Below are 70766 nucleotides of genomic sequence, written 5' to 3' on the forward strand. Positions count from 1 at the left end.
GCTGGTGGCCATTGATGGGCTTAATGAGGACAATAAAACAGCCCCACCAGGGTGTGCTCTGAATTGCCAGGCAAGGTCCCTGTGCCTTCCGCGGGGGTGGCTGGCACAACCAACTGCCTGAAGGACCAAACTTCTTTTCAGCTAGCTCAGCTTCCCTGTAATGATGTTTAGATCTGACTTACTTTGAGTGGATGCCTGAGCAAACTTCCTTTCTGTGAAGATAAACAAGCCCCACACAAACCAAGCAACCTCAATGATTCAGATCCTAGAAGAATAATCCCTAAAGACTTTTCCTATGTGAAATAATAGGACTCTAGAATTTTTCAGCACAGTATCTTTTTTGTTTTGTTTTTTTTTGTTTTTGTTTTTAGTGAGGCAAATGGGGTTAAGTGACTTGCCCAGGGTCACACAGCTACTAAGTGTTAAGTGTCTGAGGCCGGATTTGAACTCAGGTACTCCTGAATCCAGGGCCGGCGCTCTATCCACTGCGCCATCTAGCTGCCCCCAGCACAGTATCTTAAAGGATATTCTCTAGGACACAATCTAACTGAAACTTCATCCCATAAAAAGAGAGAAATATGGAGATTTGGTCGAAGACAAAATTGGGTAACCTTTCTTCAGGGGAACCTGGGCTCAGCTGTGTTCAGGGGCAACCCAAGCCAGCAGTCAGGGAAGCCGACAGGATGGCTCCACAGGCAGGCTTCAGAGGTGAGCTCCATGGGCTGGCTCTACAAGCAGAGTTGGTATTCTTTTTAAGCTCCTGGGGTTTTCATTCCCCTGTCCAAACTCTTGACAATGGGACCATAGGAGACCTCACAATAACTACCAATGGCCAGTATAGGAAACTGACTCTCAGTGTCCTCACATGGCTACCTCTCCAGCCCTCTGAAATTCAGCCCCACTTGTCTCCCTACCCAACTATGAAGCATGTCTCCCCCTCTATTCTGGGTTATCACCTAATTCCTACTCTCTTAAAATCAGAGTAAATTTGATACAGGAAAAACCTTGGCATCCACTTGTGGTCCTGATGCCATTCCCCTCCAATCTTCTCAAAGAAACCCTCCCCCCCCATCCCAGTCATTCCCTTTATTTCCTCTTCAGGCTCTACCCACTGGCTCCTACACATACCTACTCACATAACATACATGCATATACATGTACAAACACATAAACACACACATATACATACACTAACATGTCCAGATCTCCCCCGTCCTTCAATGTGCCCTTGATCCAGCCCTTCTCTCATTTAATATCTCTTACCACCATCACAAACTGCATGAAAGGGCTGTCTACACTTGCCTCCATGTCCTCACCTCCCAACTCCCTTTTGCAACTTTGCAGTTTGGCTTCTGACCCTTTAATTCGACTAAAACTTATCTCCCCAAAATGATTGTTGGTCTCTTCATTGCTAAATGCAATGTGTCCTCTCAGTCTTTATCCTTCTTGAATGCCCTTAATGAAGGTGTTGGCCCATTGACCAGCCTCTCCTACTAGGACAATTCTCTCTCAGTTCTCCTCCTTCCTATCTAGCCAGCCCTCAGCCTCCTTTGATGGATCTTAATCCACACCCTCATGGTTTAGGACTATGAGCATCCCACAGGACTCAGTCCTGGGCTCCCTTTCCCTCTCCTTCTATATGCTCTGGCTTCCTGATCCCACCAACTCCTGGTTGGTTTCTTTGTTCTCTCCATTCAATTGTCAAGCATTTATTAAGCAGGGATTGCTTCCTTTGTGTTTCTCTATTACTAACTAGTATCTAGAACAATGTCTTGGATAAGAATACTCTTAATAAGTGTTTTTGGAATCAAATAAACTGTAGGAGGATAGATGCAGGGTAGACAGAGGTCCAGGCTTTGAATAAGACAAGTGTGATTTTTTCCCAGCCTGACCTCCATCTGCCACCTAACCACATTTCTTCAGCCCACCCCAGCCCTACCCCCAAAGAAGCTCAGGTGGATCCCCAGGTTCAAAAAACCCCCTACAGGGGGAAACTAGGTGGCGCAGTGGATAGAGCACCAGCCCTGGAGTCAGGAGTTCAAATCCTGAGTTCAAATCCGGCCTCAGACACTTAACACTTACTTGCTGAGTGACCCTGGGCAAGTCACTTAACCCCAATTGCTTCACAAAAAAAAAAATAAGTAAAAATTTTTAAAATTTTAAAAACCCCTATGTAGCAGATGTAGCAAAGTGGGGACAGGTGCAGTGCAAAAGGACAAATCATCTAGTGCTCTCTAAAAAGCTCACGCCACCAAAGTACAGTGGGATGAGCACAAGGCAAGGAACAGGAGACCCAGGTTCTAGCTGAATGAATGGGGCCAAGTCACTTTCCCTGTTTCTCAAGGGGGGCAGAGCCTCAGAATGGCAGTATCCTCAAGTTAGAAGGAATCTCTCAGGTCTTCCTATACAGCCCATACCTGAAGCATAACGATATCATAGTCTTTGGGGTTAGACCTGTGTTCCAGTCTCTGAGAGCCCCATTAAACACACAAATAGAAAAGAAGACCAAGCAACAGGCTCTTGCCTTATTCATGCCTGTAGGGCAGTCACCGAGCTCCAACACCTTTCCTTCCGAGGCAGATAGCTACCCCTGGGGAAACACCAGGGCTGCAAGAATACTGAGTAGGAGCCATGGGGCCAGTGGGGAAGGGAAGGCGCCACCCTGAAAGCATGCCATCCTGTACGAACACCTACTTCAAAGGGTTGTTATGAGGATCAAATGAGATGATGTGTGTAAAGCGTTTGGCAAACCTTATATAACAGTCTTAACTTATAATTACTGTTGTTCCAGAACATTTCAAACCGAGGGTCCCAGAGATATCTCAGACTCAGCATGTCCAGAAAAAAACTTACCACCTTCCCCCCAAAACTTTCCCCTCTTCCCATTGGTGTCAAAGGTACCACATCCTCTCAATTCCTCGGCTGCTGATTTCAGTGTCATCCTCACCCCTCCCTTGTGTCCCATCAGCTGCCAATTCTCTTTTCCATCCCCATCATTCTCATGTACACCCCTTCTCTGTGCTCCCATAGCTCCCACCTTTATGTCTGGACAATGGCAATAGTGGCACATGGGTCTGCCTGCCTCAGGGCTCTCCCTGCTCCAGTCCATCTTTCATTCAGCCCCTGAAGTGATTTTCCTAAAGTTCAGGTCTAGCCATGTCACCCCCTACTCATTAAACTTCAGTGGCTCCCTATCCCCTTCAGGAGCAAATACAAAATCCTCTCAGCATTTAAAGCTCTCTACAACCTAGTCCCTCCTACCTTTCCCATTGAACTTCCTGCCACCGCCTAGGGGCTGTTCCTCACACACAATGCTCCATCTCCCACCCCAGTGCCTTTGCATGGGATGTATCCCAGGCTAGGAAGGTCCAGTGTCCTTGACCTCCACTCCTTGGGGTCCCTGGCTTCCTTCCAGACCCCATCCCGCAGAGGGGCTTTATGGCCTTCTCCCGCCCCAAGGTGCTGGTTCCTCCACTATGGTTGCCTGCCATTCACTTTGTTTGTATAGCATATGAACCTAGTTCTCTACATGTTATCTCTCTCGTTAGACTTGTGGTTGTTTGTCCTTCATTCTCTAAGAGGACCGTGATAGACTTGCAGTGAATTGGCTTGAAGTGAGGCAGGGCTGGGCAGGGTCACCAGCCTCACTCTCTGCTCTAGAGCCATCTGGGTCCAGTGGCAAGATAGACATCAGGATGACTGGAGATGACCCCCAGGTGTTTGAGGCAATTGGAGTGAAGTGACTTACCCAGGGTCACACAGCGAGGAAGAGTCTGAGGTGAGATTTGAACTCAGGTCCTCCCAACTTCAGGGCCAGTGCTCTGCCCACTGTACCGTCAGCTGCGCCTCAAGAACAGGCTCTGTTTTCACTTTTTCTCTGTATCTGCAGCACTTTACATGGTTCCTGGCAAATAATAAGCACTCAACAGATACTTGTTGATTGATTGATTGATTGATCACATCTTGGGTCTTAGAAGTTTCTCCATCTTCAAGATTCCAGTAATAAAATGAAAACTCTCCCTGGGAAGGAGAACACTTTAAGACTTAGAACCATAGAACCTTAGACTTAGGAGGAAAGTCAGAAACTAGAACCTCCTTAGAATATGAGCCATAGCTCAACATTCCTGACAAGTGGTTACCAAGCCTCCCACTTGAAGATCTCCAAGGAACAGGAACTCACTATGCTCCAAAATGGGCGATTCCCTTTCTGGAGAGTTCTGATTGTTACGATGATTTTCCATCATTCTGGGTCTTCATACTGACTCTGACATGAATTAGTTGTGGGCTATTGGGCAGATCTCTCTGTGCCTCAGTTTCCTCAACTATAAAATGTGGAAATTGGGCTTCTAAAGTACATTCCAGCTATAGCATCATCTGTTTCTAGGATTGCATGTTGGAAGCCATTGGATTCATTGTGGATTTCCTCTCAAGACATCACCTACAGGGGCAGCTAGGTGGTGCAGTGGATAGAGCCCCGGCCCTGGAGTCAGGAGGACCTGAGTTCAAATCCGGCCTCAGACACTTGACACTTACTAGCTGTGTGACCCTGGGCAAGTCACTTAACCCCAATTGCCTCACTAAAAAAAAAAAGACATCACCTACAGATCACTTTTGGAGCAGCTTTTGCCCCTTCTCCTTTCAGGAAGACATAACAATCGCCTTTGGGGGGGTTTTGAGAAAAGTTTCCCCTCTGCATTTCCTTGGCATTGGGAGCTCAGCAGTCCAGCCATGCAGTGCTGCACAGGTCACTGACCTTCTTTCTTGGGAGGTGGATGAGACAGCTTTCCTGTTGAGAGCACCAGGAACTTTGCCACTCAGATTCGTTCATGAGTCAACCCGAGATGCTCTGGTGTTTTACGACTTCACGGAAGCTGAGCCACATTAACGACCAGCTCTAAAGGTAACACTGTATCTATTTCCTCCCACCTAATGAGCACAGCAGCAAGTGGCACTGGTCATATATTTCTAGGAGCCCCAAGCATTGTGTGTGAATACACATGCCATCTTAGTCAGGGGAATCATTCAATTTTGGCTAATATGGTACACTTATAGCCTCATCAACAAGATGAGGTGGATTACACCAGCTCTACCTACTTCACAGGGTTAGTGGGATATACCAAGTGGTTTTAGGAACTTGAAAGGGCCTTTGATATCATGTACCAACCCCTAATGTTACAGATGAGGAAACTGAGACCAAGAGAAGGGAAGGTGCACAGGGAGCAGCAGAACCAGGCATCAAACCCACATCCTTCTGCTCCAAAGCCAGTGGAACCTTCAGAAGGGATCTGGGGAGCCTCGCTAAACATTCCACCAGGCTGGGTGAGAAACTAAAGGGGTTTCCATCCCTGTGGACAGTCAAAGGCAAGAGATTCAGAAGGGAAAGGTTTATTTAAGAAACAGAAAAGAAAGTGTCTGAGAAGTGGCTTTTCTGCTGGGGCCATTGCCTAAAATAGAGGCAGGACAGTCTCCTTGGCCAGGGAGGGAGTGCACCAAACAAGGGCTGGCAAGGAGAGATTTGTGCAGCCTCTTGCAAATCTAATCTAAAAGCCTTTAATAGAACAGGAAACTACTTATGGATACCTACCCACCCATCTAAATACCATAGAGAAAAGCTGCAAGGTAGAAGGAAAAGTAGTAGAGACACCCCAAAATGTATAGGGGCAAAATCTTAAGAAAGTAACCAGCAAAAACATCCAAATGGCTTCCTGTGTCCAGAAATGTGCAGAGCATGAGTGCATCAGATATCCAAATGGAAGACAGCAAATATAACATCATACAGTGGCTATCACTGAGATCCATGACTAGAACATAGCTCTGGAAGGGTATGACTTATTCAAAAGAAAGGGGAGAGGTAGAGAAGGACTGAATGCTGATGAGTCAACACTATATATTAAGAAGGTGTACTCATATGAGCAAATCCAGGAGACCTAGAGAGGGAGCATGGTACAAAGCATTAGGTAAAGATCAAGGGAGGCAGAAACAAAAGGAATGCTGTCATCAGAATATGATATAGCCTACTGAATAGAAAGAAGAAAGAGATGAGGAATGTGTGAAACAGGCCACCATCCTAGCTTGAAGCAATGGTAGTGATAGGGGCTTCAAGGATCTAGGCATCTGCTAGAAGGCTGCCCAAAGAAGAACAAGGAATAGTTTCCCACATAGATAGTTAATGATTTCATGCTTCAAACAGTGGTTCCTTCCAACCAGGGAAACTCTGATTATGGTACTGAGTCTAACCCACAAGAAGGAAGTGATTTCAGGGCTGGAAATGGTAAGAATCTTGCAGGGAAATGATGATTATTCTTTAGAATTTGTGGTGGAGGAGAAGTTAAACATAGTTTTTATGCTCCCTGTATCTTAGACAAGTCACTTTCAAGGGGGCAGCTAGGTGGCACAGTGGATAAAGCACCAGCCCTGTATTCAAGAGGCCCTGAATTCAAATCTAGCCTCAGACACTTGACACTTACTAGCTGTGTGACCCTGGGAAAGTCACTTAACCCTCAGGAAGAAGAAGAAGAAGAAGAAGAAGAAGAAGAAGAAGAAGAAGAAGAAGAAGAAGAAGAGAAGAAGAAGAGTCACTTTCAAAGGAGAGAGAGGAAAGAAATAATCTAAAGAAATGGATGCACATGCATAGGGCCATCATCAATTAATGTAGGTTTTAAGACACATACAGCGGCTGGAAACAAGGCATGTGATGGAAGACACACACGACATGCACACACATACACACTCACAGTTTGGCAGAGCAGGGTCCCTGGCACATGGTGGGCACCTAACAAATGTTTGTTGACTGATGGTGTCAGGAATGCTAGAGTTCAAAATGAATTGAGGCTTGTGAAGAAAGCTAAGGACAAGTAATAGCCGTGGTGTTAACTATGGGGGAGAAAAAAGAAAAACAGAGACAAAGAGAAACAGAGAGACAGAGAGAGATCAAACAAGGGGCAGGACTATTGTAAGGATGTGCAGGGAACCATAGGTAGAGTTCAATCAATAAGCACTTACTATGTGCCAGGCACTGTGCTAATTACTGGAGATACACAAAGTGGCAAAAGACAATCCCTGCCCTCAAGGAGCTCACAATCTAATGGTGAAGACAGCATACAAACAATATACAAAGCAAGCCTGATAGGAAATCATTAACAGAAGGGATTCGAGGAAATAAAGAGAGATTGGTAAGGCTTCCTGTAGAAAGTGGATTGTAGTTGGGACATGAAGAAAGCCAACGAGGTCAGTTGTAAGAACAGAGACAGGAGAGGGTTCCAGGTATGGAAGACAGCCAGAGAGAATGCCTGGAGCCAAGAGATAGAGTCAGCTAAAAGTAAAAAGATGGAAACACTCTTATTTTATTTTGCTTTCTGTTCCAAAGAGAAGGATCTACCAACTGGAATGGAACTTGAACCCCAGATACAATGGTATAGAAATGAACTGGAATAAAGTAAAATGACTTCATGGGTTGATTTCCTACAATGTTTTACATCTCTAAAGAACTTCTCCTATGTAATCAGTCCCTTGTTTCACAGAAGTGGCATGGAGGGCCTATGGTGCTACTATGGGGTCTTTCATTCTTCATCATGAAACCAATCTTGTGTCACATCTTGAATGGAAAATAAGTCTCTTTTACAGGTCTACCTCTCATTAGAGCTTAATTAATGATGATAAAGGAACAGTCTTATAACTGGGTTTAAATGTCCAACTTCACAACTATAAGATGAGGAGGCATTGATAGACAGGGTTTAATTTGAAAAAGATCCGGAGTTTTAGTGGACTGCAAGCTCAATGTGTGTCTACATTGTGATATGGTGCCCCCTTGGGCTTCATTGTGAGATGTCATATCCAATAACTTATTACCTTAAACCATTTGCAGGTCAGCTGGGGTCCACCCTTCACTTTTGAGTGAGGAATTCAGCTGCGATGATCAGAAAATGAGAATAAGGGAGGCAAGAATAAGGGCTTGTTCCTCATCCCCTTCCTCTGAAGATTTGGATGAGATGGCCAGTGACAGTGACACTGAGAAAGTGAGAACAGAACAGCCATTTTTATTGAGGTTGAGTTGAGTTTGTGAGAGGAGGGCTCCAGTCATTTCCCCCTTGCATCCCCATTCACTCCCCAGGCTCTGATTCCACCCCCTCTCCCTGTCCTTGGTACTTTACACTCCAGAAGTTGACCTATATTCGGTGCCCTCTCTGTCCCTCCCCTCAACACTGGCCTCTCTCTTGGCCCTGCAGTGCAGGTCTCAGGATGAATTTCAGAATCTCCAGGCATCTGGAGGTTTTTCTCTGCCCCTTCTTCTAGAACCTTCCCATATCAGTTCTTTGTAAGAACCAGATAATAGGATGCAGAGAACATACCCTAGCAGTGTGCCTGCTCCAAATTAATCAAATGAAACCTAATGAGCATGGAAGGACAGTCTTACAGTTGAGCCCCAAAAATAAACTTCACAAGTACAAGAGGGAAATAGCTATTTCTCTGAAAAAATCTGAGCTTTTGAGTGAATTAAAAACTCAATATGAGTCAACCATCTGAAATGATGGCCAAAGAATGGGAGCGCCATCTTGGGCTACACTAGCTAAGAGCAGAGCAGTTATCAGCACAGCTGGGCTCTGCCCTCCCTTGTCACACCTGGCCCACAGCACTGTGAGCCATGGTGGGCACCACATTTTAGGAAGGCCATTGGGAGCTGAAGAGTAGCCAGAAGAGGGTGGCCAGCTGGAGGAAAGCCTGTAGAGGATGCCAAGTGAAGATCAGAGATTTGGAAGGGAGTTCAGAGGCCATCAAATCTCACCCCTACCCGAAAAAGGATCCACTTGGCAATATGGATGGAATGAAGTCTTTACTGAAGGACTCTAGGTGAGACCTGAGTCTCTGAAGGGATGGAGGGTGTAGAACCCAGACATTCTTGGTAGTCTACCAGGACCAGATGATGTCATCTAGCTTGACCTTGCCCATCCAACACCTGGAAAGCTAACTTGGAGTGGGGAGCAGAGTGAGAGCTGCCTTCAAGTATATAGAGGATCACCAGGGGTGAGGTAGAAGCACCCTGCATGGATCTGGGGGGCAGAACCAGGTACAACTGAAGTCGAATCTAAGCTTGGTGTGAGAAAGAACTTCCCACCATCCCATCAGGGTGCTGCTGGCTCTTGGGAAGGAGGTCTCTGAGCAAAGACTGGACCTGTTGTGGGGGGCACCTCTTCAGATTTGGGCTGGGCTAGGTGGCTTCAGTCATCAATTCATGCTCTGGAGTCCATGACTCTTGGGGTTCACATGGATGGCTACGAATAGAAAACAGCGAGGAGAGAGGTTGACTTCACTCAGGAATCGACATCTGCTGGAGGAGGTCACCCTTGTTCTGGAAGGGTGAGGCACAAATGGTGGTGGGGGGGGTGGTCCCTGAAGTGGGATCCATTGGAAGCTTCCCAGGAAAATGGAAGGTTTCAGTTCTTACCTTGGCATCTCCAGAAGCCCAGGAACAAGAGGGCAAGAAAGAATAGGCCAGTGGCAATGAAGAATCCCATGGATGCTCCTTTTTCTGTAGAGGAGAAGAAGGCAGGTTGGGGAGAACCCACTTGGAGCATCCCCTTGCCCCGTCCCCTCTGGAGGGGAGCTTTGGTCCTGGTCCCCCAAGCCTAGTCTATGCAATGCCTTCCTGGGCCTCGAAGGGAGAAGAGTGGTGGATGACAGAAGAGGGTCTCAGAGGAAGAAGGAAACAAGATGCCGGAGCTGAGAAGAGGAAGGAGGAAGAGCCTGGCAATGGCCGAAATGAGAGCGAGGTGCCAGGGCCCAGAGGCAGGGCCGACTTAGGAGGGAGGAGAGGGCAGGGCAGACTGGGGCACTTCCATACCTGGAGGAGCCACCCAGATCTCCAAAACAATGGGCTCTGTCAGGGAGACGTGGGACACCTGGCATCTGTAGGTGGCCCCCTTGGGGCTGGGCTCCACCTGCAGAGAGGAGGAGAGGCTGTAGGTGCCTACACTGCTCTGCCGGTGGTTGGAGAAGTAGGCGCCATTGGCCGAGGTGGGGCTGCCACCTGGTTCCTCCCGGCTCCAGCTCACAGACACATCCAAGGGGTAGTAGCCAGTCATGGAGCAGAAGAGGGTGGGGGACGAGGCCTCGTTCACCAAGTTCAGCCGCACTTTAGGGGTCTCTGAAGGGAAGAAGTCAAGGGTAAGCAGTTCTGAGGGGGGGTTGAGGAGACTGAACTATGCTGCCTTCTCCCTGTTAGGATGGGATGCCTGGCAGGGGAGGGTGTGGTCTGCCTGCTGCTGGGTGCTGACCTGCACTCTCCCAGTCTGCCATCGGGAGGCCAAGGCCTTGGAAAACAGGCAGCCTCAGGCCCACCCCGCTGCCCAGTAGTGTCCAGCCTCACCCAGGATGCTGAGGTGGATGATCTGCTGAGCTTGGTGTTGGTGGGTGGAGATCTGGCAAATGTAGGTTCCCTCATCCCTCAAGGTCAGGTCTGGCAGGGCGAGGGAGGCGTTCCCAGCCTCCAGCAGCTCCGTGGACGCCATCCAGGCCCCAGCCCGAAGAGCCTGCCCCTTCCCTGCTTCCCAAGAATAAACCCTCCGGCCCTGGCCTTGGTGCTGCCATCGCCATTCAATTTGGAGAGGACCAGAGCCAGGGGCCACGGAGAAGCCACAGTGCAAGGAGGCGAAGGCTCCCAGGGAGTGCTGCACAGATGGCGTCTGGGTCATCACCTGGAACTCCACTGCGGGAGGGAAAGAGGCGTCTGAGTGTGTGGGCCATGCCCCCAGCAGGCTCAATTCAGGGGAAGGGCTGGGGCAGGGGGGGGAGGGGGGAGCTTGCTCATTCAGCAAGCACAAGGAGCCCAGCCGTGTCTCTGTCTATTCCCAAAAGACAAACCAGAGGAAATGAGAATAAAGAAAGTAGGCCGAAGGAGGGAGCATTGGCCTCCTTCTGGGGACCTTCTGGAGACAGTAGCCTGCTGAAGGGCTCCGGCCTGATCCAGGGGATTCCCTGTGTGGAGGCAGAGCCTGACAAGGTGGATTCTGGGGCCGGACTCCACAAAGGGAAGCCTAAGACTGTGCTATCAAAGGCCCGCAGTGACAGCCTAGGAAGGCAGAGAGCCAACCTGTGACAGGGCCAGGATGGGTGCTGAGCACCAGCTGGGTAAGCCCCAGGCCTGGCTGACACTGGCAGCACTGGGCCGAGATCCTGTGAGGGGAGGGCCTGCCCCGGCCGACAGAGGGGGAAATTCAGGGGCTCCTGCAAACCGAAGGTTCCTCACCTGAAGCCAGCACTGTGCCCTGGGGGGACAGGGGCAGGTTCAGCTGGGGATGCAAAGGAGCCCCCTTCTCCTTCCCCGGAAGAGTCTTTATCACCATGGAGACGCTGAACTCTCCCCCAGACACCTGAATGCTGCTGATGAAATAGGCCACGCCCTGGGAAGTGGCCTCCTGTCCTGTCTGAGGGAGGTGAGAGAGTTCACAGGTCACCACCTTTTCTTGGCAGGCGGCGTGGAGCAAGACCTCAGCATGAGGAAGCTGCACCTGGTCCACTGAGAGAATAAGATGCAGTTACTGGGGGTGGCAGGGGGCACCTGGGAAGCTGGGGAAAGACCTGAAGACCTGAGCAGGATTTGACGGTTTAAGGAGAGAGATTCATGGGCATCCCTGAGTGATGAGCAGGGTTGGGGGACAGGGGTCCTAATGCCCTCACCTGAGGCCTCAAAAGCAATGGGGGTGTCTCCCTGGGCCTCGGAGACCCCCGGGAAGTCAGTGAAGCCGTCCAGCATGCCATCATCGGGGACCGGCACTTGCTTCAGCACCAGGGTGGCCGGAGCCATGTTCAACTTGCTGGCAGAGAGGCCCCAGTGATGCCCATCATCTTTGGCCAAGCTGCAGTCCAGGATCAAATCGACTCCTCGGTGGATCCTCCCAGACTCATCCAGCTCTGCAGAGGACAAGAAAAGAACTGCCAACCTGGATCCAGGCTCTCCCACAACCAGCCTGTGCACCCCCTTAAGCTGTCCAAGAGTGTCCGCCAACTCCACAGGCTCCCCATCGTGTCTAGGATCAAATGGAGAATCCTCTTTGGCATCTGAAGCCCTGCCCCCCACTGGCCCCTCCCTGTTTCCCTATTCCCCTTCTTGACTCCACTGTGGGCTTCCCTCCCTGCTCCCAGTTCCCCCTCCTGGTAGGCACTCCCTTCTCATCTCAGCCTGTTTCCCTCAGGACTCCTCTTGAAGGCCGACTTCTTCGGGACCCCTTTCTTGACCTACCTGCCCCTGACCCCCCACCCCGGCAGCTGGTGTCACCACACCTCCAGAGCACCACCTTGTATCAATGGCACACACAAATGTAAGCTCATATTGGCTCCCATGTTGGAAGGTGAACTCCTTGAGAGTGATCCCTGGTCCACTTTTGTCTCTGTATGCCCAGGGCACATCCCCTACCCCTGTCCCCTACCCCCCAGCGCAGAGTTGGGGCTCCAGCTGTTGGCCTGGTTGGCCCCAATGAGTCTCAGCAGTGACCCAAAGGGGAAGGACAAGGGGAGAAAGGAGCTGAGGAAGGAGAGGGAGACAGGCTTTGGTGGGGAGGGGGTGGATGGGAAGGGGCATCTGGGATATAGGGTCCTTCCCAAGACCAGGGGCCTGGAGGAACTCCCCCGACAATCACCCTCAAGCTGTGGGGGCATTTCCACGGGACAGGCGGCCTTTCTGGCCCTACACACACACACACACACACACACACACACACACACACACACACACACACACACACACACACACCTGTAGTTAGTTCTTTTCCCCAGCCCCGCTCTGCCCTGAGCCCCCCTGAAGGCAGCGATGGCCCCACCCCCCTCTCACCACGTCCCCACCCCCCTTCTGATAAATCGGGTCTGCACCTGGCCCGCTGCCTCGGGAGTCCCCTGGGCTCTCTACTCCACGTCCTGCCCAACGTCTCTGACAGGTCCTGCCTCCCGCAGCCCACTCGCACACCGGGATCTCGAGAAGTGCTCAGCCCAGCCTCCCAGGCCCCTGTCCTCCCCTGTCCTTCCCGGCCAACCCAACCCCCTGCGCTCGAGCTCACCGGCCCAGGTAGCCCCTGCCCAGCAGAAGAGGAGCAGGGCGCTCAGGCCCGGGCCACCCATGGATTCCAGGGAGGTCCTGGCAGGCAGGAGGCCGAGAGGAGGCCCAGTCGGTCTAACAGTCTGTGGAGCTGTGGGTCTCTGCAGGTTTCGGTCTGTCTGTGGGTCCGTCTGCCTGTACAGACCCGCGGCCCCGCTCGGCCCTGTCCCACCCCAGCTCCCTCCGCGGCCTAGCTGCCGCTTCTCTTTCACTTTCACTCTCCTCCTCCCGGACTAAAACTGCGCCAGGGGGAGGGAGAGAAGCGGGGGAGGGGATGCTGGCTCCCCTCTCCTGCTGCCTCTCCCCGCTCACCTTGCCCAGCCCTGTGTGGAAGCGTGGGGAAGAGCCTGGGAGCAAGAGTCCTCCTCCCCTTCTCTGCCCTCACTGGGCCCTGCTTGAGGCAGCCAGGTCCCAGAGAGACGGGACTGAGGGCTGGGGCCTGGGGCCTGGGGGCTGGGGAGGGTGCACTGGGTGGGGTACTGGAGAGTGAAAGGGACAAAAGACAGGGAGTTCGGCAGCCCCGGGGGAAGCCGGCTGGCTCTGGGGTCCTTTCTTTGGACCAGGTTTCCAGTTCCCCAGATCAGCGCCCCAGCAGCTGGGGCCGGCCTGCCTCAGAAGCACACGGTCCGATCCCCCTCAGTCCCTGGGAGAAGGGCCACGGAAGCTCAGCAAGTGTCCTCTGTCCCATGCACCGGGGCCTATTCCTTTAGTGTCTTCACGGGAATATGCAGGGGCGGGTTTAGGCCGGGTGTAAAAAAACCTTCCCAGGCAGAGCCAAGATGGGATAGGCTGGGCTGCCCCCGGGGTGGAGAGGTGAATCTTTGGGGGACCAATGACTACCCTGGGGACCCCGTCCAGAGAGGAAGTTCTGGGGTGATGGGAACCCCAGAAGCAGAAGCTTCTAGTAGTTGAGGAAAGAGAGGAGACGGAGCCCAGAGGCTCTGCCGGCTGCCCAAAGTCTGCCCCGGGCTTCCGTCCTCTGGGCAGCCGCAGGGTCTGCTCCGCACCAGGGCTGGGAGAACGGGCAAGGCATCTGCAGGGAGATAGAAAAGGTTTGAGAGAGGGGATGGAGAGATGGTAGGGGGAGTGGAGGGAGGGCAAGTAAAGGAACAGGAACCAGACCAAGAGACCACCGTGAGGTGTCAGAGAGGAAAGAGCTGGAGGATAAGCCGAGGGAAAGGGGAAGGAGGAACCTCAAGGCAAGAAAAGATGAAGTTCGGAGACAAGGGAGCTATAGGCGAGCAGCAGGAAAGGAGCGGGGCGGGGCAGGGCGGGGGGGGGGGGAGGAGGTAGGAGTTCGGATGGAGGAAGGGGGAGGGGAAATGTGGACAGAGAGCCAGCAGGGGGCAAAGCAGGGACCAGGCTTTGGAACAAGGCTCGTCCCAGCCGGTACCTGCATCTTGGGGCTCGGGGACCCAGGAAAGGAGCGTCCCGCTGTCCTACCCATCGATGCCAACCAGAAAGTGAGCGAGGCTGTCCCTGCAAACAGAGCTGGCTCTATCTGTTTCCCCCATCTGGCACACGGAGCTCTGTTCTGAGGGCGCTGGAGAGTTTCTGGAGGGTTACGACAAGCATTTAAGTGGTTTCCGGGTGCCAGGCCCTGTGCTAAGTGGAGGCAAAGACAGTACCTGCCCTGGAGCTCACACTAATGAAGGATGCAACATGCAACCAGGATGGCGAAGGGGCAGATGTGGGCTCAATTCGCCCACAGAACAGGCGGCACCACAGGCCTGGAAGGAGGGACTGGGCTTGGTCAGGTCAGCCCAAGAAGGCAGAGGCAGGAGCAGAAGAGGGCTCTGGGTCAGGGCCAATTTCCAGATCCTTCGGGCTATCCAAGAGTGGAACCAGCCCTTTCAGGAGGGGGCTGCCCCCCGGGCATGCATTAAAGCTAGAAGGGACCTGAAAGGACATTTACTCCAATCCCTTTTACAGATGAGGAAACTGAGGCTTTACTCAAGCTCCCCCAGCAAGTCAGTCTCAGAGGCCGGATGTGAGCCTACTTTGTCCTGACTCCCAGCCTTGTGCTCCGTCCTCGGTGCCAAAACTGGATGGCAGAGAGTCTTTAGAGGGATCCTTTAGGAGAACTGGTTGATGAACCAACCTCGAAGGCCCTTCCAAACGGATTGTCTGACCTTGTGAACCCTGGTGAGCCCAGGGCATGAGGAGCCAGCTCTCCTTGGTGTGCCTTTAAAACAGCCATTGGTGGGGTTGCCACAGTTAGCTCCCCATCAGCATGGGGCTGTCTGGCAAGTACCTGGGCTTAGAGCTGCCCAGGAGGAGCCATGAACATTCAAGACCTCAGTCTGACCACAACCTCCACAACCTCTGACTCTTTGCCCAGGCCCAGCTGGTCCCTAGTCCAGATTAAATCTGGAGCATGGTGTCCTTGTGCATTCCCAAAGATGGCAGGTCCTCAGGAACCAGACTTGGGCCCCACCATGTACAACAGGTACAGGCATCAGCCACTGAGACATTGGGCCCAAGGGTGTAAAGACTCCCTTGCTCCCTCCCCTGGCCTGGCTGGGGTCCCATGGGTGGGCTGCTCACAGGCACCAAATCACCAAATCAGACATCCATGGAGAGCAGCTGGGGATCCCAGGCCCACCAACTGAGGCAACCTTCAGGTGGGTCCTTCCCCCCTTTGCAGCCATGTGCGTTTGGGTAACTCCCTTTGCTCCAAGCTGCCACCAACCCCCTCAGGAGGAAATGTCATTTTCAGGGCATCTGCTGATTCTTTGCTAACTTAAAGAGGCTCAGGGCAGCAAGAGAATCTCACTTCAGTCAGCTCCTGGCAAGGGTGTTTCCCCTTCTTTTGTGTCATCCTGCCCTTTTCCCTCTCCAAATGGGGTTCCATCCGGTTGCTAGGCAATACTCTTCACGAGCTCCATGCCAGTGCTAAGGAAGGTGTCGCTCCTGAACATCAGTCAGGGATGCTTCCGAGAAAGGCAGGCAGGCTCTGACAGATATTGACGAGCACTGCTATTTTTAAGCTATCGGTCCTGCCAAAAAGTCAACGAAGAGAGCAAGAAGGGAGCAAGTTCCAGCACTCCCATTGTCTAGTAGATGAAAAAGACCTCGGAGGCTGTCCCAGGTCAGGGAGCTATCTTAGCAGAAGAGAGACATCTTGTTTGGGGGGTTAGCCAGCTCCCCTGTAAAGGTGACAGTGCTCCTGTGCTTCTCTCTATAATGGGGAGAACCTTTCTAAAGAAACAGCCGATTACAAAAATGCCAATAATGGTAGCTGACCCATATCGGGCTTTAAGGTTCTCAAAGCACTTTCCAAAATCATCTCAACCCGGGAAGGAGTATTCTCTTCATTTTACAGCTGAGAAGCTGAGCCTTGGCGATGTTAAGTGACTTACCCAGGGTCACTCAGTGAGTCAGATCCCAAGGTCTTCCAGACTCTATCCACTGCTTGTTCAACTCTGCCTGGTCATTATGACATATACATAACATGCATGTGTATTCCTTTCCCTCTGGAATTCTCATCAGTTACTTAGCTATGTGTAAGAATAACATACACCTCAAGCCTCCATCACATCCAGCCATGGAACCCCTAATCATATGGAAATGGCTGGAATTGAGAGGAAACAACAAAGTAAATAATGCCCAAAAAAGTCAAATAATAGAAACATTACTTCCCATTCAAAATCACTCAATGCCAGTGCACAAATGAGCCCCATCTCCCAGGGGTTAGGAGGTCTGCCATGAGCAAGTCCTGGAAAACTCATGGCCCAGAAGCATGCACATTTCATTGATCTGTTTGTTCTTTTGTCAATTAAGGTATTTAGAGATAAAAATTTTCCCTTCTCCCTAAGTCCCTAAGGACAACTTGGGTTGAATCTCAAAAAAAGGTTGGTATATTGTCACATTGTTGTCATTATCTTAAATGAAATAATCTGTCATTTCTATGATTTGTTATTTGACCCATCCATTCTTTAGGATTAAGTTATTTAGTCTCTAACTAATTTTAATTGTTTCTTTTTTTTTGCGGGGCAATGGGGGTTAAGTGACTTGCCCAGGGTCACACAACTAGTAAGTGTCAAGTGTCTGAGGCCGGATTTGAACTCGGGTACTCCTGAATCCAGGGCCGGTGCTTTATCCACTGCGCCACCTAGCCGCCCCCTAATTGTTTCTTTAGTGGCCTTTTAGTGAATATAATTTTGTTACATTGTGATCCACAAAACATATGCTTAGTGATTCTGCTTTTATGTATTTGAGATTTTTACACCCTAACACATGGTCAATTTTTGCAAGGTGGCCACACAGATAAGAAATACACATACTCCTTTCTGTTCCCATTCAATAATCTCATATCTAGCTTTTTCTAAAATTCTTTTCAGTTTCTTAATTTCTTTCTTATTTACTTTGGCAGATTTCTCTAGGTCTGAAAGAAGTACATTGAGGCCCCCTCCATTATAGTTCTATTGTATAACTTCCTGTAACTCTTCCTACAATTCTTCTTGTAAGTCATTTAGCTTTTCTTTCAAGTTTTTAGATGCTATGCCATGCAGTATATATGTGTTTTCTTGATATTAATTCATTGTCTATGTGCCTTTGAGAAAATGTAATGTCTTTATCTCTTCTAATCAAGCAATTTTTTGCAATTGTCTTGCCTGAGATCATGATTGTTACCCTAGCCTTTTTAAGTTCAGCTAAAGCATCATAGATTCTGCTCCAACCCCCTTCTGTTAAGTTTATCGGAATCTTTCTGTTTTAAGTGTGTTTCTTTGTAAACAACCTATTGTTGGATTCTGCTTTCCAATCCATTTTGCTCTCCTCTTCTGTTTTATTGGTGAGTACATCCCATTCACATTCACAAGCAGAATAATTAATGGTGTATTTCTCTCCATCCTATTCTCCTCTGTTCTTGGTTTTTTCCCCTCTCTTTGCCCCTTGCCACTTTTTTATAAAGAAGAAGGTATTAAGAGAGGGGTGTGTTCAGCACACTGTGCTCTGGGCTAGATGCCATCTGCTGCTCCCCTTCCCCTCCTTGTTTTTCTCTCCCAGATCCCAATAACAAATTTCTACCCTTTCTTTCTTTTCTTTTAAACTCTAAGGTTAGAACTTGTTTTACTAATCCCTCCCTAAAACAGCCCTTTCCCTTATTCCCTCTTCTCTCCTCTCCTCATTTCCTCTTACTCCCCTGCTGAGTTAATTGTATTTTTGTATCCAACAGAGTGTGTGTGTGTTTGTGTGTGTGTGTGTGTGTGTGTGTTGTATGCATTCTACCCTCCTTTGATGGTCCAATAAGAGGGGCAGTTTATGCTTCAGGGCTATTTACTTTTTTTTTCTTTTTCTTTTTTTTCTTTTAGTGAGGCATTTGGGGTTAAGTGACTTGCCCAGGGTCACACAGCTAGTAAGTGTTGTCTGAGGCCAGATTTGAACTCAGGTATTCCTGACTCCAGGGACAGTGCTCTATCCACTGCACCACCTAGCTGCCCCCAGGGCTATTTACTTTATGTCATAGCTAGAAGTCTCTATCTCCCAGCTTCGGACTGAGGCTCACTGCTTGCTAGCTCCACTCCTGAAGTTTCTTGGCATAGTCCAGGGATTCTCCAGACAATGACATTCCAACCCATATCTGCCCTTGTTGAGGCTTAGAAGCTCACTGCCCTGATGCCACCACCATATCCCTATGTGTTCAAGCTGCCATCTACTGAAAGAAGTACTGGATCACTGTGGTTGCACAGAAGGATCTTCAATCTTTTAGAGCAAAACCACCCAGTTTGAGATTCTCTGAGGTGATTCTTCATATGTTCAGTTCTGTTAGTAGTTAGCCTCATGGCCCCAGCTGGCTGGTATCAGTGAGACTTCTGGGCTCACCCTTCCCAACAGAAGGACCCAGCCCTTACTTCTAGCTTAGTTATGGCAACTGAATTCCATTTACCGTTTCCCCATTCAGGATATAATTTTGCACCATTTAAAAACTTGCTTCTCTAAATATAGTAAAAGCTCTTTGTTCTATAACCAATGAATTAAAATACTCTTGGATCAACAGTATCAATTTTTACTGTAAGGGAAACTTAAAGATATTAGGAAACTTCATCTAAATAGACACATGCTCCCAGCTCTCTCTTGGAGAGGTATATGGACTTGGCAAAGTTCCTTTTGTTGGGATCCCAAAGACAAGATACCACATGGCTTCATAGAACCCTTGGCCATTTCTCCTTGTTGTACTCAGGATCAGAATAAATGAACTGGCCACCATGAAGGTCATCATTGCAGCTTCTTCTTCAACAATGAAAATGAGAGTGCAAATCAACACTACAAAGACCTCAATGAGATCCTTCAAATCAAGTCATCATAATATTCTCTGATATTTGGCATAGGGAGTGTGAGAATCAGAGTGCCACCCCCTGCTGAGAAAGACATTGTGAGAACCAGGGCTATGCGCCCCCTGAAAAGAAATCGTGTGACTAGTGTCCTGAAGCTGCCCGGTGTCCGGAACTTACATCTATTCACAGACCACCTATAAGTCATGTCAATCAATGGGCCAGCCAATTAGCTTGGAGTTGTGTATGGGGACCACCCCTCTTCCGGTCCCGAAGGCAGCTTCCACTGGAATGGACTGAGGATCACTCTTTTTCTTTGGGTGGCAAGAGTGGGCAGAGTAGACAGATCTCCTAATTTTCAGAACTTCACATGTTCTCTTTGGAAGCGTCAATAGCTAGGTGAAGGTGGCTTTCTCTCTCTCTCTTTGCTAACCCCTAATATACTTTAATAAATGCTTAAAAACCCAAATTGTTGCCAAATTTATCAGTAAACTTAGCTAGTTCTCACACACACATACATACATACACTGGGGGGGGGCAGATAAGGTGATCATACATTTGATTTTAAACATCACAGGAGGATGGCAAGAAAGTCTGTTGGGAAATGCTTCAGGATAAAAAAACTAAAGAGACCAAAGTCTTTTAGACCACTCAGAAATTTTGCATCTATCTACTGTATCTCTTTAAGGAGAGAGTTGGAAGGAAGGTGCTGCACAGCAGAGAAACCAAGACTGACTATTTATAGTAACAAAGAAAATCACAGGTTACTGATATAAGAATCATCACAGAATCATCTTTATTTGAGGGAAGACTCCCCACTAGTTAGAACAAAAGTGAAAATCAGCATCAGATTGGAAGACTGACAAACATGGGAAGACAGTGCCTTACAATGGCCTCACAAAATGGGAGCTGGGTGGGACCTCAGTGCCCATCTAATCCAATTCCTACACGAAGGAATACTACCCATGATACACAAACAAGCAATTATCCAGCTCCTGCTTGAAGACCCCCAAGGAGGGAGAGGAACCCACCATCTTCTAGGCAGCCTGTTCCACTTCCGGTCAGCTTTGCAACTTCCTTCAACCAGTCCTCATATGTCAATCTGACCTGAGTCATATGAGCAGTTTGGATTTTGCATTCCTAAATTACAGGTGGCTGGAATTTCACCTGGAGCACACTTTGATTGCTCCTAATGGCCATTTATTCTTTTAAGAAGACTTAGATTGTTGGCCTTATTTTGAAGACTTGTGGACTACAGGCCCATAGAAGGGAGTTTTCTGTCAGTGGAGTAGTCAGCTACAAGATCTTAACCTGTTGGGGAGCCACAAACAAGTTTGGGTTTACCTAACTCTGTCTTCTTTCTCTTGAACTGAACTTGTTTGTCTTGTGTTGAGATGGGCTTGTAGCTCCATTTAGATTGCCTGGGCATTGATGGGGATCCTTTGGAGTAGTTTTGAGTGCCAATGTTGCTGCAGGAACCCAAAGGAACTTTCCAGGATTGAGCCCACTTTGTGAGTATGGCTCCAGAACAAAAGTGGGAGGGCCCTTAGTGGAAGAGGGAGAAGATGAGCATCCGAACACCCTCCCTCCATGTCAATGAGTCTCTATTGCTCCACAAACATGGAGCCAAATCAGTTTGTTTTCTCATCTGTGGGATGAATTGAGCCCAGGTCCTTAATCTCATGGGTAGAGTCCACATGTCCTGAAAGCTTTAGAGGGACCAGACTTTCCCTCTAAGGAGGGAGGACTGATTTTCTTTTCCATTTTTTCTCTTATTGATTGCTTTCAGGTTGAAGAAGGCCTTTGCAAACACAATGGAAGGAACTAAGTACAAGGCAAGAAGTGACCTCTGCCAGGCTTTGTAAAATGTTCTGTGTTGGGTGGCAGCTAGGTGGCACAGTGGATAAAGCACCGGTCCTGGATTCGGGAGGTCCTGAGTTCAAATCCGAATTCAGACACTTGACACTTGCTAGTTGTGTGACCCTGAGCAAGTCACTTAACCCTCATTGCCCAGAAAAAAAAAATGTTCTGTGTTGGAGAGTTATTGTGAGAGTGAAAAATCTGTGCTACTTGGCCCTGGCTGAGATGTTTGAACACAAGACTTTTGAAGGACAAAGGTTAACCCTCCCCAAACCAAGAGAGCTTTCTGGATTGGAGATATGGACAATAAGTTCAAAACGAACCCTCACCGATGTGCTGAGAACAGGAACATGAGAAAATTGGACCAGCCTATTGGTGGGTGGGAAGCCCTTGGAGCATGGAAAGATGCTTCTTCACTGGTTTCCATCCAAGTGACTATGGGAAAACTCCGGAGTAGTCGTGCTGACTCAGGTAATTAAAAAGTCTTCTAATTGGCTGCAGTCAAAAGAACTGATGACTCAAGGGTTGTTGAATTAAAACTTAGCATACATACAAAAGGGGCAAGTGGCTTTCTTAAGTGTGTACCTGAAAAGAGGCAAGCTTCCTCTAAGAGCTGGGTGGATGTCAAGGGAGCTACCCTATCTCCCACCCAGACATGGCATCTGTGAACACATGGCCACATCTCTTCGTAATTATTCATTCCTGTTCTTAGGAAACAAGTACTACTGAGATGGAAATGTGCAGGCAACCTTCTCAAACGGGAGATCCAGAAGTTCCATCAGAAATCCCACCAGCAACTAATTGCAGGACCCACGATCACGGGAAGAAGAGTCTGCAGAGAGACATGCAAAGACGCTCACCTGAAGACAGCAGCACCTGAAGACAGCAGCACCTTCAGGAGTTGTGAGCCTCGTGATAGAGAGATGCACTAGCTATGGACTATGGAGAAAAGGGACTTCCAGGGTCAGCAGGAGGAGGCATTCTTTTCCCAAAATTGTTCTAAGCTTCAGCCCCACTTTCCCAGGGTCCCCTTGTGTGTGAAAGGAGAAATTGTGCTCAAGGTCTGGGGGAATGGTTTGTACCCACCGTTCCTGCTAGTCTTCCCAGGAAGTCCCTTTTCTAGAAGCTAATAAAATGTGTGTATTGGGGTGGGGGGAGCAGTAATTGTAACGAGGAAAATTACAAGCAGAATACAAAACAATCCTGTAGAAGTCCTTGTGAGATACACAACTAAGCCATATCATCTCAGTATGATTCTCAGATGAAGAACAGGGGAACTGTCAGATTTGGTCTCTAATGCCAGATGTGCCCCAGGAGGAAGCTGAAGCCACTCGAGATGACCCAGGTGGGAAGGGCTAAGGGACCAGAGCTGCAGGTGAAGCAATAAGGAAGTTGGGGTCAGAGAGCCTGGGTCTGAATCTTGGCTCTGCCTCCTAATTCCTTGATGACTTCGGACAAGTCACTTCAACTCTGGGTCATGGTTCCTTCTCTGCTACATCAGGGAACTTGGACTAGATGGGTTTCATAATCCCTTCTAATTCCAATCCATGATGAACAATGGAGGGGCCATTTTATAGGATATCTGAGGGTAGGGACGTATCAAAGGAATAAAAAAGATCCTAGCCCATATGTGGCATATGAGACCCCCAGAAAGGGAGGCACTGAGAAAAAGGCCTCTGCAGACCTTCCTGCTCACTCGCTCATCCGTATGGAAGAGGGATTCCTCATGAAGGGCAGATTCCTCCAGGGGATTCTGTTTGAAGGAGAATCTACTAAGCAACCAAAGGTGCTGAGCTCTGGGCTTGGTCATGGGGATAAAGGGATAAAGAAGGCAATGGCTGCTCTGAGGAGACACCCTGCTCATGGGAAGGCATTGTAGACATCCATGCACAGATTAGCACACATGGGATGAATACAAACATATCCCACCCAGCCCCAACAATGGAGCCCGGCTCCCTCTGTGAGCTTTGTGAGAGACTGCCCAAACAGAAATGAAAGGAAGCCCTGTGCATGGCACTGAGGGCTGCCCAGGTTGCACCACGCAGTGGGAGAACCTCCCTAGACCAAGAGAACTTCTGTTCGGGCACCAGCCAACTTGCCAAGATGAGGCACTGAGGAGGACGGTGACAGCAGAGGGGGTGGATTCGGGAAAGGGTGAAGTACCAGGGATGTTCCCAGGTGCCTTCAGACATGCACACACATGTACACGCCCTTGTAGTGCCAACAGCCTCCCAGTGAGACCAGACAGGGCTGGGCCTCAGCAGGCTCCCATCACCCTGGACATGACAGCCCCCATCTCCTATCTGGAGAAGTGTCAAGTGGAAGCAGGATCGTAGTTGATCTGCTTGTCCAGGGGGCTCCAGGGGATTCCAGTCCAGGTAATGAGTAGGCCACTTGGAAAGGTGAAGGAAGGCAACAAACATTTAGGAAGCACATGCCACAGGTACCTAATGAACCTTACTAAGTACTTTACAAATATTCTCTCATTTGAGCTTTACAACAACCTTGAAAGGTAGGTGTGGATTAGTTGAGGAAACTGAGGCATGTGGAGGTGAAGAACTTGCCTAGAGTCATCCAGCTCGTTACTGCTTGAGGATGAATTTGAACTCAGGTGAGTCTTTCTGACTCTGGGCCCAATGGTCTATGCTCCATGGTATGTCCTAGTGCCTTCACTTGATTCAAAGGGCCTTTCCCTTTCTGAGAGACTTTACATTGTGAGCAGGCCATGTACTGCTGAGTACCACCAGTATGCTGACCAACACATGCAATTCATGCTCCAAAAATAGCACTGGGGAGACCACAGAGGAAGATCCTGGGGGCAGGGGTGGCCAATGGGTGGGCCTCCTGCATGCTCCTCCTGCCCCAGAGAGCCCTGGGAATGTAGGAGGATGGAGGGGAAGCCAGGAACAGGAAGGGGCTGGATAATGCAGATGCTACCCTAATGCCATCCCAGATCACTGGTGTATGAGGCGGCAGTAAATACTCCCCAAAACCCAAGAATCCCAATGCCAAGCCAACAGCCCCCTCCTAATCTGCCACTTCTGCAGGCACTGGATGTGCTCAAGGCTGGATGGACTTGATTATGTCCCATGAGCCTTCTGAAATCAGAGATCCACACCAAGTATATGCACATGGGTGTTGTTCTCCACAGGAAAGATTCCTTTCTTGCCAAGTTCAAAAACATTAAAAGTTGACAGCTTTGGCTGAACGTGCCATCACTGAAGAATTCTCTGAGGTTTACTAAAAAAATGGTTTGTATAACAAAGTGACAAAGTCCATAGGAGGGGGGAAAGGAGAATGGGAAGTGTGTCTTCTAAGAACAAAGGCATCACAGGACAGGTCCCAAAACACAGCCTGACACCCTGGTGGTGGGTGTCTTTCTCTGCACAGATCAGAGTACTCCCTCCACTGATGTGGTTATCCCCCCCTCTGAGAGTACTTTATAGGCTCGTGAATTATTAGGGTTTGAAAGGATCCAGAGAGCATCTCATCCAACTCTTGTATATCACTTGGAACTGAGGGGGGGAAGTGACTTACCCAAGGTCACACAACACACACTTGGAAGCAGAGCTGGGACTCAAATCTAGCCCTCCTGATTCCTGGCCCAGGTCTCCTTCTCACTGCTCTGGGATGCCCCTGTGGAGGAAGGTTAAAGATACAAGTATAAGAAGGAAGGAAGGAAGGAAGGAAGGAAGGAAGGAAGGAAGGAAGGAAGGAAGGAAGGAAGGAAGGAAGGAAGGAAGGAAGGAAGGAAGGAAGGAAGGAAGGAAGGAAGGAAGGAAGGAAGGAAGGAAGGAAGGAAGGAAGGAAATGTCACTCAGCCTAGCATGGCCCAAAGGCAGAAAAGGGATGTCAGGCCAGAAGGGGGAAGTGGCCCCTGGCCACATGTGTTCCCATCTTCATCTTACTTGGCCTTCAGGCAGTGAATTTCTCCAGGCTCTGCCAGACAATTTCTCAGGCAGAGTTTTGTACTCAACTCAGCAGCTGCAGGTCCTGAAACCAGCTATGCTTGAGTGCACATTTTAATTGGGACATTACCACGTAAGCCTACCCAAGTCACTTAAGCTCTTAGACCTTCTCTACTAAGTTGGGCGCTAGAGAGGCGGGCTGCAATCTATGATTTCTGCAGGGGGAGGGAAGGTTCCACATGAAGAACTCCCTATGCTGGCAAAACCACAGACACTTCTATTTAGGTGGATTGCAGGGTCAGCGTATTAGGGGGAGTTTGCTGCAATTTGCCTACATTCTAGTGAAGTACTTAAGAGACTGTGCTCTTGGGGGCAGCTAGGTGGCACAGTGGATAAAGCACTGGCTCTGGATTCAAGAGGACCTGAGTTCAAATCTGACCTCAGACACTTGACACTAGCTGTGTGACCCTGGGCAAGTCACTTAACCCTCATTGCCCCGCCAAAAAAAAAAAAATAGGGAAAAAAGAGACTTTGCTCTTCTTCCCCTATTCCAGTAGAAAAGATGGGATGATCAACAGCACTGGTGAGTGGGTTTAGAACTGGCTGAAAGGCTAGACCTAAAAGGAGGCTTCATGGCAGAGAGAACTGTGATCCACACTTGGCCCCATAGTTTGGGTTTAGCAGTTTGATCAATAGCCTTGTAGTGCCACTGAAATTCCCTTCTACAGAGAGAGAAAGGGGGAAGAGATACAGAGACAGAGAGACAGAATGAGGGAGAAAGATACAGAGAGAGGGGGAGACAGAGAAACAGAGACAGAGTGAGGGATAAAGATACAGAGAGAGGGGGGAGACAGAGACAGAGACAGAGAAACAGAGACAGAATGAGGGAGAAAGATACAGAGAGGGGAGGGGAGACAGAGACAGAGACAGAGAGACAGTGAGGGAGAAAGATACAGAGAGAGGGGGGAGAGAGAGACAGAGACAGAGAAACAGAGACAGAGTAAGGGAGAAAGATACAGAGGTGGGGGAGAGAGAGACAGAAATAGAGACAGAGACAGAGAGACAGAGAGAGGGGGGAGACAGAGACAGAGACAGAGAAAAAGAGACAGAGTGAGGGAGAAAGATACAGAGAGAGGCGGGAGACAGAGACAGAGTGGAGGAGAAAGATACAGAGGTGGGGGAGAAAGAGACAGAGAAATAGAGACAGAGACAGAGAGAGTGAGGAAGAAAGATACAGAGAGAGGGGGAGAGACAGAGACAGAGAAACAGAGAAACAGAGACAGAGACAGAGTGAGGGAGAAAGATACAGAGAGGGGGGAGAGAGAGACAGAGAGACAATGAGGGAGAAAGATACAGAAGGGGGGGTGGGGAGAGACAGACAGACAGAAACAGAGACAGAGACAGAGACAGAGAGACAGAGACAGAGAGACAGAGGCGGGGAGACTACCCTCCAAACACAAAGACAAAGGATCTCTCCAGGCTAACGGTCAGTGATTGGTCTCACTACTTTCCTTGCTGCTGCTAATCTTCCGAGCATTCCTCAAATGGGAGGGAGTGTCCAGGCAGAATTCCACCTGCCCCCAAAAGTCCCCTTAAGGAAGGGAGACCATGGCGGGGGGGGGGGGGGGGGGGAACAACACTGAGTTCCTACAGGCTTAAAGGTTTAGTGACCTCAGCAGAGACTCCCAAGGGGCACAATTATGATGACAAGATAATGTGTTATAATAATAATTATTATCATAGCAACAAGAATAACCTGCATTTATAGTACTTTAAGGCCGAAGTTCTTTACAAACTATTTCAGTTGATCCTCACAACAACCCTGGCAGGCAGGCCCTGCTACTATCCCATTTTTACAGATGAGAACACTGAGGCACTGGGTAGTTAAGGCCACCTCAGGATGCTTTCCAGCTCAGAACTTGAGTGCGAGTCCAGGGCTTTCAATACCTCAGGGCCCACCAGGCCATCAGGAGACCTCAGGAAGGGCTTTGGTGAGAGACAGAAGCTACGCCTTCTCCCTCACCAGGAGGGTGGCATCAATGTGGACATGCCCTACTCCGACGGATATACAAGCCCAAGTGCCCCTGCCCGTCCTGTGGGACTCGAGTCTGTTTTCCCATGTGGTTCCCCAACATGCTGGAGGCTTCTGGACTCTGGCTCGACCAGCCATCCTACATACACTTCTCTGGATTCCCTTCTTGATGATGCATCGCAGCACCCCCACGTACCATGTGCCTCCCTATGGCCTCTGGCAGATGCTTGTCAATGGTTCTTCATAGGCCATAAGCTGGCCCTTTGAAACAGAGGACAGCTTGGGGTCAGCAGAGCTCAGCACCATCCTAAGAGCTACCCAGCCTGCTTTCCTCCCCCTGGCCAGCTCTGGACTCAGCTCAGTGCTCACTGGTCCCAGACAGTTCGACATGGGCCCTCCACAAGGGCCTACTCCGATACCCCCTCTCTGCAGGTGAGTGGTCCTAGGACCTTGGGGGCTAGGACAGCTGAACCCCTGCCCTGGTCAATTCTCCCAGGCCAGAACAGCTTTGAGTACATGCTCCAAGCATCATCCCACCTACATACAAGAACTGCCTGTTTATAGTGGGCAGGGCTATGGGAGGGGTGGGGAAGGGGGATCCTTGGGCCACAACAGCCCAAGAAACAAAGAGAAGGCCTCGTAATGCTCCTCTGGGCCAGCCTGGTCTACCACATCCTCTTAGGCCATGTAACCACATAACTCTTTTTTTTCTTTTCTTTTCTTTCTTTTTTTTTTTGGTGAGGCAATTGGGGTTAAGTGACTTGCCCAGAGTCACACAGCTAGTAAGTGTTAAGTGTCTGAGGCCGAATATGAACTCAGGTCCTCCTGAATCCAGGGCTGGTGCTCTATCCACTGTGCCACCTAGCTGCCCCAAAGGCTGCTTTTTTGTTGTTTGGGTTTTTTGGGAGTTTTTTTGTTTTTTGGTGAGGCAATTGGGGTTAAGTGACTTGCCCAGGGTCACATAGCTAGTATGTGTCAAGTGTCTGAGTCCTGATTTGAACTCAGGTCCTCCTGAATCCAGGGCCAGTGCTTTATCCACTGCGCCACCTAGCTGCCCACCACATAACTCTTAAGGAGGGCCCCTGGTTGGAGACTGGCTACTGAGCTCGTAGAGACAAGGTTCACAGAGTTGGAAGGGAGCTCACAAGTCATCAGTCAGTCAATCAACAAGCATTTATTGAGTTCCTACTGTGCGCCAGGGACTGTGCAATGGGGAGACCAGACAACAGTGAAACAGGCCTTGCCCTCAAGGAGCCCCCATTTTAATGGGGGGAGGAGGACAGTACTCACACTAATCAATCAATCGACAAGCACTTCTTCAGCACTTCCTGTCTACCGGGGGCTTCACCAAATCTGGGGATACATGGAAAAGCAAAGCCAGTCCCTGCCTCAAGGAGCCCCCATTTTAATGGGGGGAGGAGGACAGTACTCACACTAATCAATCAATCAACAAGCACTTCTTCAGCACTTCCTGTCTACCGGGGGCTTCACCAAATCTGGGGATATATGGAAAAGCAAAGCCAGTCTCTGCCTCAAGGAGCTCACAGTCTAGTGGGGGCTGGTCCAGCCTCTCCTAGGCTAGAATCCCACCCCCCTTAACAGCCTTCATGAGTGGTCCTCCAGCCTCCTCTCCTAGACTGACCCCCCAACATCCTAGGGCCCCAGACAGCTCCCCAGACTAGACATGGAAGATGAGTCCCCACACCATGAGATCTCCCCACAGATAAACTCCCCCTCTGGGACCCCCTTCTGCACTCACAGGCACCCCAAGGTTCTGGTGAAGTCGTGTAGGAAAGCACTTGTACGCAGCTTTTGTGAATCTACCATGGTCAGCTCCCATTTGGCTTCCTCACCCCGCCCTCACTCCCGCCTGGGAGAGTCAGTCCAATCCCCTCTACCAGGACAGACCTTCAGATGCTGGGAGAGAACCATCACATCCCTCCTGAGCTCCTGAGCCTCTCACGTCCAGACCAAAGATGCCCAGTTGGCTCCACAGGGCACAGAGCACCAGACCTGAGTCAGGAATCCCAAGGTTTAGGTCCTGTCTTTGACCTCCACTACTGGCCCAGTCGCTGCACAGTCTGCCTCAGCTCCCTCACCTGTCAAGTAGGCACCATGCTAGCACTTCCCTGCCAGGGGACATTGTGGGGCCTAGACAGGATAATCCACTTATCCAGACCCCACTGTGCTCGCCACACTCCTGCGTGTATATCCTTCCTAAAAGGCAGGACCCAGACCTGAGACAACGTGGTCGAGATGAGTCTGGACTTGGCAGAGAACAGCAGAAAGCAACACCTGCACGGACAAAGCCCTAAAGCAATGGAGAGCGAGGTCAAGCCTCAGCTGGGGTGGGGTCGCTGTGAGCTGCCTCCCTTTTCTCATGCCACAGGACAGCCCGAAGCTCCCCCACCCTGGGCTAGTGGGCTTTGTCGTCTCTACTGCGGCGGCTGCTGATTCTGGAGCAAGGTTACGGGGAAGGATGTGAGAGCAATTTATTCCGCAGTTAATAAAAGGAGAAGAGCCTTTCTGGAATTTTGCTTGGGAGCTCAGACTTGAGCACCAGCGCTGCTGGAAGAAGCATTTTAAATCTCCTGCCTTCATTTAATTTCCTGAGCTTTAGTCAGACTGAGCCCAGAAATTAACTCACCAATTTCGATTCCAGACTTTTGCTGACATTTCTACACTTGGAGACCGCGGGAGACGTGGGAGATGTTTGCTGCTGCTGCCCCCGCAGCCGAGGGGATGGGAACGGGGAGGGGGGAAGAACGGAAGGAGGGAGGGAGGGAGCAGCTTCACAGGAGAAGCATAACCTACTTTCCTAGGCTCCTGGGAGTGTTGTTGTTGGAGGTTCGGTGTGAGTGTGTGAGTGTGTGTGTGTGTGTGTGTGTGTGTGTGTGTGTGTGTGTGCTCGCGTTCGCATGTGAGAAAAAGAGAAAGACAGACAGACAGACACAGACAGAGATCGCATTATGCAAATGTGTTGTGAGCATGTGTGTGTCTGTGTATGTGTAAGGGTTTGTAAGTGGATATGTTTGTATGTATGTGCATGAGCATTGTATGGGTATGTGTACTGGTGTGTATGTGTCCGTATGGGTGAGAGTGTGTGAGGGCATGTGAGGGTATGTTCGTGTGTTAATTAGATCTTTATGCCAGCTAAAGAAAGTTTGAGGAGGAAAAAATTCCACTGGCCTGTTAAAAGATTCTGCACCCCCACTTCCGACATTTCTAAGTAGGAAATGAGTGCATGAGCCAACCCTGCCAAACAGTGTCACCTAATGGAGGGGAAAAAAAGGCTTCTCTGTGCTGGAAAAATAGCAGACAATAAAAATGTGTGAGGAAGAAGAGCTCAGAGAAAGGACGGGCGTGGCTGGGACCAAACCACGTCTTGGGAGCAGGAGACCCCTTGAGAGATGTCAGGGTCCTTGGATGTGGATGGGAACAAAAACAAAATCCTTCTCTCACTAACGTCCATATGAAATTGGCCTTTCCTTTCAGTAGAATGGAGGAAGCAAAACAGGAAGGTGAGGTGTCCTGAGGCTTCCCAGACCACCCAGGACACACCCAAAAGGTGTCCTAGAGAGAGGCTCCCGAGTCTGTCTGTTTTAGTGGCCTAAATGACCACCCGCTGAAGCCCAGGGGCCCCCAGACTCCCACAGGGAGGTTCTGACATGTGGATGGCCCATAATTACATGAGGACCTTCCCAAGCCTCTCGGGTCACTTGGCATTTCAGGGCTGGCACTAAACCTAACCCTGACCTGCCCTGGGACTGGGGCCAGAGCAGGAGCAGGCCAAGCACCTTCCTCTGGGCTGGACATGTGGTGCCAGAGCTTCCCAGGCCCTCTGCGTGGCCCCAGTCATGCCCAGGACTGGGTCTCAGGCCGGAATGTCAGCGGCCAGTCCAAGGTCCTCTGAGTGACTCAGAGTCCCTTGCAGAGGAAGGTGGACGTGTCCTCTGAGCCAGGACCCTGTGCCTGCCCCTGAGCCATCTACATGCACCGTCTCATTGAAGCCCCACACAACCCTGTGAGGGCAATGTGCCACCTTCAGTGCTCAAAGACTTGTGACTTGCCCAGGGACACTCGACTGGTTAGGCCAACACTCCCTACTGAGCCACACCACCTCCAACTGGAGGTGACCCATTCCTCACAAGGATGCTGCCACCATAGTCCATAGTACCCCCCAAAGTCAGACACCATCCAAAGGTGCTATCGTTCATGTGAGGATGGACACAACCAATGCCACCCTCCCTCCCCATGCTGGGACAGCCCTCAACAGAGGCCACTTCCCAGTCTGACTGAATTTTTGGCGGCTGCCCTCATCTATTCCTAGACCGGCCCAGGTTGGAGGGGGCCTTCCCTTGTCCTTTGTCATTTCCAGGGGCCATGAATAAGGCCAGTGAGCAGGAGGGAGAAGACACATCTTTGGGGTGAAAAACAGTCAGGTGTGACTGAGGGAGGAGCTTCTTGCTGACTAGCTCATGGCTCTGAAAACCAGGCCCTGAAGGGGATTGCTCAGAAACTGCTAAGGATGATCCCCGAGTCCTTGATACTACCCCAGGCTAGCCCTGGGAAGGGGCTACAGGCATCCAAATGAACCTCAAGTGCTTTGTTGTTTTAAACCAGTCTCACTATTTTGTGGCAAAGCTTCCCCCAACAGAGTCCCAGACTTTGAATGCTGGAAGAAGCCTTAGGAATATCTGGCCCAAGTGCTTTGTAACAGGGGTGGGGGCCGCTTCAGAAACGGCTTCTGCAAAGATCTCTTCCCTTAACTACCCAGGAGGCACCAGGCACGCACAGCCTTCCATTGAGGGCCGGAGCAGGCCTGGCCCCTGCCCCCACCCCAGCATCCCGATGACCTCTCCCACCTGGCGACTGTCGTGGGAGAGCTGGACTAGCCAGGCTGGGCTTCTGGCTGCCCTTCCACTCTTGTGTTTGTTCTCTCTTGATCTCTGGAGAGCATGAGATTGCCCAAGATGGACGTGTCCAGGCTTGGAGGTAACTTTGTGAACTGGAGAGACCCTAAAGTCTGAGACCCCAATGGCGACAAGGGCGGGGTCCCCAGCAACCACCCCAATGCTCTTGGTGGAGGACAGCGACCAGCAAGTAGGGGCCCAGGCCCGGCCCTTGACCAGCAAACCTGTGCCGACGTGCTTGTACAGTGCCGAGCCCAGGAGAAATGTCTGGTGCCTGGTGGGCGGTCCCGCGAGCTTGTAGCAATTGTCACAGTAATGCCAAGCTAAGCGGCTGAATCCTGTTTTAAGTTCGCTCTCCTTCCTGGTGTGCATAGCAATAAGCTCCCCATCCCACGCCCAGTTTACATCATACATTGAGGACCTTTTCTGTTCCCTCTTTTTGGGGAAACCATAACCTTCACTATAAGTAATCTGTCCCGGGGCTCCAGGGTGAAAAAAGGGAGCCTGATGCTGCTCCCATTCATCAGAAGCCGGGCTCCCCCAGGACTGAACTCAGGCCCCTGCCCCCCCCCCCAGTGGTTCTTTCATGTTAGACCTGCCTTAGATGAGGAAGCAGGCGTGGGGGAGGTTAGTGGTGGGAGGAGTCTGCTGCCACTACTCCCCCCCCCACCTGCCTCTGGGGAGCTTGGGGAGAGCTCCCGAAGGAAAGCTTTGTCTTCATTTGAAGTGAAAGCGAAGGCGAATGAAAGCCAGGCTGGCCCGAGGTCTCCCCGCTCTGAGGGCTTGGCGTGAGGTGGTAGAAATCTAGGAGGCTTTTCACTCCCTGATGTGTTAGGGAGGAAAAATGGATACACACTCACTCACACTAACACAGACACACTTACCTATGCTCACACACTCATTCACCTACACTCACTCACACTAACACAGACACACTCACCTATGCTCACACACTCATTCACCTACACTCACTCACACTAACACAGACACACTCACCTATGCTCACACACTCATTCACCTACACTCACTCACACTAACACAGACACACTCACCTATGCTCACACACTCATTCACCTACACTCACTCACACTAACACAGACACACTTACCTATGCTCACACACTCATTCACCTACACTCACTCACACTAACACAGACACACTTACCTATGCTCACACACTCATTCACCTACACTCACACTAACACAGACACACTTACCTATACTCACACACACATTCACCTACACTCACTCACACTAACACAGACACACTTACCTATGCTCACACTCATTCACCTACACTCACTCACACACTCACACACACACAGACCATTCACACTATCTTCCCCGGCCCCCCCCCCTCCCGCCCTGCAGACTAGCTGGTCCTATCCTGAGACTGTGCAGAATGCAAGGAGGCTTTGAAAGAAGTGACAAGGAGAACAAAGAAAGAGAGGAGCAGGTGGGCTCCTCCAGTCAGGAAGTCATGAGAAAGGGGGAGGGAGGAGTCTGAGGAAGAAAGGACTGGGGAGGGGCCCCCAAGAGGCCTGCAGCCTCCCCTCCAGGGGCAGGAAATGGGGTGCTGAAAGATGGGGGGTGGGAGGGAAGCTCTGGCAGGCTGAGAAAGAAAACAGACCATGCATGAGCTTTGTGGCCAGAAAGAGCCCTGAGACCTGGATGAAGGAAGAGACCCTCGGCTTTCAGGAGGAAAGGGGAGGTGCAGCCCAGCCCAGAAAGCAGAAGCTGCTACAATGAGCATCTGAGCTTCACTCCTCCTCTCTCCTCCCTCCTCTCCGGTCTCCTCCCCTCTCTTCTCTCCTCCACTCCGATCCCCTTCATTCCTTTCTCCTCTCCACCCTTCTTCTCTCCTGTCTTCCCCTTCTGTCTCCTCCCCCCTCTCCTCCTCTCCTCTCCTCACCCCCTCTCTTCTCCTTCCCTCCTTTCTTCTCTCCAGCCTTCTCTCTTGTCATGCCTCCATCCTCCCTATCCCCTGTCCAGATCCCCAGCACCTGCCAATACTGGTTCTGTCCCCTCTCCTTGCTCTCCCCTGTCTCTCCCACCCTCTCTCCCCTTCCCAGCTGCCCTGCCCTGACTCTGGGCGCCTCTCCCCCTCCCACCTGCGGCTGCTGCAAAGCTTCAGATGGGCTGGGGAAGGGAGAATCGCCTTCCTAAGGCAGGCAGGTACACCTGACAGTCCTCTAGCAGGGGCCTTGCCCAGCTCTGCTCTAATGACCACCCAGAGCCTGCAGACAGATGGCAATCTTGCCTTGTACTCAGTCAGCAGGACACTCTCTCTGTAGGACATTCTGCTCCAGATGCTTCCCCATGCTGATTCAGGGCCAGACAGCCCCCTAAGTGCCCCCTCCGACTATGGGTCAGCCCTAATGATGGGCCTGCTCTGGCCTTGGCTCCCCCATCAGTCCCAGCCACTGGCTGGAAGAGAAACCAGACTTACCTGTGAAGGAAACCATGGAAATAGGGAGCGGCAGGGATGAGCTGGGCTCTGGGCTGCTGCAGCTGGTGTGGACCCTGCCCAGACCATCCCCGCAGGGCAGGGGCACCTGGGAACAGTTCCCTGAAGGGGATGAGGAAAGGGGCAAGTAGGAGCTCTCCCCCACCCCACTGCCTGCCTTGGCCTCCCCTGGAGCTCTGAGGTTTCTGGGCCACTCACTCCCATACTCAGAGGGCCTTCAGCACAATTCCTCGACGGGTCCAGTGTGTGTGGACTCACTGTCTTCGCCTCTCTGCCTCAGTAAGGCTCGAACTGAATGAGGTGGCCCCGGCCTGCCCTATTCGCATCAGACAGTGAGGAGCACAGGTAAGTACCTCCCTGCCCCAGGAGGAGACACCTGGGCCCAGCTTTGCGAACATTCCCACCTGCCCAGCTGCCCCCAGTAGCAGTTAGAGGGCCCTTGGTCTGGAAGGCCTGCTCCTGGCCTGAGTCTGAGACAGCTCCCAGGAATAAGGAGGGTGGCCCACTCGGGACTGCTGAATTTAGGCTGGAAGGCCCTGAGGGGTGGGCAAGGATCACATCTGCTTAATTAATTCTGCTCAGCCCCCACCCTGCCCCACAGAGCTGCAGGGACTGAACCCTTGCCCTGAGCTCAGAGAACAGGGAGCATCCTTTGACCTCATTTCTTTGCTGATGGGCTCACCCACTAGGTGTCAGAGATGGTGGGGCCCCTGCACATAACCCAACAGAGCACTGAGCTGAGTTCTTTGTCCTTTCCTTGGGGAGCAGATGGAAAAAAGAAGGTTGGATAAGGAGAATTCAGGGGTTTCCAGCTGGAGCCCTCCAAAAGACACTGAGAAGCTGGAGCTGTGCTCCCTGGGCATTCACCCGCCCTGGGGAGAATGAAAGAAGCAGGACTTCTCTGAAGGTGCTAGCACCCTCCTCCCAGAGCCAAGGACCTGCCTCCTATGGACCTTGGGACGCACCAAGACAACCTCTACAGGGCCTGGGAGCTTCTCAGACCAGGATCTAGCCTAGAGGGAAAGAAAATTCCTCCTAGAAGGCCCAACAAACTACAGGAGGCCAACCTGTCCTAACTAGAACAGACACAAAGCTGGCAGGGCACAGGCCATAAATGGCAGCACCAAAGGGTGCCACCCTCCTTTCCACCGAGAGCTGCTGGGGGAGGGTCTTTCCACAGCTCACTGTGAGGTATAAAGGGAGAAGAAACAAATGTTGAAGTAGATGGGGCTAGGGGAAGGGGCACTGACCACATCTCCACACCCCCTGCTGTCAGGGTACCTTTGGGTGGTGGGCCTCCATAGAAAACCAAGGGGCATGCGGGGGCGGGGTGAGAAAAAGCAATTTTGTGTTTAGTTCTCTGGCTTGGAGAGGAACTCAGCAGGCCTTCGCTCCCTTCCTGAAGATGGGCTTGCACAGGTACTAAGAAGGACTAAAGTAAAGGGTTTATTTTTCTATCTCACCATCTCTTCTCTCCTCTTCTCTCATCCTCCCTCTTCCTCTCTCTCTCTCTCTCTCTCTCTCTCTCTCTCTCTCTCTCTCTCTCTCTCTCTCTCCCCTTCTCCCACCTCTTTCTGTCTCTCCTCTTTTTCTATCTCTCCCTCCCTCTCCCTCTTTCTCTCTCCTCTCCTCTTCTCTCTCTCTCTTCTTCCCTTCTCTCCCCCCTCCCCTCCCCTCTTCTCTTTCCCTCTCTTCCTCCTTCCCTCTCCCCCTCCTCTCTCTCACCTACAGGACCCCAGAAAAGATTCATGTTTAGCTCCACCGAACATCCTATTGCCACTTGGAACTCGCCATACCAACACTGAGCTGGCCACCTTCCTGTCTAATCACATTTTGCTCACCTGGTGTGAGGCGGGCAGGTGGGGGCAAACAAAAAGTCAGAGCTTCTATTGGCCTTCCCCACAGTCCCTGGAATAACGTGGTCTAAGACAGGGCAGGGGCAGAGGCCAAGCTCACTGGCCTATAGAGCTTTCCTGACAATTGCAGTAACTAGTGCTTAGCCAATCTCACGGGACTTCTCTTGTCCATATGCTTCACCCATCACGGGCAGCCACTAGGCAATCAATCATTTCTGACAATTCTTTCCTCGACCTGGAATGTGATTCATTCACACTGCACTTAGCATAGTGCTGGGCACACAGTAGGTGCTTAAGGAATGCTGGTTGACTGACGTGGCCAAATGAATCCATGCAGCAGAGCAAGATAAGTGTTCAGGGGGTTATCACCCTTTCCTCACTACCTTGGGTTTCAGTCATTTGCCATTTTGTGTTGGTCATGGCGGATCCAAGAATCACTCTCCTGGGAATCAAGCTGAGAATTCCCCATCTGCGGAGCCCCAATATCTGTTGTCATACTCCCATCTACCTAAGTGGGATTCTAATCACTCTTCTGAATCTCCCCTTGCCCCTAACATATCTCAGTAGTAAAACAATTCCACCTTTTCTCTTTCCAGATCTATCTTTCTCCTCTGATTTCCCTGCCTGCAGTCAGAAGCAGGGGTGAAAACACCACCCATGTCCCTCAGCATCTGTTGCCCAGGACTTCATCATCTCAAGAACCACTTTCTCTGTTCCTTTGTGTGTGTGATGTGTCCCGTATGTGTAGCAGGAAGTGAGACGAGCCGGTGGAGCAGAGCTCCCTCCGGAGGCTCGGCTCCCGCTCCGGACGCCTGCCCCGAGAAAGCACCAAATCCTCAGCCGGCTCCCCAGTCACCCCCCGGGTCTTGGAGGACCTCTGCCTGGCCCACCGAGATGAGATGGCCCGTCCCACCGCTCCTCCCTCTGCCCCTTCACATCCCTCGCCTAGTCAAACCAGGCGGTGCCCCGCCAGTCTCCCCGCCTGGGTCCCGGAACGTCCCTTACAGAGCATGGCCGAGACTGCCAGCTCGGCGCTGCCAAAGCCCCTGTCCAGTCTCACCCTCAGGCCATCCCCAGCGCCGGCACAGGGCTGCGTGGCCTAATTAACCATGAATTCATCCACTAAGGAACCTGCGCAGAGAGGCAGTCAGCTTCCCCAGGTTAAGCTGCCTCTCACCCCAGTGCCGCGTAATGAATGAGCCTTAGTCTGGGAGTTAATTACTCCAGGTCAGGGACCGCCTTTTGCCTAGCTCTGGACACCAGCGCTAAGCACACAGTAGGTGCTTGTTGGTTGACTTTTCGGAACGGGAGTAGTCCGTCCCCTCCACGACAAATCAATGCCATTATTATGCCAAGGTCATCTTTACCTGAAGGCGAGATCTTGTCTCTTAAGGTTTCCGTTCCGTCTCATCGATCACTAAACAACATCGCAACGTTAACATTTTCTTTAAAGCCTTTTTGGGGACAGGATATCTCCTGAGAGTCGCGGTTTTCTTTTTTAAAATACAGGGGAATGGGGGGGGAGGGGTGTCTGAGAGATGGGGGAGGGGAGCTTCCACCACCGCTCCCCAGTCTTCCAGGCAAGATTCAGAGGACTTGAGTCTCTACTAGCATGACAAGGCCACGGTAGACACCCCAGACAGTGCCAGCTTTTCTCTTTGGACACAAACGTCACTGCTGGACGCTCCCTCGAAGTCCCTGCTGAGAGGGAATACCAAGGGCTGACCCGGGGCGGAGGTGGGGGGGGGGGACGGTATGGAGTGCGCCTGTGCTTCTCAAACCTGCCCTTTAGTCTGACTTTCCCATCCCCCTCCTCCAGAAAAGTCGCTGAGCTTGTTGGACGCTATTCTCGCTGGAAAAGCCAGGTTGGGGCAGGGAGACCAAAGAGTGGGCAGAAGGACCTCCTCCCGGGAGAGCTGAGAGGCCCAAATGCCCGAATGAGGGGCTGGGGGAGGGGCTAGTGAGGCAGCTGAGAGACCCTGCTAACTCTGGGGTGCGGCCAGCCCCGCCTCCTCCCCACCTCCTCTCCACCCTGCCCCTTCCTGCTGCTTTCAAGCACGACCCTGATTTGGCCAAGGACTGAGGCTCCCTACAAAGAAATCGGTTTGTTTGTCTTATAACTCTGCGCTGGATGCATTCATTTAGGTCAAAGTGTTTGGGCTGTTTTGTAAAATGAGCAGCAACTCAGGCTGCTGATATTAGTCACGGAGATGGAGGGGTTCGTGTAAGAAAAAGCCACCGATATTGCTTATGCTGTCTGAGGGTTATTGTCAGAACATTGCGGCAGCCTGGGGTCCGGCCTAAATTCCCTTTTTAAATTTATTATTGTTGTTGTTGTTGTTATTGTAGGGCAATGAGGGTTAAGTGACTTGCCCAGGGTCACACAGCTAGTAAGTGTCAAGTGTCTGAGGTCATATTTGAACTCAGGTCCTCCTGAATCCAGGGCTGGTGCTCTATCCACTGCCCCACCTAGCTGCCCCTTAAACTCCCTTTTACAAGGCAGAGGGAAGCCAGAGAGAGAGCGCGTGGTTCCCAGGACAGAGGGCTCCACCAGCAGCCAGGTGGACACTCAGTAACTCAGGCGAGTGGGCGAGAAGAGGACGCCATTTGTAAGAAGCTTAACTCCCAGGGTTTGAGCTGCGTGTCCAGAATGAGCCAATGGAGAATGGGGCTTCTGCTCTCTGCCCTGGTGGGGTCGCTGGGTTTGCCTGTTTATTTTAAAGTTAAATGATGACTTCTTCATGTTTTACTTTGAATAAATAATAAGTAAACTTCCCTGGAGCTTGGAGCAAACTTTCTCTAAGGCCCCACCCTCTGTCCCCAAGGTCCAACACCTGGAAAGGGCAGAAGCAGGCACCTGGAGCCCCGCCCCAAGCCTCAGCTCCTCCCCAGAGACCAGAGGCCCCTCCAGACCCACTCAAAGGAAATCTTTTGTCTGGGTGAATCCCCAGACCCTTTCTTCTAAATCAGTGATGCCCCAACATCTGAGTGAATGGTGGAGGTGAGGAAAAGCCTTGAGAGCCAAAAACACCTGTCTGCCCCAAACTTGCTGGTCAGTGCAGAACCGGCTCTGCGTGGTCAGCAAGAAGCTGGCATGAAGCCTCACTGGGCATGGGGCATCAGGGCAGAGAGCCAGGTTTGGGGAACTGCAGGGCAGCTGGGCAAGGAGCCAGATGGAATGAGGGCAGGCGATCGGGAGTTCAGTAATGATAATTAACAATAATAACAATGTTGGCATTTACATAGCACTTTCAGGTCTACAAAGCACTTTACAAACATTATTTCATTTGATCCTCACAATAGCCCTGTGAGGTAGGTACTGTGATTATCTCCATTTTACAGTTGAGAAAACTGAGGCAGACAGAAAGAAGTCAATGACTTGCCCAGAGTCACACAGCTAGTCATTGTCTGAGGTCAAATTTAAACTCAGGTCTTCCTAAATCCAGAGCACTGTCCTCTGTGGAGTCACCAGTTGCCTCAGAATTAGGGTTGGATAAACTGAAGATCAATTTTCCAGGCATCAAAGGTTATGGCTGAACCACGAGCCTCAGGGAGGTGGCAGAGGGTCCCACTGTCAGTGAGGAGGCAGGAGGCACCGGAAGTGGTGAGTCCTTCAGCAATAACTGGATGCTCTCTCCTCCAGGGATTTCTTGTGGCATCTCACACCCGGAGGGATTAACCTGGCTGGTCTCCATGGTCCTTTCGAGTTCCTGTGACTCTCCAGGGGGGCTCTCAAGGACCAGCCTACAGTAATCAAGGTCAGTCCTGGGTGGAAATCACAAGAGTGCTGGGGGTGAGACTACCCTGGAAAGTTTAGGGAGTCCCCCATGCCATGGGCAGCCCTGTGGGCTACTCAAACACTGACCCTCACAGTCTTGAGGGCAGCTCTCTGTCCTTTGGGTCCTTTTGGAGAGTGACACAGGTAGGCCACGGGGTCTCCCTTTACAGAAGGGGCTCGGACCGGCAGATGGGGCCCCCATCCAGAGCCGAGCTTTGGGGGTAAGACCTGCTCCTTCTTGTGCCCCCACACAAGGAGTGATGTCACACCCTGTGTGTCAGAGGACAGCTACCAGGGCAAGCCTGTGTGAGGACTCTTCCTTCATGTGCTTCAATCATTCTCTCTCTGGACCTCTCTTGACCCCCAAAACTCCCATTTCAATATGGCATTCCCATGGCTAGGGCCCTTGGAAAGCTGTATACAGAGGCATCCCAGAAAGGTGAGGTTAGTGACAAGTAACAAGACCCAGGGGGAGATGGATGCCTCTTTAGCCACTTGTTCCCTCAATTCTCCAAGTACTTTAAGAAGGGGCTGACAGGCTCCCTGTGTAACTGGAAAAGGGGCGACCCTGCATCTCCTGTCCCATATTAGGCTTCCTGCTCAGGACAGATTGGTCCTCTATTCGGGACACTGGGCAGGGCGGGCAACAAAATATGGCCCACATCCTCCCACAGCATACCTGGGAGTCCTGGCTTCAGCCCAGAATCGGGAACACAAATGATGACAGTTAGCAGTCGTATCCTCTCCCCTAGCCCACTGCCTCATAAACACATCCCTTGTTTTCCTGGCTTGCAGGCATGTCTTTGGACCACTTGAGACGCCCTCCAGAATCAAGAGGGGGCTCTGTCTCCTTTTAAGTCAGGATGGGGACTAGAAAGATTGGAGGCTCAAAGGATGCGATCTCCGGGAGGAGCAACGCAGTGGTTTGGGCTGCAAGATACCGGGGCCGAAAGGAATGCCAGAGAGAATGGGGAATGAGCGAGCGACTCCCGCCTTGGCGGGATCAAGCTGACTGCTTTCGCACCAAAGGGACGAAAGCTGGTAAAGGGCTCTTTTGCAAACACCAGAAACGTCTGTGTCCCGTTAAATTTAGCTGCAGACAAAGACTCCCAGCCCAGCTCCCACCCATTCTCACAACTCGTGAAGAATGCAGATCGCCTCTCTGTTTAAAGAGGACAGCATCTCTGGAGCCCACCCAGGGCTGCAGTGAGGGATCCAGGGCCTGAGCCATGGCATAACTGGGGAGTCTGGGTCTGTCCTCCCCATCCAATACACACACACACACACACACATTCTCTCTCTTTCTCTGTCTCTGTTTCTGTCTCTGTCTCTCTCTCACACACACATTCTCTTTGTTTCTGTCTCTCTGTTTCTGTCTGTCTCTGTCTCTCTGTCTCTGTCTCTGTCTCTCTCTCTCTCACACACACACACACACATTCTCTCTCTTTCTCTGTCTCTGTTTCTGTCTCTGTCTCTCTCTCACACACACATTCTCTTTGTTTCTGTCTGTCTCTGTCTGTCTCTGTCTCTCTCTCTCTGTCTCTGTCTCTGTCTCTCTCTCTGTCTCTCACACACACACACACACACACACACACACACACTTGTGTGTTTGCCCATAGCAGGTACTTAATATATGTCTATTAAGTCAAAAAGATTTGGTAAAATTAAATTGGATTGCGTTCTGGGGTAGAATTCATGACCCACTACCTCCTTGCACCTCAGCACAACTGGTCCCAGGATCTCCAGAACAGGGTGTCCTCATTCCAGGGGCAGCTATGTGTTTTCTACCAGAGAAGCAGCTGCCTCCACTCTGGGAGGTCCTCTTGGCCAGTAAGGCACATGAGTGCCACCCCCCACTCTATTACTCTCTTTGGAGGGTGGCCACCAGGCCTCCACGTTGGTGGCTGGGGGGAGGGCTGTGCCCACTGCAGGCCCCACTAGGATTAGTATGGAGCAGAGCTTTGGACACCAGGGGGAGAAGGGTGCACAGAAGTACTTGGTCACAGCCCTCTTGATGGGCTCCCACTGGAGAGTACCTTTAACAAACCTGCCCAGCAGGGTCCATGCAGCCTCCCTCCCACCTTTGCCCCTTTCTTTTCACTTCTGAGGACTCCTCCCGCTCCTTCTTCTCCTTCCTCCTCACCCCCCTCCTCCTCTCCTCTCCTTTCAGAGATGAGAAGTTCAGGAGCCCTGGAGCCTCCCGGAGTCTTCTCTCCTCCAAGACAAACATGTGCTCAGTTTCTGTAGACCATCCTCTGTAGACCCAGATGGAAGGCCCTTGCCCATTCTCATGGTTTTCCTCCGGATACTCCGGCTCCTCAGGCCTTCTCAGACCTGAGCCCAACAGTGCAAAGAGGCCTGGCCAGGGCAGAGGACAGTGGGCCTGGACACTCCTCCGAGATCCCTCCGCCTTCACAAAAAGGGCCAAACCTCTTTGAGATGCTCCAGCCTCATGCTGGGAAGGTGATTTCTTTGAAGCCAATTCTAAGACTTCACCTGCTTCTCTTGAATTTCATCTTATTCAATGCAACCCAAACCTTTTGGGAGCATCACTTTGCCAACCAGTATGGATCAGCCAGACCCGGTCATCCCTCACCTTGAGGATCTGGGCCTTGATCCCCGCTTGGTGGGCATAGACCCCTGGGGCCCGCCCCCCCAACCTTGCAGATGGGCATTTAACTGTGTTTAGCCCATCTTTCCCACTAGATTGCAAGCTACTTGAGGGCAGCCTCTTTCTGTAATCCCCAGCATTTAGGGCAGGGCACAGCACACAGGAGGCGCTTGATCAATGTTTGCTGGCGCCGGAGCCCTGTCTCCCTACCTTGAACCTCCCTCCTCCACCCCTTTGGGTGAGCCTCAAGGAGGCCCAAGGGCCGGGCATCTCTGGCTCAGAGCGGTAGCCTCGGGCTCGGCTCGTTTCCCTCCGTTCACTCCTTTTGGTCTCGTTACAGCCATTCCATGACCTAAGCGAGAGCGGTAATGGGGGAGTGATTGTGCACTTGCAGTGGGGAGAGCCTTCGAGGTGGGCTCCCTCTCTTCTTTCCGCCGCCCTCAGTTTAGAATTTCGGAGCCACCAGGAGGGTGCAGCTAACTCCACTGAGGTCAAAGTGTCTGGCTTCCATAAAGGAGACAAGAACCGCTAGGGCTACGTGGGCGGGACCGCTACCGGTCGCAACAGACTTCGACCCCCGATCTCTGGATTCCGTCGGAAGGAGGGCGTGAGCCACGGATGGTTCAGAGAGGAAAGGCGGTCCGCAGCTTTCCCTCCAATGGCTTCCCCTCTTAATCTGTGCTTCCGCTGATGGGGGCGGTGACAAAGTCTCCTGGGCACACGGCCTGAGGGAGCGTGTTTTATCTCCGGTCTCCTTCTCCTCCCAGCGTCAGAGCCCCTGGGCGTCCAGGAAGGAGAGGACCAGGCCCAGAAAAGCATCCAGGCACAGGCTGAGAGGAGATGTGTAGGCAAAGCTCTGCCATGCTGCTCAGGCTCCCCGGGCCGGCTGGCTGCTTTCTCCTCTCCACTCATCTCACTCTCTGGGCACTGTCTGCTGCACCAAAGCAGGTCCAGCTTGCGGAAGCAGAGGATTTTATTCGAGATCTGCCAGCTAGTTGGCAGAGATGCCCAGCCCTGCCATCTGTTCTTGGGCCTGAGGATTCTGGGAGTTCTCTCCAGCTCACAGACAGGAATGAAGTCATTAGAGCATGGTGACAGGGCATCTCTAGAGAGAAAAAATAATGTCCCCAGAGTTCTGCCTTCCAGCAACTGTGACCTCAGAGGCAGAAGAAATCAGGAGAGGGAGAACGAGATGATTAATGGGAGCTGAACCCGGAGACTCCTTCCTCTCCTTCGCTCGGACTCTTCACCATTCATGCCGCCTCCGTGTCATCTGCCCCGACCCCCATCCCGCTCCCCGGGTCATGGCAAGTAACACTTCCACGGCCAATGGCAGCGAGAGATACAGCCACCACAGGTAGAGATCCATCAGTCATTGCTGCGGGGGGCACGCCGCCTGCCTGCCTGAGCAGAAAGCCTGCCACCGCCTCCCGATGCCCAAGCCCATCTGCCCGTTCCACTGGCCAAGTCAGCGCTTTCTCACAGCTCAGGGTGGTGAGCAAGCCTGTCCCCCCTCCACTTACTGCTGCCTTTCCAAAGGTCATTTTGGTAGGTGACTTTTCTATGAGTTGGTTTGTATCCACCCAAGTGAAAAATTCGAATACAGAGAAGTGGGCTGCCTTCACTTCGTCTTGTATAAAGTCAGGCATATGTTCAGCCCCGGAATGGGAGCCAAAGTGAAATTACTTCAGGGAAAAGAAGTTTCATAAAGAATTAAAGGATTTATATAGCAGCCACCCCGGGGAAGAAATCACTACATGGAATGAGGTAAAAGGGGGAATCTGCCAGGGTGTTCATCAGCCTTCCAAGTTGCGTGCTCAGGCTAATGTCTCACAGTGGGGCGGGGGAAGGGGGGATTGCTGCAAAAAGGACGTGCTATGCTGGGACTTAGACACCTCCAGGGAATCAGAAGTGAGGGAAGGATCAGCATTAACACAAGGCAGAGCAATGGACGCAGAAAACGGAGAACCTGGTGCCGTCCAGACAAGGCATCCGAGCGCTGCCCGGGGCTGGAGATGAGCTCACCTTCATCTGCTTCTTAGAGTTCACAAACCCCTGTATCAAAAGGCTCCCCATCAGTCTCCTTCACACTGACCTCTCTATCGCCACTAGTTTGCCAAATGCTTTACATCAGGACTCTTCTGGAGACACCCGAGAATCCTGTGATCTGGGACCGCTATGATGTACATGTAACAGATGAGGAAACTGAGGCTGCAGAAGACATGACTCACTGCAAGGAAGTGTCCGAGGTGGGATTCGATGATCTACAGGGGTTCCTTAATAATTACATTGTCACAGGACTTGGGGCTTCTATTCTGTCCTATTCTATTTGGTATCATGACTAGAACAAGTTAGAAGTCCATTCTCACCTGTTAGAAACAGAGGAAGGGAGAAGGGAGGAGAAAGAAGAAGGAAGACGTGAGACCCCCTACTCCTGTTGCCTTACTGATGAAGCCTGTCAAAGTGTAGAAGTGCCACCCAACCAAGAATCAGATGTGGGATGAGGGTTTAGCAGAGACCTGTATAGTCATTCCCAACAAAGACTAGAAGGTTACCTGAGGATTAAAGTCCCCCTCAGATGGGAAAAGAACTCGAGGTGGTCAGGTAGTCAAACACACCTCTCTAGTGAGTTATGCCTTCCCCCAAGGACCACTAGAATCCCTGCAGACCCCCAACTGCCCTCCATGGACCCCCAAGGGAAACTTCACCTATTTCTCCATAGACAACTCCACCTTCACCTGATTCCCAGAACTAGTGAAAGTCAAGATCAAATTCACATCTATATATTTTAACTCTGTACCTCATTGCTTCTTGACTCGAGCTCCCCTTGCACCTGTCCTCAACTTGAACTCTAGCAGTTGATCCCTTGGTTCCAGAACTACCCCATATGACTCAGAAACTGCTCCCTGCTCTGCCTGACATCCATGCTTGTTGCCTCAGTCAGGTCTCTGCCATTTCTTTTTGCATCCTCAAGAAAGTATTACAGGGGTAACTAGGTGGTGCAGTGGATAGAGCACCAGCCCTGGAGTCAGGAGGACCTGAGTTCAAATCTGACCTCAGACACTTGGCACTTACTAGCTGTGTGACCCTAGGCAAGTCACTTAACCCCAATTGCCTCAACAAAAAAACAAATTTTTAAAAAAGTATTACAGGGGGCAACTAGGTGGCACAGTGGATAAAACACTTGCCCTGGATTCAGGAGGTCCTGAGTTCAAATTCAGCCTCAGACACTTGACACTAGCTGTGTGACCCTGGGCAAGTCACTTAACCCTCATTGCCTGGCCAAAAAAAAAAAAAGACATAAGCAGCTCTGCTGCACTGAAGATAGGAATTCCCTGACCTGCATGTGCCCAGACCAAGCACATTCCCTACATGTGACCCCTTCCTACCCTGTCTTTCATGGCTTAAGGTGTGTGGATTGTTGATGACTGTTGAATTTGCAATTTAAAAACAGTTTTTTTAAATATCTACATCAGCTCCACGCTATCTGTGTGACTTTGGGGAAGTCACTCCCTTCCCTGGGCCTGTCTCCTCATCTCTGAGGTGAAGGAATCAACTTAGATGAGTTCCGAGGTCCCTCCCAGCTTGGATGATCTCATCATCATCCTTGGGGGGGGGGGGTAGAGGAAGGCTTAATTAGGAAGGTAGTTGAGCCTGGAAAATATTTCCCCATCCATCTTTCTCCCCATAATTGCACTGCGCCTGGCAGGCTTGAACAGAGGCACTCAAAGAGCCCTCTTTCCCAAAACAACACAGGCACAAAGCATCTGGCCCAATCCCCAGAGGGTCCTGGGAATCCCCCAGAATGCTGCATGAGCATAGGTACCCTATGTTAAAGACTATTCCTCATCCCCCCCCTCCTGCAGAAAGCTGTTTGGCAGTGTTAACAGGATGGGGAGGGGCTCCTTGCTGTCCCCAGCAGCCTTAAGCTATGTTTAGGATGGCATGGTGCTCGCTGACCCCTTCTGGTAGAATTCTCCACACCTTTCTCCCTAGTCAGTGCCTGGATGTTGGTCCCCTTTTTCTTCCTCTGTGCTGGGCTCTGACTGCCAGCCATCTGTGCACACAGCTCCAAATTCGAAGGAATAGAGACCCAGCCCTTGCCTACACTGAACAACAAATGCCCACTCTAAAGCAAGATAAAGGGGAACAAGAGGTGAGGAGGAGGTACACTCATCAACATAACCTCAAAGAAAGTGAAATGCTTTTAATCCACAAATTTACAAATGACCCTGGTCCAACTCAATTTAGGAGAGATCCCAGGCCCTGGAATTCTGGGATACATCCTTTGAAAAGCCCAGCTTAAAGGCTAAAGTTTCAAAGACTTCACTCCCACCCTTCCAAAGGCTGCACCATTCTGGGAGAGAGGCTCGTCTTCACAGCACCTTTGATTATTGGAACTCTTTCTTTCACTCAGTTTAGTTAACAGACAACTATAGGAAAGTTTGATCACCTTGGTCAGGTCAAAGGGATAGAGCCATTGGCTAAGGCCTGGATCAACCCTCCCCATGAAATGTGTGGCTGTGCCATCGTTGCCCTTCTGGGAGGAATGGAGGGCATCTCTTGGGCTTGCATGCTTGTCAGCCCATTCACAGCTCTGTCTCATTGTCACAAATGATTGCTAGCTGGAGACATCCCTTCACACTGGGTCTGTAAAAAGAGTCTTGGAACCTAGGGCAAGAAAAACAAAAAATCCTACCTCCTGGGAACAAAGTGACTGAATAAAATCAAAAGCAAATTAATTTAAAAGCATTTATTAAACTGCTACTGTGTGCTAGGCCCTGAGCTAAGTTCTAGGGATACAAATAGCAAAAGACTAACCCTAACTTCAAGGAGCTTACTTTCTATGGGAGGCAGAAGGCATATATAGGGCAGTGGTGGCCAGGGAAGGGAGCTGGGGTAGGGGGATAATCATAGAGATACAGAGAGTGAACCACAGAGCAGCCAGCTGACATGATAGACCTTTTCCAGAAGCAAGGGTGATTAATTTGAATACAGTGCCCAGAGCAGGAGGTAGAAAATGCTGAAGGGCTTGTGGGAGGATGGGGGTGGGGATGGCAGGGGATGACAAGGATATATAGCAAGATAGCCCAAGGGACAACTAGTTGAGAAGGAAAGAGAGACAGTCATAGCATAACTAAAAGTGGGCTCACATCCCAGTAAGGAGAAAGCCTGTGCTTTCTTCTCCTGGTAGGAGTCACTCATGGGCAAAGGTCCACCCTGGTTTTCTATGTTCTCATCTCTGCCGCCTGAGACATAGCAACAAAAGGCAGCAGTAGAGCCTGGCAGGCATATGGCCTCAGGAGAGATGGGAGCCCAGTGACCTGACCTCTTAGAAGGGGGACTCCCTGGTTATTGTCAAGTCCCTGGAGAGAAGAGAACTTCATATAGGGCTGAGGGCTGGAGGCGGGGCAAGTCGGGATATGGGAGGTCAAAGCCTTACCTTGACCCTCCTCTTCTACCATGAGTTATTATAACAGGGCCAGGTGGATGGGAAAGAAGAGCACCCATGCCACAAATCCAAGTTGTTGTTGTTCTTCTAGGTAGAGTCTACTCAGGGTCACTCTATGAGCCTGAGGTCTGTGTAGATACCCTGAGGGGAATTATCCCTTGAGATTCTGCTTCACTCCCATGTCGAATCCCAGCCCTTAGGATAGAACCTTTACGCTGGAGGCCTCTAGATCCCTGACTTGTAAAATGAGATTCCCCTGGAAAGGAAGAGCTATACCAACTATCTGTGGCCCACTCGAAGTCTGGTGCTTAGCATTTTCTGTGGGGCAAAGTAAGGGACAGGGGCCTAGGGACTGAACCTAAGATTTTTGTTAGTATAGGTGGAGGGAATTCCCTCTACCAGTGCAGCTCAGCACCTCTTCTGCAGCTTAGTCTTAGAGTGGCTTAGAGCACTGAAGAGAGGGTAAGTGATTTACCCAAGATCATACGGCCAGAGAATATCAGAGGTGGATACAAGGTAAGTTAGAGAGAATTAACCCGCTCTCTGTCAACCCAGAGCTTGGGTTTCTGAGCTCCAGGTTTCCTGTCCATGGCCAGAAGAGCTCCTGTCTGCAGAGACATTTTGGGGGGAGGCACGACTAGGCAACAATTTATTGGGGTGAGTCAATAGTGTGTCATGGCTGTCAGGAAAGTAGGTGTGTCCATCGAGAGAGATGACATTGTGTCCAGGAGTAGACATGTCAGTGGGCCCATCGCTCTGGCCAGGCCACATCTGGAGGGCCCCATTCCATTCCACCACCATGCTGGAGCAAGGTCATGCTTGATCGTGGCCACCAGAGCCTGACCAGAATAGAGAGGGATCATGAGCCTATGGCATATGACAACCAACAGCAAAAACCAGAGATGTGAAGCCTTACGGAGAGAAGTCTCTGGGGGGCATGAGGGCTGTTTGCCACGAGGAAGAGAGGACTGATGTGTCCCACTTGGCCCCCAAGGACAAAACTCAGAGCAATGGGGGAAAGTGGCAAAGAGGCACATGCAGATTGGATGTCAGGGAAAACCTCCCAGTCAGAACTATCCTGGAGTGGACTAGGCCACCGTGGGAGGGGATGAGCTCACCATCATGGGCTGGATGACCACTTGTCAGGTATGTTCGAGGAGGAATTCCTTTTCAGGCATTGGTTACACTCCCTGGTCTTTGAGATTCCTTCTAGCTTTTAGACTCTGAGATTCTGTGATCACCCCAACCCCACAAAAGAGCCTCTGCCAGGCAGAGAAGTCAACACTCCCTGCCAATTACTCTTCCTCCCCAGCATGTAACCTCCATCATCCAGTCTCCTCATGCAGCCACGTGTGCCCTTTGCCCACCTCCAGAGAATCCCAGACTAGCCAATAGCCCACAGCTCACACCGGGGCTGGACCCGCACAGACTGGCTCAAATTCTGGACACTTCGTGAAAATTCTACTCATCTGGCTCATTTTGCTCCTGTCCAGCTCAAGAGTGGGAACTTCTAAAGTCTGTTCAGGTATAGATATTCAATTACTTACTAACAGACCCAGTCAAAGAATCAAATTGAAACCGTAAAACATTTAACTGGAACTGAAAGGAACAGCCCAGGAATGAGGAAGCCACAGTGCACTCATTGCTGAGCTGGGTGAGCTCATCCCCTTCCCACCTGAGCAATTTGGGAAATGAGAAAGTCCTTCCAGCCTCCACACTCCAACAGGGAAGGCAGGTGCATGCGCCTGCATGGCCAAAGGGAAGTGAAGCAGCCCACAGCGAATGTCAACATCAGTGAAATTCACTTGCAGACTCACTGAACAAAATTAACCCCCAAGGGTTAAATTGTTTTTCATTAAACAGGCAACTTCGTCTTCTCTCTCATGCTCTTTTCTCTCTCATGCCTTTGGCTCTGCCCTCCTCAAAGCCCACAGATTACTAAACCCAGAAAGGTCGGGGTGGTGATGGGCTACCAAACAGCTCCTATCTCGTAGTAAGGAAGTAACCTCAGAGCCCCTGCATCTCTGCGGGCACTGCTGATAAGTCTTCCACAGCCCCACTGGCTTCTGCCCTGTTTTGTGGTCTCCTGGGATCCTGGATACCACCAAAGTGGCCTCAGCTGCCCTTTGGGTCTCTGCAAATGGCCACAAATTCTAAGGGAAAGTTTCCATTCTTCCAAAATTCTCCCCAGAAGTCTCATCACCCTGATCCCAAGCTTTCCGGCTGGTACCGTCTTGTGGAAAAGGGAGTCCTGGGATCATCTCTGCGGAGGGATCCCTCGGGGCCCTGGCACTTGAGAAAGGTCCCACCTGTTCTTTTCTGATAGCCCCAGTTTGTGCCCCCAGTTGGAGACACATGCTGCTTTAAATCAAAAGACACCCCCCGCCCCCAGGTCCTTCTGGTCCCTTTTCTGCTGCCTTTCTCCAAACGAGTCAGGTAGAAATACCTGCTGAAGGACGGTTGTCTGGGAGGGCAGCCATGGGGATGGCACTTTGGGAGAGGGAGGTTCTTCTTACCTCCTGAGGGAGACCCCAAGTGCAGGGTGGCGGGAGGAAATGGCATAGAGGAGAAGGGTTGGGCGCCCAAAGACAAGCAGTGGAAGACGTGCTTAGCTTTAGCCACCAGGCACTTGTCATGGGCGAGGTTGGAACCTTGCACAGAGTGTGTGTGTGTGTGTGTGTGTGTGTGTGTGTGTGTGTGTGTGTTGTGAGTGTATGTGAGTGTGAGTGTGTGTGTTGTGAGTGTGTGTGAGTGTATGTGTGTTGTGAGTGTGAGTGTATGTGTGTTGTGAGTGTGTGTTGTGAGTGTGTGTGAGTGTATGTGTGTTATGAGTGTGTGTGAGTGTATGTGTGTGTTGTGAGTGTGTGTGAGTGTATGTGTGTGAGTGTGTTGTGAGTGTATGTGTGTGTTGTGTGTGTGTGTGAGTGTGTGTGAGTGTATGTGTGTGTTGTGAGTGTGTGTGTGAGTGTATGTGAGTATGTGTGTGAGTGTATGTTGTGAGTGTGTGAGTGTATGTGTGCTGTGAGTGTGTGTGAGTGTATGTGTGTGTTGTGAGTGTATGTGTGTTGTGAGTGTGTGTGAGTGTATGTGTGTGTGTTGAGTGTGTGTGAGTGTATGTGTGTGTGGTGAGTGTGTGTGTGTATGTGTGTGTTGTGAGTGTGTGAGTGTATGTGTGTTGTTGTGAGTGTGTGTGAGTGTGTGTGTGTTGTGAGTGTATGTGTGTGAGTGTATGTGTGTGTTGTGAGTGTGTGTGAGTGTATGTGTGTGTTGTGAGTGTGTGTGAGTGTATGTGTGTGTGAGTGTGTTGTGAGTGTGTGTGTGAGTGTATGTGTATGTGTTGTGAGTGTGTGTGAGTGTGTTGTGAGTGTGTGAGTATGTGTGTAAGTGAGTGTGAGTATGTGTGTGGGGGCAGGGGGAGAGAAGCCAGTGTTCTCTTCACCATTAAACAATATTTAATTTGTGGAGATTAATAACGAGATTCTAATCAGAGCTGAGCTATGATGTTCGAAACCATCTAAACAAGAGAACGATTCTTTATCTTGGCCCTTGCTTCTCCCCTGATGCTTCTTCGCTTTGCTCTGAGCTAATTCATCTCCGCAGATCTGCCTCAATTAAGCATCTCCATGGTAATTGGATGCCTTTTGTCTCTCGCCTTTGTTGCCTGTGCTCATCAAGAAGATAGAAGCTCACAAATAAACCTGAATACATCAGCTGCCCGGGGGCTTTTGCAGCAAAAGGAAAGTGAACCTCTGTAGAGGCTGATGATCTTCCCTTCTGTGCCAGCCTCACTTCTCCAAGAGCAGCTGGGACAGCCGGCCCACTGCCCCCTTCTCACCCTTAAAGCAGGATGGTGACAATGAGTCTGGAGCAAGGACCGCTGTCCTCCAGCAGGAAGGAAGCCCAGGCACCCTGCCCTACTGTAAGTCATCAAAGGGACAGACTTGGGCTCTGTCTCAGTGACCGAGTTTCCTTCTGGGCTGCATGGACTCTGGGCTTCCACTGCCAACCTCCCCCCAGAGCCCGGTTCCTCCCTGGGGTAGCCCTGAAGGGTTGGGGGAGTTGTCCAAGGCTGCTGTTTTCAAGTCTCCATCAGTATGTTTCCTACAACATCCACCATTAGAGATGACAATCCTAATAACAGTTGATCCCTCCATAGAATCAAATAGATAATTAACATAAATTAGCTTTTACAAAAAGATATTTACTAATAAAGGGCCGCTAAGTGGTGCAGTGGAGAGAGTGCCTACAAGGAGTCAAGAAGACTCCTCTTTGGGGCAGCTAGGTGGTGCAGTGGATAGAGCACTGGCCCTGGAGTCAGGAGGACCTGAGTTCCAATCCAGCCTCAAACATTTAACACTTACTAGCTGTGTGACCCTGGGCAAGTCACTTAACCCCAATTGCCTCACCAAGAAGAAGAAGAAGAAGAAGAAGAAGACTCCTCTTCCAGAGCTCAAATCTGGCCTCAGACTCTTACTAGCTGTGTGACCCTGAGCAAGTCACTTAACTCTGCTTGCCTCAATTTCCTCATCTGTAAAATGAGCTGGAGAAGGAAATGGCAAACATTGCAGTATCTTTGCCAAGAAAAATCTAAAAGGGGTCACATATGACTGAAAACTATTGAACAATACATTCACTAATACAATATAGCAAGAATACAACTTTTGAAGCCAGAAATGATCCCTCCTCCACTGCCTTGGTCCCTGGGGAGACTAGTTTCAAACTAAAAGTGTGGTGATTCTCTGATCTTCACATCATCAAGTGGCCTTCTAGAAAGCCATTCAGAATTATGCCCAAAGTCACCACACTCTACCTTCATCCCAGCCACTGCTGGGCTATACCCCCAAGAGATGGAAGGAGGAAGAATGAGGCGGGTAGGCATCACAGTGCACAGAGTACTTGACCTGGAGTCAAGAAGACCTGCATTCAAATCCAGCCTCAGACACTTAGCAGCCGTGTGACCCTGGGCAAGTCACTTGACCTCTGTTTGCCTTGTCTTCTTCAAACATAAAACGAAGATAATGACAGAGCCCCTCTCCCCAAGGTTTTGTGAAGATCAAATGAGACAATTACAGAGCGCTTAGCACGGTCCCCGTACAGTCGGGCTAAGTAGATACTAGCAATTTTCAGTTATGACTAATTGGGGGAGTGGGAGAGAGAAAAAGAACAAGCACCGTGGAGCACCCATGGGGCCAGGGGAGAGAAACGGAAGAGGCCCCTCCCCCAGCAGGGGCCAAAAGCAGCAGCTTCCCCACCAGGGAAGAGGGCCCTCCCCACCAGGAGCTGAGCCACCAGGCCCATCCTCTGCACCAGGAAGGCTTTGAAAGGCCACCTTCATCCCACATCCCTCCACGCGGATGTGCAGCAAACAGAGAAGCCTGGGCCCCCACGAGCCTATGACACAGCAGCATCCACAGGTGACCCCGCCTCCCTGGCGCTGCAGCACTCACACGCCCTTCACTCACGCCAGGCCACTGCACTTCTCGATGACCATCCCTGCTCCACACACCCCCATGCAGACCCAGCCACCCTGCAGGGGCCAGCTCCTCCAGGAAGCCCGAGGACGCCTCTTCTACTGCCAAAGCAGCACATGCGCTGTCGCATATGGTGAGAGATTGGGGGTCATTTCCTCATCTGCCCCCACTGGACCAAGCTACCAGAACCCTGATGGCAGACACAAGTGATTCCCAGCACCTGGCACTGGTAGAGTTGGGTGCGAGATTCACCGCCACTATAGCCAAGTTAGTCTTGTTAGGGTCTCTGGCAGAAGAGTTGGATGAGCCGGTCAGTGCTGGGACCCTTTGACACCTAGCTTATAGGGGAGCCCCCCCAAAGGGAAGAGGGAGTATTAAAGGAAGAGCGCTTGGCTGGCACAAACCTGCCACAGTGGGGCAGCAGCTGACCTCCAACCAAGTAGGACTGAGTCCTCCAAAGTAAGCCATGGAGGACAGGGAAGTCATGCTACCAGGAAGGTATATGACCAGAGGGCTGTGGGCAGAGAGGGCCTGGACCAGGGGAAGGAGAGGATACCCCTGCTGGAGTCATGAGGAGGTTCCAAAGATGGGATGCAGCCCCACCCCAGTCGCTGGGACCCCTGGGTGGTCCATCTTTGTCCCAGGTGTTGTGGCAGCTCCCATAGTTGGAGGATGGCAGGGGGCGGGGGGGGGGGCAATCCAGCTCAGGCAGGTCTTACTGGAGTCCCATGTCTGGGATATGGGCATGGGGAGCAAAGGCAGAGCTTCTGCATGGAAGCTGCACAGGGCTCAGGTGAGTATTGCCAGGGGAAGGACGCTGGCCCCCGGCACCTGCTCACCCAGTAGATCCCATTGCTGTCCTTTCAATGAGACCCATCTGGTGGCCCAGTGAACAAAGCTCTGGGTCTGGAGTCAGGAAGACCTGAGTTCAAATCCAGCCTCAGACCCTTCCTAGCTGGATGACCCTGCACAAGTGAGGACTGGAATAGCACCTGCCTCACAGGGCTGATCTAGGACGAAATGAGTAAACATGTGCCTGGACATGCTTGTTGTTGTCATCATTCTGTCCTGTACCAAATGTGCTTGGCGCTGGAGGATGGACAAGCGGCCTGTTGCCAGCAAGATGTCCAGGGAGGAAAGCTGGGCAAGCCCAGCTCAGCCAATCACACCTTTATCTGGGTGGGAGCAAATTATGGCCCCACCCAAGGGTGAAGAGGACTCCCCCCCCCAGATTGAGTCCAGTTGGCAACCAAGGGCGGAGAAGCCAAGGAGTCCCCCTGGGGGAGTTGAGGGTCATGAGAGACCACTTACAGTATGATTACTGCTTCAAGAAAAGTCCATTAACAATCAACAAGCATTTAAAAAACCGGAAGGGGGAGAGACTAGAAGCAGCAGGTCAGTATGATGGTCCAGAAGGAAGGTGATAAGGGTCTTCCAGGGTGGGGCCAGGGGCAGAGGAGAGGAGGGGGCAAGGGAGAGTATTCTGAAGATGCTGCAGAGGTAACATTGACAAGGCTGGCCACCATATTGGATGGGGGCGGGGGAGTTGAGAAGGAGTGAGGCGTCCATCCAGGGTGAAAGGAAAGCGATGTCCTCAACAGTAATAGGGAAGGGAGGAAAGGGAAGGTTGCTGAGATAGACAATGGATTTGGCTTTGGGGCTGTCCAGATGTCCAGTAGGCAATTGGAGATGGCATCTGCAAGTCAGCAGAGAGGTGGGGCCAATAAGTCAGTGCTGGAGATGGCCAGTCTCAGATAAAAGCACACAAAATTAAATTCTCTTGTAACAGAAAGGAAATGACTTGTACTTGATGTGGGAACTATTCCTGAATGGTGACAGCCTGGCACAGTCAGAGCACTGACCTGTCTGGGCAAAGATCAGAATGAAATAAGCAGAACTAAACACCGATCTTACAATTATGTGGCGGAAAAGGTCATCAGAAGGAAGCCAGACTGGGGGTAATTGAAAAATCAATCCCAGGCCTAGAGAACAGATAATGACCCTCCATCAGAGAAGATGGTCAGTACCTCGAACACTCCATCACATGACTGATGTTTTCACTATGAGGGAGAGTGTCCCAGTTCACACCTGGAGGATTGAGAGATGAACCTGAGGCTCAGTCGGGGGAAGGGCACACAGATAGGGGAGTGAGGAGCAGGACTGAGATTTGACCCCACCCTGGCTCCAAAGCCCTTGTTCTCTTCACTGAACTGCACAAGTTGAGTATCCCAGGGGCCAGATGTGGCAGTGAGGATGACTGACCCCATAGTCTAAGAACAGAGGGGAAGTTTCTGTGGTGGCTAAGAATTAGGAATCACAGGGATGCCCGTGAATTGGGGAGTGGCTAAACAAGTTGTGGTGTATGATGGTGATGGAATATTATTGTGCTGTAAGAAATGAGGATGATTTCAGAAAGGCCTGGAAAGACTTGTATGAACTGATGTCTAGTGAAGTGAGCAGAATGAGAACGCTGTGCACCGAGACAGCAATATTGTTGGATGAAGAACCATGAATGACGGAGCTATTCTCAATAATACAACCATCCAAGACAATCCCAAGGGACTACTGATGAAGCGGACCATCCACCTCCAAAGAAAGAACTGCGATTGACGGAACAGAGACTGAAGCGGGCTATTTTTTCACTTTATGTCTTTCATTTTTTTCTTTTATTCAAGTTTTCTTACACAAAATGACTAATATGGCAAAGTTTTACATAATTGCACAGGCATAACCTACATTTGGAACTCAAAACTTTAAATAAAAATTTTATTATTATTTTAAAAAAGAATGGAGGGGAAGGTGGGGAAGGAGGAGCTCGATGTGCTTCTCCCTCCCCCTTTAGGGAGGGCACACCCCAATTTAATACAAAGTCAATGATCTGCCCTTTGTCCCCAACCTGCCTCTCCCAGGCTCTCTGTCAATTGGCTCCGTGCCCCAAGAAAAGAGAGACCAGGAGGAAAAATGTGGCTATGGAGCCGTCAGTCTTGTGGCAAAGGGATCTGGGAAGAACTGATCACCCCCAGAGTCAGTATCTCTGAAATGACCATCAAGATCCTTTTATATAGGGACCCTACCGGAGCTTTCATGGCTAAAGCCATGTAATGTGGGGCCTGACTGTGGGCTTGGGGAAGCTGAAAGCATTTGGGGTCAGCCCAAGCCAGGTCCCCAGGAGGAGATCTCTCTCCTTGACCAGGACCAGGAGGCATCAGTGAAGTTACTCCCATAATCCCTGACCTCCTACCTCTGCAGCCTTCAGGCAGCACATCCATCTCAAGGATGCACCACCTCCTTTGGGTGGGTGTGTCCTTTTTGGTTCCATTCATCGTAATCCAGTTGAGACAGCAGCTGCTCTGACAGAGAACTGTTCTCTGATCTCTTTGGATACATCACAGAGCCTGCTCCTCCTCTGTTGCCCCTTCCACTGAGCTCTTTTCATGTCTGGGATTCAGACATGAATCTTCTCCTCATGTCCTTCCCTGAAGAATCCTGATCTTACTTCCAGGGACACCTCCTCCAGGAGTACTTCCCTCTTTCCCCAGGGATTGGTGCTCCCTCCCTCCTCAAATTACCTTTATTTGTCCGTACAAGTTTTACTCAAGCAGATCGTAAGCTCCTTGAGGGTGAAGACATTGGCCTCTGGTTCACCAGCACCTTGTACTTGCACTGAGCAGGTGATTAATTTGGGTTTGATGAATGGAATGGAACAGAAGCTAGGGCCTATGTGCATTAAGTTTGGCTCATTACCAAGGGAGACCCTTCCTGCAAAAGCTCACAGGCATGCAGGCAGGATGGGCCATGCAGCCATGAAACAGCAAGTGAGAATGGGAGCCAGCCTGAGCAGTGAGGGTTTTGAGAACTCTGAGCCCTGGGCCCAGAATAGCCCAAGAGCCCTGGCCTCAGGGCGAGTCCTGGGAGTTGCCAGAAAACAGGAGCTGCTGGGAAAGGAGAAGGAGGAGTAGCCCAGGACATGCATGGAAATGGGAAGGAAGGGGGGATATTCCAAAGGCAATAAAGAACCTGGCCAGGCTGAATCATAGGCAGTGGGAAATAAAATTCAACGCAATTCAGCATTTGTTCAGCGTACTGATTGATGCAAAGACCATGTTGGCAAATATTTTCTTCATCAAGGATAATGGAATCTCAGCATCATAGTCCTCATGGTGTGTATAGAGGATGAAAGAAATGTCATGAAGGAAAATGGAGGTGGGGAAAGCAGCCTGGCTGGATCCAGTAGAGACAGAGAGGATGCCCTTTGAAGGGAGGTTTTCCTTTAAGCATCACACTGTCTGATACAAAGGAAGCATCAGCCTCTATCTATATCAAGGTGATTTAAGCCTTTATATTTACACCATAGTTCATTTTCCGACCCAAACTGCTCACAGCCCATTTGAAAACTATTCCTTTACACACCAATTTGAGGAGTTTTTGTTAAACTAAATTTCTTTTCTACTCTTTCCAGGCATCAACCTGCTTACCTATGAAAAGAGCATCCATTTACTAGTTGATTCAATTCTTCTTTATACAAATATAATTTTTCTCCCATTTGAGCAGCAACGTTCTGCCTATGAAAGGGCAGTACCTTAAAGAGGCAGTACCCCACATTTCATATGCACATGCCATCTCACCTAAGCTCCTTGAAGACAGGGTCTTTTTTTTGGTGGGGCAATGAGGGTTAAGTGACTTGCCCAGGGTCCCACAGCTAGTGTCAAGTGTCTGAGGCCAGATTTGAACTCAGGTCCTCCTGAATCCAGGGCCAGTGCTTTATCCACTGCACCACTTAGCTGCCCAAGACAGGGTCTTTTTTGTTCTAGTCCCTGTGTTCCTAGACAAGGGACCTGACTCACAGTTGATATTTAATAAATGCTGGTTGTTAATGATAGTAGCATTATCTTCCCTGATGTTTCCATCCTGTGGTTCCCCATTATGACAGGCTTACCTCAACCTGGAAGGAAGAATGAGCTCTGGAAGGCAGAATACATTGGACATGATCCAGGGTCAAGAGAGACCAGAAAAAAGAGAGAGACCAGAGCCCACAGGAGGCTTTGTCCCAGCCCATGACCTCCCTGGCACAGATTACACCTCCAACACAGCAGGGCAGGGCAGGAGGGAGGAGCAAAAGCAGAGCCCTGGAAGACGGGCTTATTCCACAAATGGTCAGCTCCCCTGACTCCCTGGGCACCAACCTCCTGGTGGGAATCTCTGCACCTGTTTCTCTACCCAACTCAGCCCGTGGTAATTAGCCCTGTGAACAAACCCTGATACTAAGGAGTTCTGAACTTTGGATTACACTTGTAGGGATCTGATTCAGGCCCAGAACAGGGGTTCTCCTAGACAAGGGCCTCTCCAGGGTCCCCAGAAGGATGCACCTTGGTGCAGAGAAAGAAAAGAGCCATCAGCTGCGGCAACCTTGTTCATAAAATGCCTCATTTGCCAGGAGCCTAAGGCTTCTCAGGAGCAGAATCTGGGCCCGAGGAATGACCCCATGTTGACTTGTCCTCAGCTGAACAGTGAACATCTGAGGTCGTGCTAGACCTGGTCTGGAAGCTGGGCAGAAGATAGCTCTCTTCTACACACACCCATCCTCTGAGCACCACTGAACTTGGGGCCATAGCAGGTGTGGCTGCTGGGAATCTCCAAATATGTCTGGGAACATTTTCTATTTCACAAGGCACTGTTGCCACCTGCAATTAAAGAAAATCGTATCCTGGTTAGCCTTCTAATTTTATAATTACCTCTTTGGAATAATAACCCCATCCAGGTGTTGTGTAAAATAAAACAGCAAGGGAAATTAATTTCAATTAGAAGGGGGAAATACAAATTGAAGTGGAGTTGTAGAAAGAAAAGAGAAAACAACACATTTCTTTGATTGCATTTCATTCTGATAATTAAACCCCTGCAATGGGCCCGGGCCCGGGCACCATGCCCTTTAATGATTGGCATTAAAATACATGTGTGCACACACAGTCATGAGGCCTCCCAGACACTCAGCACACCTGGGGACAGGAAAGGGGAGGGGAGACCAGAGAGAGACCAAGACCCAGAGAGAGTCGAGAACTTGAGAGTCGATCAATGACCCATCTTTATTAAGTGTCTATCATGTGATGGGCACTGTGCTATGTGCTAGAGAGCGACTAAAAAGAAACAGAAACAGATGGACAGACAGACAGAAAGACATAGACCAGGAAATGGGAAGACAGAGAGACGGAGACAGAGACAGACACAGACAGACAGACACAGAGACAGACAGACAGACACAGACAGATACAGACAGACACAGAGAGACAGACAGACACAGAAACAGACACAGAGACAGACAGACAGAGACAGAGACAGAGAAACAAATCCTTGATGGGAGACAAAAGTCTTTAGAGGAGTAGTTGATCCAGAGAGTCCATGGGGCACAATGCTGCTAAGAAATATCTGAAAACTTGAGGAACCCCAAAGAGTTTAAAGCAAGGCTGGGGGCAGGGGCGGGACATTTGGAGGCGTGGCTGCTGCTCTTCACCTCTTTTCCTTTTCCCTGGGTGGTTCCTTAAGCTGATCTCTTCTGAGTGGTTGTGGATTCCACTAAGAAGACTCTTTAGGGCTTAGGGCTGGCAATATCAAGAAAGGGGAAGAATAGACCCTGCCCTCGGTCTAGTAGACATGCAAACAATTCTGCATAAACAAGATTCCTTGGGTCCCTAAGACTCCCATGGAAAGGATGCCTGCAGGCTGACTGGCCCCTGGGATAGAGGATGTGCCTGGAGCTGAGGTTTGGGGGGGGTGCTTTTTACTTTAAAATTCCTCCCTTAGGTCACCCTGAATCTCCACCAAAGCTGCCCACAAACCTATCTCTGCATCAGCTGCCTCCATCCATACAGATACGGGCCAGCGGCTGCCATCCCCATCTCCTGGGCAATTCCCCATTGACAGCGGCTGGCTCCACACCCCCTTCGTCCTCACCATTTTTAATTGACCAATGCTTCACCGGGTGGCATAACGAGCAGGTGCTCAGTAGCCATGGAGTCATTAAGCAGGGAAAGCAGGTTACCTCCTGACAAAGACATTTTCTCTAGCACCAGGAGGTGGGAGGACTTGGCTCTTGTCTTTATGGATGTGAAGTTACAAACAGCATTTAGGACAGAGCTAGAAGCCTGTGAAGTAGGAATAGGAAGAGAACCAGCAGTTGGGGGCCTGGTGAGATCAGCAGCAGTGAACCCCCATCCATACACCCATCTCCAGGGTCAGGCAGGGCCCCAGGGTAGCTGCAGGGTATGTCCTATCCAGGGTCTTTCCTGTCTCCCCGTTCCCAACAGTCCCTAGACACACCGTGAGTGCCCAGATGGCCCCAGGGACTCCTCGTACATACGCCTGGCCCTGATCACCAAGGGATGCCCAGAGCGTCAGCAGTGCCACCATCACTGCCATGCTCCAGGAGATGACAGGGCCAGGAGGTGGGCCTGGGCTTTTGGAGGAGCTGGGGAGGGGCCTGAGTCTTCTGTCTGCCACTTGCCCATTATCACAGGCTCTCCCTCCCTGAAAAGGCTTCTCAAGCCTGTTCCTCAGTGGCCAGCCCCAGATTATTTCTTACTGCCTAACCCCAGGAGAATGCACATCATTTATTTCTTCTTCTGCCATGATGGGGAGGGGCTCCAGAGAAAGATTGTTCCGGGTCTCCCCACTCTAATGAACTGGCAGTGATGTTTGTGAGACGAAGCCCCCGGCACCCTGGGCAGATCGCAGCTATGTTTTGTGACTCCCCCGGACCCAGCAGCTCTCTGCTTGCCCATTCTGAGAAGCCCTTGTTCATGACCACTCATGCATCCTTCTTGAGGTGTGCCCCCAAACCCTGGGGAGCTCCATCTAGGCTGCAACCTTGAGTGAGTCCAGCGTAGCACAAGCACACGGGGGTCCCCCAGGATCCTCACCACTGCTCCCTGACCAGGGGACCTCCTCATCTGCCATATTGATTTGATTTGATCCCTTCCTTTACATGCTAAAGCCACTGGCTATTAGCCACAGCTCTCCATGTCCACGAGGCTCCCCTGCACTGTTCTTCCAGGAAATGGACATTCTGGGGAGTTCTATGTGTTGCACTGATGTGGAACCCTGAGTGCAGGGTTAGGCATGGTGGCTGGGTCTGCTGAGTCTCTGTGCCCTACACCCCATCTGGGGTTGGCACAGTGAGTAAAGCCTTGGTTCATTGTCATGGACACGATGAGACCAGAATCACCAGCAGACAAGATGAGTCATGAGCACTGGACATCTGGTGGGGCGGGGCTGAGATGCCCTCATTTCACAGATGAGGGAGGAGGCCCAGGAGGGAGGCTCTGTCCTGGCTGGGACTGAAGCCCAGGTCCTCTGGCTCCCAGATTAGCCCTTTTCCCTTCGCACTGTGTGCGCTTCCCCTTCACTATGATGCCAGAACAAAGATGGAGCTTTGAAATCGCCATCTTTCTGGAATGAGCAATTCACATTAGAATTTCCAGGGACCAAATGATGGTGGATAACAGGACTAAAATTCCAACTTGGAAATGTCCCCATTAGCCTTCTTAGAGGATCCTCAGCTACCCTTGACTTCCATTTCAACTCAGTAATAATAGGAAGTATTTGTTAAATTGAATTGAAGACCTTCCAAAGGAAGTAAAAAGATAACAGTTCTGTTCATTGACTTCAGTGTGAACGTGGGCACAGGAGAAGGTGGCAGGAGTATGTGGTTGGATTCAAGGAGCGAAATGTGCCTCAGGCTCTTCATTGGCCTCAGACCTGTACATTCTACAAGACTAAAGGAGTCCCTGGGCACTGTGTACTATCCTGGAGGTGCCTGGGCTCAGCCAGCTGTCTGTCTGGCTAAGACAGGGAGACCCGACCCTTTGGAGAAAAGAACAAAAAGCCCACCTCTTCCCTTCTCATATTTCCATCCAGGCTGTCCTCAGACATACAGGGGTCCTTCTCTATGAGATGAATGAGTGGATTTGGGGCTGGTAATTGCTGGTGCATTCTCAGCATACCTTTGCTAAACAGCGTCAGTGTTCTTTTTTATTCTTTTGGAAGCTATTCTTAGAGAGACCTTGGCATGTTTAGCCTAAAGAATGGCAACTCCTGTGAAACTGCATCACCTTCAACATGGATTCGTAGGATCACAGGTCCAGGGTTAGAAAGGACTTTGGGGGTCATCTGGTCCAAATCTCAACCCACCCAGGCACCCTCAATCATATAGATGGATTAGTCAATCAACATTTATTAAATACCTACTAAGTGCCAGTCACTGTGCTGAGTGTTGGGGATACAAAAAGAGCCTAAAGACAATCCCTGGCCTCAAGGAGCTAATAAGTTAATGGGGGAGACCAATATATACAAACGAGCTCTACACAAGCTAAATGGAGAATCATTAAAAGAGGGAGGGTGCCGGAGTTAGGAGGGGGAGGAGGCTTCCTGCAGAAGGTGGAATTTTAGTTGTGACTTAAAGAAAGCCAAAGGGGCAGCCAGGTGGCACAGTGGATAAAGCACCAGTCCTGGATTCAGGAGGATCTGAGTTCAAATCTGACCTCAAACACTTGACAGTTACTAACTGTGTGACCCTGGGCAAGCCACTTAACCCCCATTGCCCCGCAAAAATAAAAAAATATATAAATAATAAAGAAAGAAAGCCAAGAAGGTCAGTAGTTGGAGCAAAGGAGGGAGAGTATTCCAGGTGTGGGGGACAGCTAGAGCTGAGAGATGGAGGGTCTTGTTCAGGGAGCAGCAGGAAGACGGGGTCCCTGGATCAAAGAGGATGTGTCAAGGAGTAAGTGTAAGGAGACTGGAAAGGGGGGGGGGGCTGGATGGTGAAGGGTCTGAATGACAAACAGCATCTGTATTTGATCCTGAAGGCCATAGGGAGCCACTGAAGTTTACTGAGTAGGGGAGTGACAGGATCAGACCTGTGTTCTAGAGAAATCATGTTAGCAGCTGAACGGAAGATGGACTGGAGTGGGGAGAGACTTGGGGCAGGCAGAATGCCCCTGAAGGCTATGTAATGGTCCAGGTTTGGTATATTTGATTACTTACCACTTCAGAGAGGGAGGAGGAGAGGGAGGGAGGGAGGGAGGGATGGAATTTGGAACTCAAAACTTCAAATAAAAATGTATTTAAACAGAAAAAACATGGTCCAGGCTTGGGGTGATGAGGGCCTGCTACAGGGGTTGGCAGTGTCAGAAGAGAGGAGAGAGCATATTCAAGAGATCCTGCAGAGGTGAAATCAACACTCTTTGGCACCATCTTGTATCTAGGGGATGAGAGAGTGAGGAGTCCAGTATGGCTCCTAGTTGTTAACCCCCAGGGGAATACAAGGGTGGGGGTGCCTTCTTCCCATCTTTATTCTTTGTTCCTCAGTTGATGTTGATGTTGGCCTTGGCTCTGACTATTCTATGGCCCCATTGTTAGAAGACAACTAGTTGAAATGATTTCCGATCAGTGCCCATTGTATCCTGTTGGCTCAGACAGAGTCAGCTTCTTGTGTGATGCTGTCTTGTGCATACCACACAGTGCCCCTTTAGTTTTTTAGAATGTACAGGTGTGAGGCCAATGAGGAGCCTGAGGCACATTTCATTCCTTGAACCCAACCATATACTCCTGCCACTTTCTCCTGTGCCCAAGTTCACACTGAAGTCAATGAACAGAACCGTTATGTTTTGACTGACTTTGGAAGGTCTTCAATTCAATTTAACAAATATTTCCTATTATAAGACCTCCCCCTTCTTTATTCCCTGAAACAGATGTTGGCCCCAAAGCTGCAATTCTCTTCCTGACAGGCTTTCTGCTTCTCATCGTGACCACTGGGGAAATTAATCTTTTGTTTTCCTGCCCAAGGAGAATGCATGGTCCCACTTTCCAGCAGGTTATAACTTGTTTGATATTCTCTCATTTCATTTGTAGTGAGAATGTCCACATGAATGTGGATCAGTTCTTCCATTAGTGTATGTAGTCACTGGTCATTTGACAAGGATCTCGTAGTTAAATGCATGTTTGTAGGTAACCCAAAACTGGGTGATTCTTAGTGTCCCCAACCTCTTCTGTCCTCATACAGTCACTGAGCAAGCAGAAAGAAATATAGGAATGAAGGCAGCTTAGTAATTTGTCTCTTTAGAGGGTTTCCATGACAAGAAATCCATTAGCTACCAGCCAACCTTTCTGAGATGAGCCTCCTCTTCCATAGCTAGACTGGCCCTTGGACAATGGACCAAGCATTGCCAGGTCCGTACCATAAAGAACTCAGCATCATCTGAGAGAAGGCATTCGAGGACTGTCATGGAGAGCTCTCAATCCAGCTAATTGTGGGTGATCATTAAGGGGCTGTCCCTCCTTATTGCTTCTATGACCAGCTCCATACAAACGGGTACAACAATCACCTGGTACTTACTCCCCTGGTCCAAAGGGAGCCTGGGGTATGACCTTAAAAGGCATCATGGGCACTCCATTAAACAGATAGGAAACTGGTTTTAAGCATACCTTTCGAGGGTGATTCCACGCTCCAGAATCCCATGCCAGCCTTCTAAGATGAGTGCAGAATCTTCAGGAATTGCTTTGGGCTCACTTCCCATGTGCTGTGCCACTCCAGCTAGTCAGGTCAGATTCTCTTCAGGAGCAGCCTTGATTTTTGGTGGGTGGAAAAGCCCAGTCCAGCAGAATGATGACCTTTCCTTTATTCTCTTTGAAAGATGTGCTGGATTATTATTTGAGCTTTAGGATTCTTCCCCTTGCTACCTTAGAGTTTACTGAGGAAAAGCAAAAGTAGTTCTAGAACAAAGTAAAGAATTACTCATTCAGTTCCAGAGATCACACACATGTGGATTAGCAAAAGGAGATTTTAGGGCCAAGGTGCCACTTTCTACAGCCCCTGCCATGACTACCATCACTGGGTGGGCATTCCGTGATAGGAATGCTGTCAGCCTCAGATGAGCAGAATTGGGGAGAAGCCAGAGTTGCTCCAAAGGGCAGTTCAGGAAACTTGGAGCCCAATGGCATGTGGTCCATGGATGCAATTGATGGGCAAGGTTTTGTCCCTGGTCCAGATCCTTTGCAGCCTCCCTTTTGTCTCTGTATTTGTTTCTTGAGAAGCCCCTTGAAACAAACACTATCATGGCCCCAATGTGTCTCAGGGGTCCTCAAGGTTACACCAGAAAAGAAGAACCTCTGGCAGGTGCTTCTGGGTGGAAAAGGTTCTAAGTGTGCTTCTGGGAATGGGCTGGCTGGCTGGCTGTCAACACATAGGGTAGCACCAATAGGCTGAGGTTTGATGATAGATTCACTAAGAACAGTAACTCTTCCTCTGTGAAAGTTCTTCCGAACATACATCCAGCAGCCCTGGCATGTGCGAAGTGACTTCCCCAACAAACCCTTGGCTCATGCACCATCTCCAGGCACACGTGCTCCCTTCTGCACTGAAGTGCTACGTAGTCAAGGGTCCAAGGTGTTGTGGGGGCCCCTGGACCAGATGCTGGACAGCTCCAAGAAGCAGGTCCTTGGTCCTATGGTATTTAAAGACAAACACCTTTGAAAGACAATCGACACAAGGACCAACCACAAATGCAGAGGACTCACGAGGACACCTGCTGCCCACCTCCAGAGAGCGCATGGAAACATTTTCTTTTTATAACATGGCTGATTTGGGAATTTATAAATGTGATAGGTTTGGGGGGGGGGGGTCCCCTGAAAAGAATAGAAAATGGAATTTTAAAAAACATGCATGTGATTCTTCTCCTGACATTAAAGGCCACCACGATCTGCTTCTCTGCCATCTTTGCAGGTGTGTCACAACCCTTTTCATACTCTACATCACAGGCAAACGGGGCTGTCCTCTGTCCTTAGCTCTTAGCCTTTGTCCACCACCTTCCCCGTGTGGTTGAGAGGGGCTCCCCCAGGGCCCGGCACCATCCCTATCTGCTGAGTCCCCCTGGCTGCCTGCCCATTGCGAGGCCTCTCCCTCCCACTGGTGTCGTGTGTATTGTTGTGTGCCTCGACCCCTCTGCCCTCCCCACAAAAACGGAATGTCAGCTCCCAAGAGAGCAGGGCCTGCACCTCAGCTGCCTTTGTGTCCCCAGAGTAGAGCTGAAACTAACCCCAGGTTGGCACTTGCACGTCCCTCTGAAGGAATGGTCTTCTGAATGTGTTAGGAGGCCACGCCCTGGGGTTTTGTCCATAACTAGGACTTGCGAGTGGGAGACTTATCAGCACTCTGCAGTCCTAGGGAACTGTGGGGGGATTGGAAGGGAGGTGACCAGCCAAGGTGTATCAGAGGCAAGACACCTGAACTAGTGTAACACAGGAAGGGGCCCCGCCCCGCCCCATGTTCCACAAATGCCCACGTAATGGATAGAGAACATGGGAGGGGCAGAATGCAATACAGGTAGCCCCTCCCCACCTTGACTGTAGGCCCCCAGAGGTCAGGCCAGGGCTTCACTCCCTCCTCTCTGAGCAGGGACCTTGCCCAGGACAGGCCTGAGCATCTGGGGCCACTGCCCACCCACCTCTCAGGGAGGATCTCGCCCAGAGCGGTTCTGACTAGATCGCTGCTGCTGCGGACACAGTTGCTTGGATACAGCTCTCGCTTTTCTAAAAATATACCTGTTTGTGCTCTGGGGAAAACGCAGAAACAAGCCACCGGCAGACACCCGCGTCTGAGGCTAGCTTCCGCGTTCCTGGAGCCAAGAGAGAAGTGCTGGGGTCTCCCCAGGATTAGTCAGAAGACTAAGTGGGTGAGGTCCTTCTCACCTGGCAGAGCAGGCAGAGACGTGTTGTAACAAGGTCAAGGGGAGAGTGTGGGCTCAAGCACTCCCCCTCCAACCACAGAAGCTGGGGGGCATTGCTGGTGTTGGCCAGTCCTTATGAGTCACTCACTGGGGGCTTCTGCTGCCCATAGTAGGTCAGTCACTTCACTGCTGTAGGAGGGAGCTACAATGCCAAGGCATTGGGCTGAACTTCCCCTCTGAGACTTGAACCCGAGTCCTCTGCCTCTTCCCATCTCATGAGAGCTTCCAGCTGGCTCCACTTCTCCTTGAGCCTGACTCTTTGTCCTAGGGCCAGGTCTGATCCATGTCCTTCATCTGAACTTTTTTCCTCTGTTGCTGGACAACTGTCTAGTTTCAACCACCCCTCCTAGCCTGTGCCCAGCAGGCTCAGCAATCACTGCCCGTGGGTGACAACCCTTCCCCTGGCTGCCTGTGCTCACCATCCGTATTCAGGCCTTGCTCCCCTCAGCTGGTCTCCCTGCCTCAGTCTCCCCCCTCTCTGATCTGCCAAAGAGATTCTCTGAAAGGTGGCTCGTGCCCCATGAGCTGGGGGGGGGGGTGTCCCCTGTCGGTCACCTCCAGGATGAAACAGCAGCTAAAGTCTCACACACACACACACACACACACACACACCACATGCACGTGCCACCTTTATGGGCCTCACCCTTGGGTCCCCTCTGTGCCTTCTTTGTTTCCATCTCCTATATGCTGGGGACAGACCAGAGTCATCAGCCGAGGATCGGGAGGGAGGCGGTGCCAGCAGGGCCTTGGGCTCCTGCCTCTGTCTCCCCAGGTGGCAGCAGCCCCTGCCTCACCCCACCCAATCTGAGCCGTGGGGCCAAGGTTTGCTGCACAGACCCTTCTGATGAGGCTCAGGCAATAGGCACGAGGCCAGTGAAAAGGCCGATCTTTCATACTCCTCCCTGCACACAGAGCCTGGGCCCTGGGCCCACAGTTCCAAGCTCTAGCCCGTGTCATCTGGCTGCGTACCATGGGGAGAACCCTTGGATTTCAGGCTTGAACCCCTGGACTAGTAGCAGGCCCCAATAGACCCCTGGCAAGGGGGTCAGTGTTAGGACCAATCCACTCTCACCTTGTGGTGGGAGGGGGGGCCCCAAGCCCCAAGGAATCCTTAAACTTTCCGGAGGGAATAGCTTCTGCCTCCCACCTCAGGACATGGTGTGGCTAGGCACAAAGACCCAGGTCTGCACGGAACAAAGATGATATATTGGTATGGACAGGGGTTGTTCGCACCCAGGCCCGCCTTCCCAGTTGTTTCCCTTCAGGTCGTTTTGCCCCTCCGGGTTGCTTTGCATAGAGCTTTTGTTTGCACATTTACAAAAAGGCCAGGTCTCTTACCTAGGGAGACAGTGTCCACAGTGATTCTGTCTCCTAATAAATCTCTGTCTCTCTGTCTCTGTCTCTGTCTCTGTCTCTCTCCCTCTCCCTCTCCCTCTTCCTCTCTCTCTTTCTGTCTCTCTCTCTCTCTGCCTCTCTGTCTCTGTCTGTCTCTCTGTCTCTCTGTCTCTGTCTCTGTCTCTCTCTCTCTGAAGATATGGCTTAAGGTCCCCACCAGCTCCAGCTTGAGGATCCTGGGAGCCCACTGTAAGGTTCACTGACCCTTGAGGCCCTTTCTATGTGGAGTCATTTGAGCAGAAAGGGCATTTTTGTCACAAGGAACCAATTCTGTTCATTGTCAAGGGCAGTAAGATATTGCAGGCAGGGAGGCAGCAAGTGTTGGTCAAGTCAAGGGATGAAAACCAGCAGAAAGGCAGTCGCTGCCCTTCAGGGGCCTCCATGATGTGAAGGAAGACAGCACAAAGAAGGGGAAGAGGGATGAAGCAGGAGACAAGAGGGCCTGGGCACCCACCCTCCTAGAGGGAGGCTCTGGGAGCTTCATGTAATCCGAGGGAGAAGCCTCAGGGCCTGGGGGTTCTTTCAGTGTGTGAGTCCCAGAGCATGATGAGACTCCAGGGCGGTAGAGGTTGGACAGAGGCTACAAGAGGGGCCAGAAGAGGACAGGGATAGGGAATGAAGGTCCCAGGGCAGGGTCTGATGTCAGCCAAGCCCAGAAAGTCAGAAGCAGAATCGTTGTCCTGGATGAACGTTTGATCCCTAAAAGGAACAGGAAAAGAATTTTGAGTATAAACTGCATGTGTACAGACAGACAGACAGACATATACGCAGAAGCACAGCTTTAAAGTGTTGCTTGTGCAGTTTGGGGTAGAAAATAAACTGTGTTATAAATGTAAAGACTCAAATTCCCTTGTGAATAATGTAGGCTATCTCACTTGCCTAGAAAGAGTTTGTTGTTATAAAGAGACAGGGAAATAAGAATATAAGGAAGCCCAGTTTCAAAGTCATCAAAGAATGGGAATACTGTGTTGAAACCTGAAGAGCTACAGAGTACAACAGTCCCCACATAACTGTTTTATTGCTAAAGAAGAGTTATGCAGACATTTGGACTGAAGTGCAATTCCAAAAGGAATATTGATTGGATAGGGGAAATTTACAGAATTGTGACTTTTTAAAGTAAAATGTAAGTCACTAAGAGCCAAGAGCTCTCACTTAAATCATTAAAGTATATGTCCTAAGAGAAGAACGTGACATAGGGGCCTGATGCAGGGATGTGAGGAGAACAACTAAAGATGCGGCAGGGGAGCTGGGCTCTGGAGCAGTTAGCAGTCAGATTATAGAAGGCTTCAGCTTTCCTGATTGGTGGCAAGACAATTGATTTCATTGGCCAAAAACTTCAGTTACAGCTGCAGCCATTTGACACCACTTAGAGCAGAAGGAAGGCAAAGCTTCTCATTAGGGCTTTTTGCTCCCTGCCGACATCTCTAGTTTGAGAAGGAAAAAGAAGCTACCACCTCACCCCCATCCGATTAACTAAGATGTCAGAAAAGAAAATGACCAAGTCTGGAGGGCAGGTGGGGAAACAGGCACACTCATGCATTGTTGGTAGAGCTGTAAACTGGCCCAGACATTCTGGAAAACAATGTGAAAGTAGGCTGCTCCAGAGGCTATTAAACTGTGTGGCCTTTGAGTAAACAGCTATACAAAGAGATTTTTTTAAGTAATAAACATTTTTATTTATAGTTTTGGGTTCCAATTTTTATCCCTCCTTCCCTCCCTCTCCTCACCCCTCCCTGAGGCAGTAAGCAATCAGATATAGCTTATATATGTACGATTATGTAAAACATTACACCATCTTAGGGGGAAGCAAGATGACTCAGCAGATAAAGCACCGGCCCTGGATTCAGGAGGACCTGAGTTCAAATCTGGCCTCAGACACTTGACACATACTAG

The 70766-nt window shown here is 50.6% G+C and overlaps 1 protein-coding gene across 4 annotated transcripts; it reads right to left on the reverse strand.

The window, feature by feature from the left end:
- Positions 1 to 7518: 7518 nt before the first annotated feature.
- Positions 7519 to 38094, reverse strand: TAPBPL (TAP binding protein like). 4 transcript variants are annotated; one of them, XM_043979461.1, is made up of 8 exons: positions 13047 to 13800; positions 11674 to 11907; positions 11367 to 11512; positions 11243 to 11261; positions 10364 to 10702; positions 9839 to 10141; positions 9443 to 9526; positions 7520 to 9269 (listed from the first exon to the last, which is right to left on the reverse strand). In XM_043979461.1, the coding sequence occupies exons 1-8, from the start codon at positions 13105 to 13107 to the stop codon at positions 9223 to 9225; spliced, it is 1233 nt and encodes a 410-aa protein (XP_043835396.1). In that variant the 5' UTR covers positions 13108 to 13800; the 3' UTR covers positions 7520 to 9222. The 4 variants fall into 4 exon arrangements, with proteins under 4 accessions (XP_043835398.1, XP_043835396.1, XP_043835395.1 ...); XM_043979462.1 differs by lacking the exon at positions 13047 to 13800 and adding exons at positions 24757 to 24855; positions 37762 to 38094 and having other exon boundaries at positions 7523 to 9269; positions 11243 to 11512; XM_043979463.1 differs by having other exon boundaries at positions 7519 to 9269; positions 9839 to 9935; positions 11243 to 11512.
- Between the last annotated feature and the right edge of the window lie 32672 nt (positions 38095 to 70766).

Source organism: Dromiciops gliroides, chromosome 1, assembly GCF_019393635.1.
Source record: "Dromiciops gliroides isolate mDroGli1 chromosome 1, mDroGli1.pri, whole genome shotgun sequence".
Taxonomy (NCBI): Eukaryota; Metazoa; Chordata; class Mammalia; order Microbiotheria; family Microbiotheriidae; genus Dromiciops; species Dromiciops gliroides.

Coding starts and splice junctions, on each gene's coding strand:
- TAPBPL (XM_043979460.1), bottom strand. CDS start 13,107: ATGGGTGGCCCGGGCCTGAGCGCCCTGCTCCTCTTCTGCTGGGCAGGG. Junction 11,908..13,046: donor GGCAGGGGCTACCTGGGCCG/GTGAGCTCGAGC, acceptor TGTCCTCTGCAG/AGCTGGATGAGTCTGGGAGG. Junction 9,527..9,838: donor GATCTGGGTGGCTCCTCCAG/GTATGGAAGTGC, acceptor TCTCCTCTACAG/AAAAAGGAGCATCCATGGGA.